A 60,948-nucleotide genomic window follows, 5' to 3' on the forward strand; every position below is an offset into this window, starting at 1 on the left:
TGAGATTGGTTTTCATCACCTCTCATCTGTATCAAGCATGCTACTGAGGGTGATACTGAAGAATTGGAGTATCCGGGGAAAATGCTTGTATGAATTACCCAGCGTGTTGAACAGGACTTCTTTTAGGCCTGGTCTACTCTAGGACCTTAGTCTAAAATTAGCACCCCTAGGTCAATTTTCTAAGTGATGCATCCACACTCCCAAGCCCATTAGTTCAGAATAAGGGGCCATGGAATTTGAACTTTGCAGTCCTGCTTTTCACGAGGAGTAATGCTATTCCCGAACTTGTACGTCCAAAATAATTTAGTGTAGACACTCCGATGCCGCTAATTCAGCTCCCTAGAGTGCCTTCTGGGATACTGAGTCCGAGACAGGCTCCATTAATGTGGACACGCTACCTCAGACTCCATTCCATTCTTCCTCACAGTGAGGACGTGGAACTTTGAATTTTTAAAATAGGGTGCCCAGGAGTCTCAGTTATTAAATTCAAAATAATCTCCTAGTGTAGACATGGTCTCAGTGACTGGTTTGACGTGCCTGATAGGAGGACCCCAAGTCTTGGCTGTAAGAAGCCCTGTTTTTAAGCCACTCGCCTTGAATTCATACTCTCAGATAGTGTCCCTCAGAATCACCCCTGTTACAGTGGCATGCTATTTTTAATCCACAGGAGGGAGATTAAATTTGTTTGTAAGCATCTCTAGCTAGTGAGTAATTGTGAGGTAGAAGCCTGGACTATGCAACCCTGCTCATTTATAAGACAATAGTATTTTATTCCAGCATAAACTATTGAGCATGAAGATAAAGGTTTAGCATTTTGAGAGAGATTATTAAATGAATTAAGAATGCATATTGCTTCCCATCCAAACAAATAAGTGATATTCCAACTTGTCATCCAATTTTATAGACTAAGTAGGGCCAAGGCAGGGAGATGGAAGGATTCAAAAAGTGCTGCTGCTGCTGACCTCCTTCCCTCAAGCCCCATCATGGAGTTAGCAGCACCATCCTGGGTGGAAGTTTGACAAATTGAGCTCCAGATTATATGTTATTAAAAATTTCAGACACTTTTTGTAGAAATTGATCTATTCCCTGCCATGTGCTGGCCGAATTCCATTTGTAATATATAGATGGTATTGTGCCTGACTAAATTCCTCTGTAGATTCACTTGTAAGTAGAATGGCATTCCTCATCCTCTGCCCTAAACTGCTGAAAGAATATTACACATAACACAGGAGCTGATATTCCATAAGATTTTACAAGCTAAGCAAAGTCAGGATAGGTAATTACTTAAATCGGAGACACTTTCCTCTGTAGTGGTGTCTTTCATCTGCGACAGAAAAACACGGTGCACACTAGTCACAGACATTAAATAACCCTTGGCTTTCTAAAGTTGAGTAAGGGGTGACACATTTCAATCACGGGGATTAAATTCTGCCCAGCTTTGTAGTAAGAATTAAATGGTATTCTTCTGGTCCTGATATAAAACTGTTAGGTATTATTGCTGTTAAAAAGCTTCTCTGCTCTGCTCCAGAAATGAAGTGATCCCTTGCCAAGTTGTTCTGAGATTTGACTAAATAAAACTCAATTCTTCTGTTAGATGCCTGAATCGGGCTACTATTGAAGACCATAGAAGCAACGTGCATGCATCTCATAGTGTATTTGGTCCATAATATTTGTAGAATGTTTTGAAATCTGGGGTAAAAAGCAATGTATGATTATTATTAATTTAGTTGCAAGTATACAGGTCTCAGGACATCATTGCAAAGAAGGATTTTCTAACAACCTGTAGATAGCGCATCTTATTTTGCCTAGTAGAGATGCCTCTCATCACATATCTAAGAAGCTTCTAAACCAGGTCTGATGAACATATCTTCAGGCTGGGTCCTCCCCCTACCGCACTACAGTATTTCCTGAGTTCCATAGAGACACTCATGACTGTCCTCACTTTTGTGGTTTTATCTCTGTTTATCTGAAGGGTATTGAAAGGCTAGTGGCTTTTGTGGGAGGGAAAGGGGGGTTACCACGCTGTTCCGTCATTTCTGACAATTAAATCTGGTCATGCAATAAGCATACCTCTAGCCACAAAGGCTTCCAGAGAACCCCTTTTGTTAGAAACACCCATGGCAGCTACCCTGTGGGAAGAAAAATTCAGTCAGACTCTCTGCATCCAATCGGTGCACCAGATCTAGGGGTCCTCCAGAATTCCACCAGAGAATCCAATGAATCCCAAGGCATATGCAGGCAGGAGAGCTTCATACAGACGGTTCTCTCTACACACGGTTCTCAGGGGCACAACCCAGATGCCACTTAGAATCTCATTTCTAAAACAGATTCAGTGCACAGCTGTCTATTTTCCTGCCCACCTCACACAGAGATGGCAACTACTCAATCCTTAATCTATTAGCTGGTACAAAACACTTGAATATAGACAGATGGGCCCGACTTAGTGTTCCCTCTAAGCTGCACAACAGCACAGCTTCATAGGTGATTAGTCAGCCCTGCCCAGTCAGTCAGCCCTAAGTCTCTGACTGGGAGGGACTGATTCATCACCTGTAAGGCTGTGCTGTTGTGCAGCTTATACAGAACACTGGCCTGACCCAAAACAGTAGATATAAACACCTCTGAAATTTGAAATGGTTTGGAGCCCAAATCCCTATGTGGCTCCAAATTTCATGAGTACCCCTCTTTCTCTGTGGCTAGGCAAAACCCAACACTAGAGCACTCTATATTTCCAGAGATGAAATCTGGATATTAATCAAATTTTGTGGCCTTGGTTTATCTTCAGGGCTGGCCCACAACATTTTGGCACCTGAGGAAGGGAGCTCAAATGACGCCCCCATGCCACCTCTTCTCCTGCCTGCCTATTATGTCTCTTATGCCCTCCGTCCTCCAGCACAGCACTCCACCATCTCTGCGCATCTAGAGCAGAGAGAATACGTATGCACCAGCAGCAGACACAATTTTCTACACCCTGGGTCTTAGTGGCCCCCCCCCCACAATCTGGCACCTGAGGCGACCTCCTCAGTTCGCCTCATGGTAAGGCCATCTTTAATCTTTTCTACAATAGGAAGTTCTACAGGTTTAATTATACCACTCCAGTAAAAGCCATGCTTTCCCCCGAATGGGCATGCAGCTGCTTTATAACAGTTCTCTTTCCAGATGGGAACAACTGGAAAGCTACATAACAGTTCCCTTTCCAGACGGGAACAACTTTCCCAAGTTAACTCATCTTTGTGTTAGTGAACTGCATCTGCACTGAGGAATTTACTGAGAAAGCCATTTCAGTGAAACAAAAATCAGACCCTAACTGAAAGAATTATATCAGTAAAACTTTACAGTGCTACCCAGGCCTTTAGATCTCAAGACATATGCATGCTGCTGTGGCTTGCTGTAATCCGATAGCTCAGAGTTGGGTGGGGAGAAGGGGAGGTTAGAGTGCAGAAGAAGAAACTCAGAGGCAAACTTTGCAAACTGAACTTGTCTTGAAATCATGGTGAGTTCTGAATTTCATCTTAGGAATCTCACCAGAACACTGCTTTAGGAATTTTCATTAACTGTATAGCCCATGGGCTCCCTATGGAAAAGTTGCTGGTATAATATTTATGCCATTCAGCTGGTGTTGTAAAAGGTCTTAAAACTGAGCTAGCTGTAGCTGGAAATAAAAATTGGGAGAAAAGCTCAGTTCTGGATTGCACTTAGCTTGAGCTGAATTTTAGAGAGAGGAGTGCAAATAAAAATGTATCAACATAAGCAGTTAAGATAATAAACTTCTACATGCAGCCAACGGCAGCTAGCCATACTGCAATTATACACCAGAATGCACTAGATCTGGGATCCAAGCAAGCAAAGAATCATCCAACAGACTATGTGAATTTTTGTAACAGAAAAGCATAGGTGCTGGAACTAGGGTGCGGGGAGGAAGGGCTGCAGCACGCCCTGGCTTGAAATGGTTGTCATAATATATTGGGTTTACAGTTTAGTTCAAAAGCTCTCAGCGCTCCCATTATAAAAGTTGTTCCAGCACCCCTGCAGACAAGTGCTCTGTATCTTTGCGTTACCTCCTTATTCCTGAACATAGCCAAGGAGCTGGGGCCATGCAGCCCATAGATAAATAAATGTCTACATTTAAATGGGGGGAGGTCCACATTTGCTTTGCTAGTGCATAAGTTAATCAGGTCCTGCATGGACCTCATGAAGCTGTTATAGAACTTAAAAAACTACAAGGAGATTATCTTGTACTTCCAGGGTCCATCCAAGTGTCACACAACAGCTTATCTAGACATATGGATCTGAAACTACATACAATGGTTCATAGATCAGAAAGACATCAATGCCCCTTTAAAAGGAGGTGTGGGGGTTGGGAAAGCATTAACAGAGCTAGCAGCTGAGAACAGGTCATTGCTACAGCTTCTAACACATCCTCAGCCTGAGCAGACTGTTTTTCATGCCAGCCCCTATAATACTAACTGCTTCCATATCTTAAGCAGAGGGCAATGGGGCGTCAGGAGAGGCTTATGTTATAGCAGCAAGCACTGAAACAGCTGGCACCGCCTCACCACCTCTCCACCCAGCTGCCCAGGAAGTAACTTTTCCTACCACCTCATCATGAAAAATGGCATGACTTCAGTTCCCTCCCCCACTGCATTAACCCCCTTCTTGCCAGAATGCAGAAGTACCACAGGATCTTCTGATGGCTGATAACTAATAGAGCCTTGTTTTGAAGATACAGCTAAAGAGATAGATACTATAACAAGCCAGACAGACTGTACACTTACTACACTCTAAAGAGTTCTGTCTATGTGAGTAGAAACGTAGAGTAAATAAAGAGATACAGCTGAACATCTCTCCCAAAAATTAAAACCAGATTTGGAAAGCAAATCAGACGCCGCTTGGTTCCCACATTCCAGATTATAATGATATTTACGTTACACTTTACATTTATCATATAAGCTGTACCATCTGAAAAACAGCTCAGCCCCTATAGAATGGAAGGAGATTTGTGAGGTAATGTATTTGCCTATTTGCAAATAACTCTGGTTTTGGCAGCTCACACCTCTTTCCTCCTCAAATATGTTTGTTTAGCCTGAGTTCTGTGTTGTATCACAGCAGGGCACTGCATAGCTCACCAGAAACTAAGCCCGTAAGAATGAGAATACAAAAACGTGTCCAGAGCTAATGTTCAAACTTGGCTATTTCCCAGGGCTGTCAGAAGCCAAAGGGGGAATTTCTGTGGAGCTGTTTCCTGTGGTGGCTGCCTAAGATCACCTCCACAACTAAAACCCCATCTCTTCTTCCCCTTGTGCATGCAGCCGCCGCCCTCTATGTCTGTGAAGCCCTTTCAACAGCACATGTGCACGTCTGTCAGCTGGATTGGCTTGAGAGGATTTAACACCCTGCAACTGCACATTTTTTTAAAATATGGAATCAGATTGCTTGCATGAGCGGGGCTTGTCTCTCTCCTCGAGCCACCCCTACCTACCTCATGCAAAGGAGAGAGACAATGACAGTCCATGGTTTCTTTGCTAAATGCTAACATGAAACTACCACCGGGGAAGGCACTGCGAGGTGAATTCACCCCGTGCAAAGGACCAACATAATGATCAAGCACAGTGCATAACTCTGGTGCTGGGCTTATGAATAAGGAAATGGTTATGCCTTTTTCCAGTCTCTTGCCAGTAGCCTCCCCAGGAATTGAAATGGGGGGGGGGTTCAAATTTAGGGGGGATGTCAGGGCCGATGAGGGGTAAGACTGTGAGGGTGAAGGTGGGCTGGATGGCACCATAGTTCATAAGACTGGGGGGTATTGGGGAAATTCAGGGGGGATATAAACCCCAAGAAGGGGGGGTGTAGGGAAATTCCTGCTTGTACCGAGCTTTTTGCACCAAGCTTCTTGTTTAATAAATGTCCCTTAGTTTCAAATAAAAGCATTTTACAGTAATTGCCCCCTCCCCAACCAATAACTTTTCATAACAGCATTGGCACAACATTTTGGGCCATTGTGAGACACTATAATTTTCTTTTATAAGAATTTGTAGGTCAAATTATGTCCAGTGGGGAGTGTTTTGTGTCATGGATCTGCAGGTAGCAGGCATTTCACTACTCCAGATCTGAAATCTACTGTAACATCCAAAAGAAATAAAAATACCCTCAAAGGGCTATGGAAATGCAAATAAGCATGAATGTAATGCTCAACTTCCACAAGTCAGAAATGAAGTTGAATTCATTCGGAGAATTTCCTTAATATGTTAAGCTTTAGGATATTCATACATGGAAAGGAAATAAATTTAACAAATAATAAAAATGGAAGTAGAGGGCTCAAAGATTTGTTAAGATTATTTACATATTTGTTTAAAAGTTAATTGGCCTAATGCCAGGTAGGAATTTGAGTCACATTTTCATATTTCATAGACATATTTGTTTTGAATTAAGCCTTTTTTTTTTTGGCTAACCTACCCTAATTTGTAATAATCTGGAGGGACATGTTCTGTGAATATTAGTTTATGGGTTCAGTTTTGCAACAATGAAGTCCATAGGAGTTTGGACTTCAGGAAGATCATTGACTTCAGTTAGAGCTAGGATATGCCCTTCTTGAACAAACTTCAGCCTATAGGTTAATACCGACAAATGGCTCATTTCTATCGTGCTTTAAATCAGCATTCACTCTTTGATTTGTCATTTTTAAAGCTGGTCAAAATTCTTCGCACTTAAAAATGGGATGTCAGCTCTGAAATTTTGTGTTTGTTTTAAAGGAAAAATGTAATTTGACAAAATGTTGATGGGAAATTTCAGTTCAGTTTTTGAAAACAAAGATTTCTGATTGTTGCCCCTTCTCCCCATATTCTTTTTGCTGCTGATTGGAATAGAAGGATTGATGTCCAAGGGTTCTTCTTCTCTTTATTTCCCCTTTCAGTAACAGACGCTTTGTAACTTTGCTATTCGATCTTTATGAGACTGGAGGGCTAGACTACATCCCTTTTTCAGAAAAGGGATGTAAATTAGATGTATCGCAATTGCTAATGAAGCAGGGATTTAAATCTCCCGTGCTTCATTAGCATAAAAATGGCTGCCGCTTTTTTCCGGCACAAGCTTTGTTGGAGAAAAGCGCCAATCTAGACGCTGATCTTTCGAAAAATAAAGCCTTTTCCGAAAGATCCCTTATCCCTCTTGAAATAAGGGATAAGGGATCTTTCGGAAAAGGCTTTATTTTTCGAAAGATCAGCGTCTAGACTGGCGCTTTTCTCCGAAAAAGCTCCGTGCCGAAAAAAAGCGGCAGCCATTTTTATGCTAATGAAGCGCGGGAGATTTAAATCCCCGCTTCATTAGCAATTGCGTTACGTCTAATTTACATCCCTTTTCCGAAAAAGGGATGTAGTCTAGATGTAGCCGAGATGTTTTGAAGAGTTGGAGTAGGGGAAAAAAAGGGTGTGCATGCACATGCGTGAAAGAGAGACCAACTGTATCACTTTGTCCACCCCTTTTTTCAAAACTATGATAAATTTTGTACAAACTAGGCCTTGAAAGGTATCATCTGAAAAAACATTATTTGCTAATTGCCATTGTCCTACTAAAATATGTGTAGCAACATTGCATATGAAATTCTACTATATGATGCCAGTAAGATATATTCCAAATCCAGGGAAGCAGCCACAGACGAGTTCCTCACAGACAAATGGCAGACTGACGTTTCTGCCAGGTATCAACAAAATCAAAAGGACCAACATATGGTGGAGCGGCCATTCTTTGGCAGGAAAAAGGGTGTGAGTAAGAAATGTACTATTTGGCAAAGAAACAGCTAAAGGTTCCCATCCCCACAGATTCTCTTTCTCTCCTGAATCCTATCTGGAACGGATTCTCAGAAAAGGATATAAGAAGAGGGAATAATGTGGATTGAGGGAGGGATCCTGTATAAACAGAATTCAGCCAATGAGACACATATGATGAGACAGATATCTTTTGTTTGAATTTGCTTAGCTCAGTGGTTTACAAACTATGGATTAGGATTCCAAAGTTTGTTACAGCCCTAAATTAATGATATACCTAGGGCTGTCATAAAACTTGCTAGGGACTGAAGCCAAAGTCTGAGACCCACTACCTGGAGCAGAAGCCTAAGTCCAAGTGGTAGGCTTCTGTCCAGAGTGGTAGGGCTCAGGTTATAAGACCCTCCTGGTGTTGGAGCTTTAACCCCCGCTGCCCAGGACAGTGAGCTGGAGTTTTGGCCCCAAGTCTCCACTGCTGCCGTCATGTTGCCATTTTTGTTATCAGAAGAAGGTCAGAGGTCAATGAAATTTGAGAACCCCTCATTTTGGCTTGTTAAATTCAGTATTAGTTGTGCTTTACCTTTATTTCTTTGTAACCAATGCTTACTGTTGTGCCTCATTATTTGTAATCACTTCACATGTATCTCTGTTAATTTGTTTCATTGTTTTATCTAAACCAGTGTGTTTGGATTGAAATGATTGAAAAACTGCATTTGGGATAACTGGATTTGTGCATATCGTTTTCTATTAAAAAAAGAACAGACTTTGAACTTTGGTTGTCCAGGCAAGGGCAGTATATAACATACATTTCTGGGAAAGTCTGGGAATGGGAATTTGCTGGTATTGCTGTGAAGTATAATTCAAGAGTGGCTGGTTACGGCACTCATGCTGTGCAGCTGGGAGTCATTAAAATGCTAGAGCGTGGTTGCTCACAGTAATGTAAAATGTACCCTAGCTTAGAGAATTGAAGGGGCACAACTGTCCAACAGTTCCTGCATAATGTCATGAGGGGAAATGAAAAACTGAAGAAAACCCTTGTGATAACCCTGGTAAAGGCCCCCCTTACAGGACACCCATCAAGTTGCAGTGTCTGGATCCCACACACTTGATTCATGTGCTTTTAAACTTTCTTAGACTGAGTGGAGTCCAGGCATTGACTCTGGATCTTGTGTCACACTTCTGGGGGGCAGAACATTTTTCTTGCACACTATTGTCAGAGCTGAGTCCCAACAATCCAGCTTCATCGTCAAACCTATAACTAGTGCCAGCCATCCTAGCATACCATTCCTCAGAGTTCTACCTGGTGGGCACACAGGCTTACAGTTCATCTCTTCAGGTGCCCATAAGAGCAGAAGCAAACAGACACAAGCTTGGCAAAGGGTTCCAAAACCAGTCACTGTGTAGTTTAGATAGAACAATATACAGGGCACACAAAACAGTAACATGCCTTCATGCCATTCCCTCTCTCATTTTTCTCCCCACACTGGAAATTCAGAAATTGCGTGTCTTTACAAGATTCCAAGTCTCCTTCTCTGAATCCCAGTCTACTCGGCTACGCTTCTTGCCTGCCCTAATGTATTTGTTTTGTGCGCCCAAAAATTAATTTTTGAACTATGTACTAAAAATCTCCTTTGACGCTTGGAAAAATCTGGTGATAAGCACTGCTCCACAGCAGACTCCAATTTTTTTTTAATGGGAAAACGTGTGTATTAATTTGAACATCAAACAGTGGAAGAAGGCCAAATTATATGCAAACAAATTAGTTATTAATGAAGATTGGGATCAATAAATAATGCATGTTGATGCTTTCACTGGTCAGACTAGCTTATAAATGGGCTTTGGGTAGTTGGTTACATCCTATGCAAAGCTAATGGAAATTGGGTGTAAAAGTTTGTTGTATTCTTAGTACAGATGGAAATGACTACCCAAGATATATAGTAGAAGAATTAGTTCCAATGGCTCTCATTCACCAATGTGCTCCAAAAGCAGCTGGAAAGCTGGTTAAACCAGGCTCCCTCAGTGGCATTCCACTGGCATAGCAGCTCTGGGTCATCAGTATATGATGCCACAGTTCAAGAACAATTTCTTGGTGCTATGGGCAGGGAGGTGAAGTTTAGGGCAGCAATATACTGCCAGACCTGGCACCACAGGCCTGACTTGGCATGGTGCTGGGGCAGGCCAGGATTGGGAGTGCATAGTGGGGACTTGAAGCCAGCTTTGAGTTTCATAAGCTTTGGGGTACCTCTAGAATGTCCCGGAATTCTCCATAGACTTTTAATAAGTTTCTGGAACTGTCAGTCTTCCAATTTAGAGAACGCCATCACCACATTGTTTATTTTAACTGAGGAGGCCAAGTTCTTGGAAGTCACACTAGAACTTTTTGGGGTATTTTCCCTTTCCACCCTACAGCTGAACTCCAGTTGCAGGCTCTGTGTATGCTTGATCCTAGTGACTGAGGACTGCTAAACAAGGCTTAAGTTTTAAAGAGAATGCACAGCACGTCCAGTGATTGAGAATGTAAACAGCCTCAGGAAGGGCAAATACACAGGATCCAGAGGCAACACAATAGACTGACCTATCAGCTTTCCTTGCCCTCCCCCTTCCCATCACTAGCCTGTGAAAGTAAATGCAGCAGAGGAAATAAAATAAATGAAAGATGACTCTCAGCAAGCAGCTGTGGGTTTTCAGCGACTGGCTACTCATCCTGTCTTGTGGAGCAGAGAGCAGAGCTAAACAGGAAGAGTATTTTTACCCAATTGTTTCAGAATGCATAACAACCTGAAAAATGGTAATGGATGTATATTACATTAAGAAAAAGAACAACATTTAAAAGAGTTGCTCTTATAGCTCTAGATTTGTTATGTTTTCCTAGGGGAGACTAGGGGATAATTATTTTATCTAGTGACTAACAAGTGCAACGTAATTGATGTCTGACCAGTGCTCACCACCACATATTTCACTGTGACCTTGAGAAAAGTAGAAGTGAGACCGGCCAAAGCAGTTTTGAACAAGTCCTTTCAGTTAAAGTCTGTCTCTCCCAAGTTTAGCAGTGCATTCGCTGAAGGGTTGTGTCATTGAGTTCTGCAAGAACTCCTCTATGAATGTGGAAAAAAACTGTGGAGGTGAAATCATCACCAAGTAAGTAATTACTGTCTTCTCCCTCTGAGGAATAAATCCAAGCCAACCAGACATAAAAATATAAAGTTTCTTTTATAGATGCAGGCTCCAAAGCCAAGAGGCACTATACAAGGGTTTTCACTGCCTTTGGAAACATTTAACAGCAATAAAGAATATAAACTGACTACAGATTAAAAATGAATGAAGCCGTAGGAAGGAGCTCCACTGCCCTTACGCTGTGCTGCCCAGGACTGACAACTGCTTCATTTTCCATTTGGCACAGAATGGCTTTGGAACGCTATCTGAATTAAAAATGTGCCCACAGCTCCGTGTCCCACATGTGACCTGAGACAGGTCACCTGGGTCCAGCAGTCAGGGTGAACCAGATCAGTTAACACCTTGCTGCAATCTGTGAGAATGAGGGAGGGGGCCAGTAAAGAAGGCGCAAGGGTCAGCTCAAAAAGCAAACAATCCTGTTTCCTGGTTTAAGAATATGATCTGGGCAGAGCAGCTCACTTGTTTCAGTCCAAACGGATGGCAGGCTCAGCTCCCCAGTGGCCTTGCTGCAAACAGTAAGCTTTATGTGTTTCGAGGCAGTGTGCGCAAGTTAAGAACCACCAGCCTGAGCCAAACAAACATTAATTTTAACAGATTAAGGGGCCAAAAAAGCACACAGAGAATTCCGTTCTCCCCTATGGTACAGCTAACAATTCTTTCCACTAACCAAGCGGCATACCTCCATCATAAGCATCCAGGAACCCATCCCTGCAATCAACCCCGGTGCCAACTCTGTCCACACATGTATACAAGCAATTTCATCACTGGACCCAACCACATCAGATATCACATCAGAGGCTCATTTAACGGCACATCCACTCATGTGATCTATGCCATCAAATGTCAACAATGCCCCTCTGCCATGTATATTGGCCAAACTGGACAATTTCTGTGGGAAAGAATTAATGGACACAAATCAGATATCCGAAAAGGCAACACACAAAAACCTGTTGGAGAACATTTTAACCTGACTGGGTGCTCTTTAATGGATCTCAAAGTCACCATGTTGTTTCAGGCCAATCCCACAAGCCAAATACACAGGGAAGCTTAGCTTCATTTACAAGTTTGGGAGCAATCAAATGGTATGAATAAAGGCATTGGCTAGCACACTACCTTCCACATACTAAAGACTTAGCCAACTAAATAATGGGTATTTAAGAACAATTTGCACCTTCTCTAACAGCTTCTTGTAACTTGAACACTCTAATTCACTATTTTTCCCTTTCTCCTCCCCCCGCCCATTTATTTTTGAAGCTAGACTTTTAATACTTCATTCATCTGAAGAGGTGAGTTGTACCCACGAAAGCTCATGATACCACCTACATGTTTTGTTAGTCTTTAAGGTACTTCTAGACTATTTGTTGTTTTTTTAAGTTTTTCCAGCTCTTTTCAGTGAGGGGCATGAGTGAGATCCTGGTCAGGAAATAAGCTGTAGCTCCCTGAACCTGTACCAACCTAGTCAGGGTCAGCTGGAGCAGCCTAGGAACCACTCTCATTGATGCACCTGGCACTAAATCCTTAAGGGACCTAATACTTGAGAAGGCTTGGCAGCGCAGAGTTCTGCTTTGCAGATTCCTTATGCCAGACTGGGGAATCGGGACAGCTGGCTTAAGAGCTTCTTTTGCTGGATTGCGGCAAAAGGAGTCCTTCTTGCCAGAAGGATTCTCTGCTAGGCAACAGCGTCCAGAATCAGTCCAGTGGCATGGAAGTGCAATGGAGAAAACTGGCTCCGATTTTTTTTTAATATAAACACAGAAGAAGCAGTTTAGACTCATTTGAAATATGGCTAGCATATGTTACAAAGCTGGTCAAAATGAACCAAGTAGGATTTGCTGATATTTTCTTCATTGCCATGTGCATGCATGGCACTTTCCATATATAGGTCATGATTTAGAATCGAAGGGAACCTAAGTAAGGGTATGTCTACACTACAAAGTTAATTTGAACTAACGGACATTAGTTCGAATTAACTTTGATAGGCACTACACTAGCGCTCCGCTAGTTCGAACTTAATTCGAACTAGCGGAGCGCTTAGTTCGAACTAGGTAAACCTCATTGTACGAGGCTTAAGCCTAGCTCGAACTTACTAGTTCAAATTAAGGAGTGTGTAGCCCCTTAATTCGAACTAGTGGGAGGCTAGCCCTCCCCAGCTTTCCCTGGTGGCCACTCTGGCCAACACCAGGGAAACTCAATTGCCCACCTCCCGGCCCCGGACCCCTTAAAGGGGCACAGGCTGGCTACGATGCCCGTGCCAGGTGCAAGCCGGCCAGCACCCAGCTAGCAGACCCTGCACCTGACACGGATCGAGCCAGCCACCCGATGCCCCCCAGCCCTCCCCCTCTTCCCGGGACCAGGCTGGCGGCTCCCGGGAGCTTGCCTGGGACTGCAAGAGGCAGGCACCCGCCTGGGCTAGTGCGGACATCATGGACCTCGTCCACGACCTCCTCACTAGGCACAGGAAAGTGGCTGTCTAGGGCAGGAGAGCTGCCAGCCTGGCCACCCAGGAGCAGGTGTGCATGAAAATCAAGGTGGTCCACTTAGACCCCCGACCATGAGCCCTGAGGTTACAATGGCCATACTGGGTCAGACCGAAGGTCCATCTAGCCCAGTAGCCTGTCTGCCGACTGCGGCCAACCCTAGGGACCCTGGAGGGGATGGACCGAAGACAGTGACCAAGCCATTTGTCTTGTGCCATCCCTCTCCAGCCTTCCACAAACTTTGGGCAGGGACACCACTCCTACCCCCTGGCTAATACCACTCCATGGACCCAACCTCCATGACTTTATCTCACTTCTCTTTAAACTCTGTTCTAGTTCTAACCTTCATAGCCTCCTGCAGCACGGAGTTCCACAGGTTGACTCTTTGCTTTGTGAAGAACAACTTTCTGTTACTAGTTTGAAGCCTGCTACCCATTCCTTTCCTTTGGTGTCCTCTAGTCCTTCTATTATGGGAACTAATGAAGAACTTTTCTCGATACACCCTCTCCACCCGACTCATGCTTTTATAGACCTCTATCCTATCCCCCCTCAGTCTCCTCTTTTCTAAACTGAAAAGTACCAGTCTCTTTAGCCTCTCTTCATATGGGACCTGTTCCAAACCCCTGATCATTTTAGTTGCCCTCCCCTCTCCCACCCTCTCTCTTTCCCTCTCCCACCTAATTTTCCCAGTCTCCCCGAGTTTTTTTAATAAAGAGAGATTCTATTTTTGACCACACGTTTTCTTTATTTTGTACATCAGGAAGGGGGGCTAGGGAAGGATAAGTGGAAGGAGGTGAGGGAGGAATGGGGCACGAGCCCCCGATGGGGAGGACTGGGCTGGCTCTGCGGGCTTCTGGGGGTGGAAGCTCTCCTGCAGCCCCCCAATTGTCTCCTCTCCCCAGATGGCAGCCTGCAGCAAGTGCAGCTGGTCTGATGGCCGAGTGCTGTGATGTGCCCAGTGTGGGCACTCAGGGCACTCCAAGCCAGGACTGCTTTGCAAGCGGGGCACTCCTGAGAACTGTCTGTCCGGGGTGGGGGTCGGGTCCCTTTAAGCACAGCCCTCAGCTAGCCTGAGGCAGCAGCTCCACGCTCTAAGTCCTCCTCTGATGCCCTGCCGGCACTGCTTCCAGCCATCCTTAACCCCGGTTCAGGGTCCACTTAATGTGGACATGCTAGTTCGAATTAGCAAAACGCTAATTCGAACTAGATTTTTAGTCTGGATGCGTTAGTTAGAATTAGCTTAGTTCGAATTAGTGCTGTAGTGTAGACATACTCTAAATGGTTTGATTTCCAAGACTGCCAAACACCTAATAGCTTTCACTAACCCCATTCATATGAGTCAATACTAAACTGGAAGATACAAACCTACAGCTATTGCTATATTAAAGATTTTCAAAATGTAGTTATAAGGTTTATGACAAGACCTCTGCAACTCTGAATCATGCAAGTAGCCTGGGGACATTAGCAAGTATGGATGCATGAATAACTAAGCATTGGATTGGGCCATTCTTGTTGCATTTGGGTGTATTCTTGAAGCTCCTGCTCCTGGATTCATGTGGCTCTCATCTTTAATTTAAAAAAATGTTTATGGCTCTATAAATGCAAAGATATGTTTGGGGCGGGGGGAGATTCTTTCAGGTTCCAACACAACAAAAGAAAATCCTAAAATGCTTTTCTTAAAAATCTCATGACTTTTGACTTCTTGGGTATAGAAATATTTAAGCAAATCAGGACTGCTCCCTAGTTAGATGCAACAGATAAAGGAATAGGTGAAAATAGAAGCCAAATAATAAATTCTAAAAATTATTTGGTTTGCCTTTGTAGCATCTCCTTTTCTTCATTTCTTGAACAAGAGTGAAGAAAAAATGATGAAATCAATGTTTTTGGAAAGTTACCATACCATTTCATGCTCTATGTATACAGTACAAGTCAAAAATGTTTTATTCCAAGTCCTGATAGAAAGTTACATAAGAGCTGACAGAAATGTTTTGTGGGGGAAGCTTTCAGTAGGTAGCTGTTAATAATTCCATGCTAGAGTATACATGCATGATTTAGCTGTATTTATGCATGCTACTATCACACTGGCACAAGTGAACTGCAACAAAATGTCCCTGAATACCCAAGGACTTACTAGCATACAGAGTTATCCAGTATCCAATGACACTTGAACTCAAAGGTCATATTCTACTCCAGTTTACACCCTGACAGCGACATTGACCTCAGTGATGGTGCACTGGGCGTACAGCCAGACTTCAGGGGAAAATGTGCATTTTTTTGCACGCTGACCTCAGCCTTCACCTATTGACTATCATGTAGTGTGTTCAGTCCCCCTGGCAATCTATTTGCTCAGACATTCATAGATTTTAATGGCCAGAAGGGACCACTACAATAACCTAGTCTGACCTTCTGCATAAGAGAGGCCAGAGAACTCATCTAATACTTTCTTCATCAAACCCATACCTTTGGTTTGAGCTGTACTGTCTCTTTTAGAAAGAAAGTCAGCCAAGCCAATTAAAGGCTTCAAGTGTTTGAGAATCCACCACATTCCTAGATTAATTGTTCCTGTGGCTAATTACCCTAAATTAAAAAATAATCAAGTCTTTTCAAAGTGTTAAGCATTTTCTTCTTGTCCAAAACAAGATCTTTTCAGACAAATTAGGTAGTTCATCTCATAAGACCACCCAGTCATGTTTAGTTTATTCTTGGATTGACTCACAGTCCTTTAAGATAAATATTTTAGCAACCATCACGCTTGTTGTACACTGCTTATTTGAATTATTCTGACTTCAGTGAGAATAGGAGCAGGCCCCGCCCTAATCTTGTAGAACTCGTTTCTCAAGTCTTTCATTTTACTTACTACCACTTTACAGTGGTAACACTAACTCACTCTTTCTGATAACGAATAAGTTAAAAATGTATTTAGTTCAGTTTTAGATGCTTGGTTAGATGTTAACCTGCCATTTGTATGACATGCATGAATAGCTTTGATTAAGATGTTGCAGTATCAGTTTATTCCAATGGATCCTAATCAAACACAGCAAATGGCAGAGAGGCCAAGCTGAAGTGATTCAGAATATTATGCGATTCAGAATATTATGGGTTAAGGATTTACATGTTTAGTTCCTCTTTTGTTCAACTGCTGTCAGATTTTAAGTCTTATAGAGCAATGGCTTTGGAAAGTATAGCTCCCTCATAAATTAAAATGCTTAGCAAAAGTGTTTAGTAATGATTTTTACACTTAGGCTTAAGCACAGGCCTTTTTAATATACTGTATTGAAGTCAGTACTGTGCAAAGAGCTAGCAGTTAGTTTAATGGCCTGATCCCCTCTTTTGTGGGTATTTTGTAGCAGTCCCTGCACTACATGTGATTTTGTATATAGAAGTCATATTAGAGAGTTCTGGCTTTTTTGCTGCAAAGAGAACTGTAATAGGAGAACCCGAGAGGCTTATACAAAAGCATTCACAGCACAAACATAGCCAGATGCCATCCAAAGAGAGCTCTAGAAAAAGCCCTAAAATAACAAGCATGAATGTATTGAGATAATATATAAAATGAGAATGATAACACTTCTCTACCTCTTAAAGAGGTATAAAAGACAATTACCTTTTTCATAACTGGTGTTCTTCCAGATGTGTTGCTCAAGTCCCTTCCACAATAGGTGTGCCTGCTCACCATATGCACCATTGCTGGAAATTTCCCCCTCAGCAGCATCCATAGAGTGGCTGCTCTCATGACCCCAGTTCCTTCTTGTCAGAAACTCTGATAGTGGGAAAGAAGGCAGGTTGTGGAATGGACATGAGCAACACATCTTGGAGTATTTCAGTTATGAAAAAGGCAACTGTCTTTTCTTCTTTGAGTCCATTCCATATTAGGTTACTCCATGCAGCACCCACAGAGACAAGTAGGAGTTCAGGGCCAGTTAATCGCAGTACAGCCCTGCTGAACCCAGTGTTGTCTTTAGTCTGCAGTTGAAGGGCATAATGAGCTGTGAACATGTGGACTGAGGACCATGTTGTAGCTTTACATTGGTCCTGGATCAGCCAACAGCGATGCCTACACTCTGGTTGAATGGGCCCAAACAATCTATGGTGGGGGGAACCTTCGCCAGGTCATCACATGTCCAAATACATGAGGTAATCCATCTGGTCACCCACTGTATGGACACCAGCAGGCCTTTTATCCTGTCAGCTATAGCAACAAAATGTTGAGATGACTGGCAGAACACCTTAATACATCCCAGGTGAAAGACTAAAGCCCTCCATACATTCAGGGCATCAAGCCACCTCTCTTCCTCTGCCTTGTGAGGTTTAGGGCAGAACACAAATAGGTTCACATGGAAGGAGGAGACCACCTTTGGTAGGAAGGCTGGGTGGGGATGCAGATGGACTTTGTCCATGAAGAAAACAGTTTACGGAGCTTCCAAGGTTAGAGCCCAGGTTTCCAAAACCCACCCGGCTGACATCACCACAACCAAAACGGCCACCTTCCAGGACAAATGGGTGAGGAAGCAGGCTCCAAGCTGGTTGAAGTGTGGCCTCATGAGCCAGTTGAGGACTAGGTTTAGATGCGATTTAAGGACAAGTCCCGAACCTGAGAATAGAATCACTCAAGACCCCGCAGGAATCAGACTATTATGTCATGCTGGAACACTGTCTGGCCCTTGAACTGGCTCATGGAAAGTGGACATGGCCACAAAATGCATTTTAAGAAAGGAATGCACCAGATCTTGGTGCTAGAGTTGCAGCAGGTAGTCAAGAATTGATTGCACCAGAGCATGTTCCAGAGAGATACCTCACTCTGCCATCCAGTGGGAGAATCTCACCTACGTCATCTGGTAGGTCAGCCTGGTGGAAGGTTTCCTGCTGCCCAGCAGTTACACTCCCACCTTACTCAGAGATGCTGTGAGGCGTAGGAATGCAAAGTTTGGATGGAAGAGCTGGTCCGGGTTGTATAACAGCAGGGTTAGATGGTGAAGGAGGGGCCAGGAGGATATATCACCAAGTTCAGTAGTGTCCCAAACCAAACCAATGCTAATAGGACCAGACCAGTCATTTGATCTCTGCTTATGAGAGGGACTGGCGGGAACACATACATCAGGCCCTCTGACCATGACAGGAAGAAGGTTTATGAGAGGGAGCCTCTGCCCAGATCCCACCAGGAGCAGATGCGGTTGCACTTCCTGTTCAGCCTGGTGGCAAAGAGGTTTATTTGGGGGAGCCCCCACTTCCAGAAGATGGCAGAGGCGACCTCCAGGTGGAGCAGCTACTCAGCATGAGAAAAGAAGTCCTTGCTGAGATGATCTGCTAGAGCAGTGTTTCCCAAATGGTGTTCCGTGAAACCCTGGAGTTCCGTGAATTGAAAGAAAGGGTTCTGCAAGAACTCGATCACTCTCCCCTCCCTCTCTCAATGAGACAGAGAGGAACCAGCTCCTTCTCTGATTCCCCGCCGGCTTTCAGAGAACTCCCCTCCCCCGCTGCTACGCTGCGTTTCCAAAACCCGCTTGTGACGCATTTTGACCCCCAGGTCTCCCTGGTCCACTCCAGGTTGTGGTTTTGTGCAACAAATTTTCCCACTGGCTGTAGGGGTTCCTTGAAATTCTTCCAAGTTTAAAAGGGTTCCACAGCCACATAAAATTGGGAAACACTGTGCTAGGGCATTGCTGATCCTCAGGAGGTGAGCTGCCTCTAGGTGTATATTGTCCCTGACTGAGAAGTCCCAGAGAAAGCATGCTTCCTGACACAGCATGGTGGCAAGTGCTCCCCCTTTCCTTGGCAATATGTGGATTAGATAAAAAAAAATGTGTGCATATACATTCCCAAATTTGTTTCTGCTACAGAAAGCTGGATACTTCATTTTTGTATGGAAAACTGCACTCACAGCTGTACTCTTTTGAAAATATTGCCTACTATACATAAGATCATTCAATATAGGTATTGCAATACTCCAGTCATTCAGGAGTGAGTTAAATTGACATAAGGCTGCCCTAACTCATGATATTCTTGTTTTTATTGGACTCCACCTTAGTTTTAACATTAAATCTATTTTAGCATTTAATATGGCATTAATGCAAATAAATCACATACAGAATATTTTTAATGGATCTGCAACATGTATACATATCACACATAATCATGTATTTCCATTTCACATTAATCACAATAGTATAATACATCTGACAGGTTTGTGCAAGTTTCAATTTGCTCAGCCCAGATCCCTTCTTCCTAGAATCATCCTCTACTTGATTTATATCTTAATTTTTCAGATACTCCTCCAGCTGGTAAGGTTGTTAAGTTCATCTCTGTAATCCAGCTTACTATTCAATCTAAGTGTGTTTAAAATATAAAACTAAATGTGAGCACTATTTATGTTTTCAAAAAGCAATAGAAGAGCTTCAATTTTCCTTTGTCACTTATACTCTAAGTGTCTTGTATTTCATGCAGCTTTAATGAGACACACACAGAATGCAGTCGTCTCAATCAAATTTACATAAAATTTGTACACACAAACATGGCTTAATCTAAAAACAAAAATGAACTAAAATCATTGCCATAGTTGGCAAGGAAGAAACTGTTCTAGCCTTCCCTCTGGTACATACAGTAACACTTCGCTTAACACTGTAGTATGTTCCTGAAAAAATCCTACTTTAAGTAAAATGATGTGAAGCAAATCCAATTTTCCCATGCGAATTAATGTACATAGAGGGGATAAGTTTCCAGTGAAATTTTTTTCAGAGGACAAAAGACAGTATACACATGTATAAGTTTTAAACAATTTTAAACAGTTTAATATTGTACACAACAATGATTATTGTGAAACTTGGTTGAGGTGGTGGAGTTAGAGGGTGGAGTCTTTCCCAGGGAATACCTTGCTACTAAAAGATGAACTAGCACGTATCTGAGCCCTCCAGGGTTAACATATTGCTGTTAATGTAGCATCCCACTCTACAAAGCAGCATGGACTGAAGCAGGAGGAAGGAAATACAATAGATATACAGCAGTGGCTGCAAACACTTCCCTGCAGAAAGTGCACAATGAAGAATCCACACTACCTTGCTGGAGTGTATCACTTTCTCCTCCAGACAGTGCATACACAGCTGCACACTGCTGGGGGAGAGGGGATATCAGAGGCTACGCCTACACTGCATGCCTCTTTCGAAAGAGGCTTTTTCAAAATATACTTTCGAAAAAGCCTCTTTCAAAAAAGAGCATCTAGACTACAAGCAGTACTTTCAAAAAAGCAAGCTGCTTTTTCGAAAGAGAGCACCCAGGCAGTCTGGATGCTCTCTTTCGAAAAAGCCCTGTTTGCATTCAAGAACACCTTTTTTCGAAAGAGCACTTTCAAAAAAAGGGGTTCTTCCTCGTGAATTGAGGAGTACCGCCGTCAAAAGAAAAGCCACCTTCTTTCAATTTAATTTCGAAGGAATGCAGCTGTAGTCTAGACTCAGGTGAAGTTTTTTCGAAAAAAGGCAACTTTTTTTGTAAAAATCCTGCAGTCTAGACATAGCCAGAGAGAGACAGACACACACACACACTCCTCAAAAAATGAGGAGTACGGGATCTTTCGTAATGGGGCATTTCTGGTGAAAATGCCCCGTCTAAACTGCCTTTTTTTTCAAAAAGCCCCATTTTTAAAAAAAGCGACGGCTGCCATTATGCAAATGAAGCAGGGGATATTTAAATCCCAGCTTTATTTGCACTTTCAATACGTCTAATTTACATCCCTCTGCTGACAGAGGTGTGTAGTTTAGACATACTCATACTGTGCCTGTGTTTTTGTTTGACGGAGAACGGCAGAGACCTGTGCTGCCCCTTTAAGCACACTAATTCCACTTCAAGTACAGTACACTGCCCTTTGTAAGTAGACCAGGAAGTGCAGACACAAGACTCTGTAACTGTGATGTCCTACTTTGTGTAGATGGGATACAGAGTGGGGGACTCAATGGCAGGTGAGGGGGGACATTCTGACATAAGTCTCCCTCTTCCCCACCTTACTTCCAGCACAGCAAGCAAGAGGCTCCCAAGAACAGCTCCAAGGCAGAGGGTAGGGGAGGGATAGCTGAATTGCAGCTGTCCAGAACATACCTAACAGGGAACTTAGGGGAGCTGATGAGGAGCTTCCAACTCATCCTGGTTCCAGACCCCCACAAGGACAGCCTGCTTTTTCCAGAAAATCCTGAAAGTAATGGACAAAACAACATTAAAAGGGAACATTGCACAATTTTAAATGATGAACTGGGACAATATTAAGTGAAAAGTTACTGTAAATATAACTTCCGTATAAATTCATTAGAGATGGACCTGACACAAGAAATTCAGGTTCAAATTTCAAACCACCCCAGCTTTGTTCAAAAATTTTTCCACTTTACCTGAGCTAGTGGCCACCTGCAAATTTGGGGATCATAAGCTAGTTTAGATTCAGAACTATCCCCACCCTTCCCCGGAAAGAGCGTTGGTTTTGGCCACTAGATAAAACTAATAAGATGTAGACAGTTGTATGGAGGGACATAAATCTAAATACACTAGTTCTCCTCTTCAAAATCCTTTAAAAATGATGATGCTTTTAACTTGGGGCTGTCTGCACTGCTTAGATTTCTGTGTGAGCCTCTTTGTCATATTAGTTTCACTATATCATTAAGTATTAAATGCATCATAATAACAGAAAAACTTACTGGAAGTGTCGAATGCTGTATGTATAAACAACTTGTGTGAAATTGGATAAGTCTAAGTGTATTAGCTGACACAGCATTTGGCAACAGAAAGCTAGATCAGTTTCCAGCTGAGAAAAGCTTACCCCAGTATCTGTGAGATTTCCTTTTACAATAACTCACCTGGTAGAACTTCTGTCTGTGGATGATAAGGGTCCTACCTAGAATCTGGGCTATCATGTTGTATACTTTGTATAAAGCAAACTATGGAATTATCTTTTTAACTAGATGTTTTAAAAGACTACTGCTTAGCAGACAGTGATATTTGTCTCCAAATATTTTATGGCTCCAAAATTAAACCAATGCCTCTAATCTGGATAAGCCTAAAGTGGGGGAGAAAAATTCAAATCTAGATCGAAATATTGTGGCCCAGGATTATATAGAACTAACACATTTGTCCCACACTACTCAGGTCCTTAACTCAATTAGGTTTGTCTACTCGCCCCTGACATAACATAGGGGAACAGCCAGCAACATCCTTGTACACACCCATCCTCCCTAAAGGGCTCCTGTGAGGTGGGAGGTTCAGGCCTGGAGCAGTCCCTGATGGAGGAGGGCGCACCTCCAGCCAGCCCCTTTCACCTGCCTGGTGATTCTCTCTTTTGTGTATGGCTTTATGAGAAGCAAACCTATTCCAGCACATCCTGTTTTCCTGGCACAAGCAAACCCTTATCCTGATTTAATAGGAAGTTATATACTGAATGTGGTGATCCTAGATCTTATGGTTTAGGCGTTCTTGAACAGACCGACAGACTCTCTAAAATATAAAGTAGATTGCAGTGCCCTTTATTTAGTTTAAATCTGTGTGTATAGTTCTACTCTATGGCTATGTCTAGACTGCAAGCCTCTTTCAAAAGAGGCTTTTTCAAAAGTATCTTTCGAAAAAGCCTCTTTTGAAAAAGAGTGTCTAGACTACAACCAGTTCTTTCGAAAAAGCAAGCCACTTTTTTGAAAGAGAGCACCCAGGCAGTCTGGATACTCCCTTTCGAAAAAGCACAGTTTGCATTACATAGCACCTTTTTTCGAAAGAGCACTTTTGAAAAAAGTCGTTATTCCTCGTAAAACGAGGTTTACCGTGGTCAAAAAAACTGCTGTGTTCTTTCGATTTATTGTTGATGGAACTCAGCGGTAGTCTAGATGCAGGTAAATATTTTTCAAAAAAAGGCCAATTTTTTGAAAAATCCCTGTAGTCTAGATATACCCTATGGCTGTGTCTAGACTGGCAAGTTTTTCCGCAAAAGCTTGCCAGCTGTTTACACTGGCCGCTTGAATTTCCGCAAGAACACTGACGATCTCATGTAAGAAATCAGTGCTTCTTGTAGAAATACTATGCTGCTCCCGTTCGGGCAAAAGTCCTTTTGAGCAAAAGCTTTCGCGCAAAAGGGCCAGTGTAGACAGCTCAGATTTGTTTTGCGCAAAAAAGCCCCGATCGTGAAAATGGTGATCGGGGCTTTTTTGTGCAAAAGCACGTCTAGATTGGCACAGACGCTTTTCCGCAAAAAGTGCTTTTGCGGAAAAGCGTCCGTGACAATCTAGACGCTCTTTTCCGCAAATGCTTTTAACGGAAAACTTTTCCGTTAAAAGCATTTGCGGAAAATCATGCCAGTCTAGACGTAGCCTATGGGAACAATAACAATTCTAATTTAGGGTCTAATCCAAAACTCATTGCAGTCAATGGAAAAACTACCAGTGACTTCAGAGTGCTTTGGATCAAGTCTTTATGAACAATATGGCAAGGACACATGTAAGCAATAGTCCTTGCTTTCAAGCCATCACCAAACTGGCCTAGATTTGAGCAAGCCAGGATAAACCACTTGATCATATCTCCCATACCAGAAGAAGCAGGACTACTGCCAATCCAGAAGGACAGAGAAATAGGGTAATTTATTTCAGGCTAATTGAAATGTAGTTATAGGCCAAGCCAAAGAAGTCCCCCAATTCTTAGATATAATCAATGTTAATTTATATTGTATTAGTTTATGGTCTATTACTCAAGTAATTGTAGCCCTTTATTTTACTGAAAACATTAATTTGAATTAAAGAGCCACATGTTCTTTATATACAAGAATTTAAAAGCAATTCCTGCCTAGGAGAAATAACAAGTAATCAGAATAATAGCTGACTAAAAGGATTTAAATTTTTATGGAAACCCAATGGCTTATATAAAGCTTGCATTAAATGTTATGCATCTGCATGTTTGACCCATCTCATGCAGTCTCCAAATAGAAATCAGATTTAATAGCCTTTCAACTTGATTAACCCCATGATCATGAGTATAAAAGGGGGAAAAAAGATACCTAATACATATGGTAGCTAGAAAGGTTATTCGTTAAAAGCTGTCTGTAGATTGTACCATACAAGTCTATGTTAAGGCAGTTGACAACAAGTAAGATAGTGTGCTCTGCATATTGATCTTTCCTTTGCCGATTAAGTGAGGGTGAGCTCATCTGCAATTCTCCTCAGTCACCCAATTACTCTCATTCTAGAGCCAAGCAATGGTTTCAAAGCAGTGCCAGGAAAACTACTGCTTAGAGCCAGTGCATTCAGGTCAATCAACTATTCCTAGCTTTAGCAGCTGCATGCTATACTAATACATTATTCACTCTTTTCAGTATTTTATGTTCAACACTTTATTGGTTAGTTATTAACTGTGGGAAGTTAATGGGTTGGAAATGGGGGGGACTACGGCCTATAATGGCAAGGAGAAAGGAGGGTCAGGGCACAACAGGGAGGCAAGATCAAATCAGTATCTTAGATGCCTATATACAAATGCAAGAAGTATGGGTAATAAGCAGGAAGAACTGGAATTGCTAACCAATAAATACAACTATGATATCATTGGTATTACAGAAACCTGGTGGGATGGGACGCATGATTGGAATGTTGGTATGGAAGGGTACGGCTTGCTCAGGAAGGACAGACAGGGAAAAAAGGGAGGAGGGGTTGCCTTGTATATTAAAAATGTACACACTTGGACTGAAGTGGAGATGAACGTAGGAGATAGCTGTGTAGAGAGTCTCTGGGTTAAGCTAAAAGGGGTAAAAAACGAGGGTGATATCATGCTAGGAGTCTACTACAAGCCACCTAGCCAGGTGGAAGAGGTGGATGAGGCCTTTTTTAAACAATTAACAAAACTATCCAAAGCCCAAGATATGGTGGTGATGGGGGACTTCAACTATCCAGACATATGTTGGGAAACTAACACAGCGGGGCACAGGCTATCCAATAAGTTTCTGGACTGCATTGGAGACAACTTTCTGTTTCAGAAGGTTGAAAAAGCTACCAGAGGAGAAGCTGTTCTGGATTTGGTTTTAACAAATAGGGAGGAACTAGTTGAGAACTTGAAAGGGGAAGACAGTATGGGGGACAGTGATCATGAAATAATAGAGTTCATGATCTTAAGGAAAGATAGAAGGGAAACCAGCACAATTGAGGTAATGGATTTCAGGAAGGCAGATTTTGATAAGCTCAGAGAACTTGAAGGTAAGGTCCCATGGGAAGCAAGACTGAAGGGAAAAACAACTGAGGAGAGTTGGAAGTATTTCAAAGGGACGTTGTTAAGGGCCCAAAAGCAAACAATTCCGCTGTGTAGGAAAGATAGAAAATATGGCAAAAGACCAGCTTGGCTTAACAAGGAGATCTTGCATGATCACAAAATAAAAAAGGAGTCATATAAAAAATGGAAACTAGGACAAATAACAAAGGATGAATATAGGCAAGCAACACGGGAATGCAGGGGCAAGATTAGAAAGGCAAAGGCACAAAATGAGATCAAACTAGCTACAAGCATAAAGGGAAACAAGAAGACCTTTTATAAATACATTAAAAGCAAGAGGAAGACCAAGGACAGGGTAGGCCCACTGCTTAGTGAGGAGGGAGAAGCAGTAACAGGAAACTTGGAAATGGCAGAGATGCTCAATGACTTCTTTGTTTCGGTCTTCACCGAGAAGTCTGGAGGCGTGCCTAACGTAGTGAATACAAGCAGAGAGAGGGTAAGTTTAGAAGATAGGATACACAAAGAACAAGTTAAAAATCACTTAGGAAAGTTAGATGTCAGCAAGTCACCAGGTCCTGATGAAATGCATCCCAGGATACTCAAGGAGCTGATAGAGGAGGTATCTGAGCCTTTAGCCATGATTTTTGAAAAATCATGGCAGACAGGGGAGATTCCAGAAGACTGGAAAAGGGCAAATATTGTGCCCATCTATAAAAAAGGGAATAAGAACAACCCAGGAAACTATAGACCGGTCAGGTTAATGTCTGTCCCAGGGAAGATAATGGAGCAGGTAATTAAGGAAATCATATGCAAACACTTGGAAGGTAATAAAGTGATAGGGAATAGCCAGCATGGGTTTGTGAAGAACAAGTCATGCCAAACTAATCTGATAGCTTTCTTTGATAGGATAACGAGCCTTGTGGATAAGGGAGAAGCGGTGGATGTCATATACCTAGCCTTTAGTAAGGCATTTGATACGGTCTCGCATGATATTCTTATTGATAAACTAGGCAAATATAACTTAGATAGGGCCACGATAAGGTGGGTGCATAATTGGCTGGATAACCGTAGTCAGAGAGTTGTTGTTAACGGTTCTAAATCCTGCTGGAAAGGGATAACAAGTGGAGTTCCTCAAGGGTCTGTTTTGGGACCCGTACTGTTCAATATCTTCATCAATGATGTAGATATTGGGATAGAGAGTACGCTTATTAAGTTTGTAGATGATACCAAACTGGGTGGGGTTGCAACTTCTTTGGAGGATAGGGACATAATTCAAAATGACCTTAGCAAGTTAGAGAAATGGTCAGAAGTAAACAGGATGAGGTTAATAAAGAGAAATGCAAAGTGCTCCACTTAGGAAGGAACAATCAGTTCCATACATACAAGATGGGAAGCGACTGTCTAGGAAGGAGCATGGCGGAAAGGGATCTAGGGGTCATAGTGGACCACAAGTTGAATATGAGTCAACAGTGTGATGCTGTTGCAAAAAAAGCAAATATGATTCTAGGTTGTATCAACAGGTGTGTTGTAAGCAAAACTCGTGAAGTCATTCTGCTGCTCTACTCTGCACTAGTTAGGCCTCAGCTGGAGTACTGTGTCCAGTTCTGGGCACCACATTTCAAGAAAGATGTGGAGAAATTGGAAAGGGTACAGAGAAGAGCGACAAGAATGATTAAAGGTTTAGAGAACATGACCTATGAAGCCAGGCTTCATGAACTGGGCTCGTTTAGTTTGGAAAAAAGAAGATTAAGGGGGGACATGATAGCGGTTTTCAAATATCTAAAAGGGTGTCACAAGGAGGAAGGAGAAAATGTGTTCCTCTTGGTTTCTGAGGACAGGACAAGGAGTAATGGGCTTAAAGTGCAGCAGGGGAGGTTTAGATTGGACATTAGGAAAAAATTCCTAACTGTTAGAGTGGTCAAATATTGGAATAAATTGCCAAGGGAGGTGGTGGAATCTCCCTCTCTGGAGATATTTAAGAACAGGTTAGATAGACATCTGTCAGGGATGGTGTAGATGGAGCTTGGTCCTGCCTTGAGGGCGGGGGGCTGGACTCGATGACCTCTCGAGGTCCCTTCCAGTCCTATTATTCTATGATTCTATGATTCTAAGTGTTGACCTCAAGCAGTGTTGACTTTTGAAAAACAGACAGTTGGTTGGGATTTGCTTGTTTGAAGGATCAATTTGTTCTGTCATTGGACGGCAAATGCTCTGCCCCACAAGCTTTGAACACACTAGGCCAAATTACACTGGCATTTTGGCTGAGCTCCATTGACTTCAGTGAACTTCTGCTGCCAGTTTATATCAGTAGACAATTTGGCCACTCCCCTCCTCTATCCCCTGAGTTAAACTGGAAGCTAGTTAACCTTAGTGATTTTAAAACCTGCTTTAATGAAGAGAGTTTAAATAGAGGATTTTAACTTCAGCATGGACAGCAATAGACTGTAGCCTCTAAAATGAAAATAGATCAGTACAATTTATAACATGATACAGTCTATTGATCAAAGAAAATCCTTGTTATATGGGCAGATTCATCTTTCACTTTGAACAAGGTGGAAGGCTCTACCAGTCTTAAAAGTGGTATCATACTAATACTTTGTCTATACTGACTCCTAGCAGGGTATCTACAGCCCATTACATTCATGAATCAAGCCTCACAAGGAATCATTAAATGAAATTTGTCATCCTTCAGCCAGCTCTACCAGTGAATTCACTGGGTGTAAAATTGCTGTGTCCAATTGCAAGAATGAACAGTAGAACATCCCGCCACTTAACCTGTTTCCTTTTCTTTACATTTTATATTGATATTATACTATAAGTTTGAGTCCTGGACATGTCTGTGAAATACAAGATCTGACGTGAATTGCCATCAGGAAGACTCCTGAACAGCATTCTTAGTATGTTTATTTCCACTAGATACTACACCATTCAGATTGAATGCTAAAAAGATAAGATCCATGGATAAATTAGGACTTAGCATACACACATGGGAAAAGGAAATGCATTCCTTCATTGATCACCTCGGCATCGAAGACAAGTCTGCAATAGAATTTAAAGCTAGCAGACTTACATTTGCTATAAGAGAAATGAAAGGAAGGCTCACATTAAGGAAATGAACAGAACTCAAGGAAGTACTGGACTTGCTTTACAATGCACAACCCTGTGACACACACCAACTGTACAGCTGTCTCTTGAAGTTATATCCACAATACCTGCAGCAGAACTTATTTGTATGATGAAGAATAAAAAGGACAGAAACTTCAATAAGCTTGACCTACCCACACAGAATTTCAATGGGCTTGACATCTCCACACAAACAACAATACTCTAGAGTTTGGGAAAAGAGATGATTTTAAATAGATAGGCCTTACATTATTACATGAATGTGTAGAGGGTACTGGTATGTCTTACCCAAGGAGAAAAATGAATGAGCTAGCCGCATTTGAATTTTTTTGCTGAAGTTCCTGAGTCAGATATTGTGCTAAATTACACTGGCCTATGCCTGGAGTAACTCCACTACCTCAGTGGAAAATTTGCAGGTGTAAATACAAGTGGAATTCGGTCTTCTGAACCTACTTCCTTATCTCGCATCTTTTATATGGCAGTGTGTGATTGAAGAAGTCATCCTGAAACAGAGCAAACCTAGCCTCACTCCAGTAAGGATGTGCTGCCACGCCTCAGGACATGTCAAAAAAGAGAAGTGCAAAGCCTGACCCACAACACACTGAGGAGCTTCACCTCAGGAAGGGCAAGAAGCTACACTCAGAAATTCTTTTAGTTGAAGACCCTAGAACTTCTGCCAGCAGAGGCTCATGAAACGATCAGCACAATCACCAGCTCCTCAGATTACACTTTCAACCACACCATCAGCAATGCCCACTTTTTGGGCTATATTAAATTCACTTCCCCAAGAAGAGAGGAGGCTAAGATACTTACTATTGCTCCTACCTTCTGCTAGGCTTTGCTCAAAGTTCTCTGCTGGCTATTGTTGACACAGCTTTTTGGTGACTAATCCAGTACCCCCAACTCTCTTATACCGGTTTAAAATAGATGTCCATGAAGTTGCACCAGTATAAAACTGGTATGAGCACAGAATCTGATATCTTATTTACGGTGCAAATCAGGAACAAATGCAGAAAAACTTGCACAATGGCAGATTTTGAAATACTGTTATTTGCAGTCTGGTTTAAAGCCAATAAGATCATGACAGATTTAGACAGCACTGAATATAGAAACAAGAAGTGGTCATTCATACTAGTACCAACTTGAGATTTTTTTTCAAATTCATCATTGTAATTCAAAACAACAACAATATGGGTTTGTTATAAGATCTTTGACTTGTGTACACAATCCAGTCTAACAAAAACCCCTGTTGAAAAATCCTTCTCTAGGAGGACCAGATGTCCAAGGTAGTCAGAGATTTGCAATACATTGCCCCCACCTACCACATCTGCCTCTACATCTTGGCCTAGGTTAACATTACACCCGGAAGGTGTATGCAACTCCAGCTATGTAAATAACATAGCTGCAATCAACGTACCTTAAACCAAGCTTGGCACTGTCTTCACAGCAGGAGGTCAATAGGAGAAATGCTCCCATCAACTTCTCTTACTCCTCACAACAGTGAGGAGTACTGGCGCCAACAGGGGTGCCATCAGCGTTCAATTTAGCGGGTCTTTACTAGACCTGCTAAATCAAACCCAAGAAAATCGATCACCAGAGCGTTGATCCTCCAGTAATTGGAGACGTGGCCTCAGTTTGCCATAGCGATTGTTTAGTAGTAACTCCTCAGCACAGCACCACTGTTCAGAGGAGACCTGCATCATTTAATTTCAACATCTCTGTTCAGAAAGTTGCAGAACTTTTGACGGAGCGCCTTTTTACTAGATGATATACATTTCTGCTATCCTGATTTACCCTTCCCTTTCCCGATAACCCTTCTCTGTCTCCTTCTTAACCACACTGAACCAGTACCACTGAAAACAATTTCTCTACCGGTATCTAAAGCTTTGTCCTCTCTACCACTAAGCAGGTCAGGTTTGGAAAAAAACTTCACTAAAAGCTCATCTAAACAGATTAGTTCACTTTGTGGAGATCTTGTTAAAATGTATTCTTATGCAATTAGTGCTGCCTGTATTGATGGGACAGAGCCAAATTATAGCCATTCCAGAGACTATGTTGCACCCATGGTCCTGCATAAGAGACTGTTATTGCTTCTATATAAAGAGTAATCTAAATACTCATTTTGTCAGTAAAATAAGCACATAATGGATAGAGATCTACTTTAATTTACTAGATATAGGTGGGAGCCAAACCAAAACATTTGAACCAACATAAACCCATAGAAAAGAATCAGGCCCATAGATTTCATACACTCCCTGATTCCAAACTCAACCCATGAATCCATCTCTTTAAGAGACTATGTATAAACTCTATACCGGGCAGCTTATTATGTGGAGGGAATTTTGTATGTGTGTGTGTGGGGGGGGGGGGTCTTAAAAAGTCAAGTTGAACCTATTATGTGCAATTCCATGACTCTATTCATTATGATAGGGCTGAGCAACACACTATCTTTGAACAGGATTTCCCTTCTCCCTGTAATGTCTGAGGTAGTAACACTGTTGTATTGATATATGCCACTTGTGTTTTAATCAGGAATATAGTTGGTGAGAATGCTAAATTCAATAAATAAATGCAAGTTACTGATGCTGATGGCAACAGGGTAATACCATCAGCTTTTGACTTAGCTGGAGTTGGGGAGGATGAAGTTGTTCATCCTCTCAGTGGCATAACCTACCTTTCGCTGAGGGGACATTCTCAGAGATGATGTGCTGTCATATTTGTCAGAGGAGATCAAATGCAGCTTTCCAATATACTGTCCCAAGGGTATTAACTTCTTATGGAGGATCTCCTTTTCCCAAGGGATTGAGATAATCTTCCCACAGACATTGGGCTGGCACCCAATTCAAACTATTACAGAGGAAGATTAGGGGAGATTCTAGTGCTGTTTAATAATTGTAGCTACTAGCAGGATTTTAATATGCATGTTTGAGCACGGTACTTAGCCCCATTGTTCATACTTTGCATGGGCTGGATCCCTGGGACAGTGAAGCATAATGTAAACAAATATGACTCTTTCTTCTCTGAGAAATTTCTATCCTCCTGTCTCTTATCCTCAACAACAAAACATCAGTGTTCACCTCAGTCTGCTTTTCCTTTGGAAAATCAACAGTTCTAGCATTGTAAATAAAGAAACAATGTCAGTGGATTAAGTAATATGATAGCAATAGGCCCTTTAGTTATCAAAATACTATCAGACAGCTGCTGTGTTCTCCTCTTGCAACTCCACAGGGTTATAATTTGCTACAGAAACTCATTTACAATAGACAAGAGCAGAGGTTTCCCAAACCAACCGAATCATTTTTTTTTCAATAGCAAACCTGGATGTGATCCTACCGACCACACATGTGGAGGGTAAAGCTGACACCTGTCAATATGAGATGAGGAAATTAGTAACAAAAGAGTTTTGTCCCTACAAAGTAATCATCCAGGTGTGCTGTAAGCTATACCCTGAGGTTTAATAAATGTAATGCCATGAAAGAACTCTTTTTAATGTGGCCACCCCTATAGTAAGCTTGCCTATGTCTTCACTGTTTGCCTTACAATAAAACACCTTTACCTTAAAATGTTTCCAATGTGATTTTTCTTACCCTGACTGTGGTTCCAATTAAAATACGAAACATGTCAAATCATATATTTCACTCTAGCAGAAAGTGAAAACCTAAAGCAGGGGACAGCTGGCATTTTCAGACTAGATATAGCTCTTTTAAAAATGGGCAATAGGGATCTAAGACTGTCCCTCTCTCTTACTGGGAAGATTGTTTGTGAGCTGCTTAAGCCATAAATAGTAACCCACAAAAGTCACACTATTCCATAGACTGTTATGGCATGGCCAATCCAGGAGTCTTATGGAAAGAGTGTTCAATACACCAGACATGACATAACGACAGTATATTTGTACATTTGGTAGTGAGCATATTGTATCACATATGACAAAAATATCAAATTCTTCAAACCTTGCTCTTTTCAGATACGGCAAATTCGTGGTATTGCATTGAGTCCTCAGCAAAGCAAATGATGATGGCCTTAATAACCACTGTTGCAGTGCTGAGGGAGTGGAGAGTGGAGCCACACCAGCAGAAGGAGAATGTCTATCTGCAAGCAGTTTGCTTCTGGGTGTTGTAGGGGAAGGTACACAGGGGTAGCATCTGCCACTCTCTTTGCCCTTCCAGTGCCAAATTCAGCCTGTGCAAGAAATGGCCTTGCTCCCTTTGAACACACTACTGCTAGTAATGATGCCGTGCCACCAACATGCCCAGGGAGCACAAGCATTTTGGTGTGTCTCTATGCAGGAGCATGAGGGAAAGGGGTGTAGAGGTTTCTTGTACTCTTTCCTTCCACATAGACACAACAGGAGACAGAATATTGGCTCTCAGCCCTTCAAAAAGTACAAAACACAATGAAGCCTCAGAACATGAACTAAATTGTTAGTTTAGCTTTATCTTACTAGGTGTTTGTGGGTATGAAGAAGTTAGGAGGAAAAAATTCAGCTAATTACCCTCACTTACCAGCTGGAGTGCTAGAACAAGTTTTATAGTGGGAGTGTTGAGAACTAACGAACCCAAACTGTAAACCCTGCATATAAAATGGAAACCTGAGCCATCAAGCCAGGGGGGGCAGCAGCACTCCAGCATCCCTAGTTCCAGCACCTATGTTAACTCGTAAACACGACACTTCATATACCAATTAATGGCCGAGGCTATTCCTCTAAAGCAGACCTAATTTTTGTCAGCCAGAAAATTGAGGCAATGTTGTGTGAGGAATGAGAGGGAGGGTATGTCTATACTGCAGAGTTTTTCTGGAAAAAACTACACTTACAGCCACACTGTAATTGTGTTCTTATGACAGAAAGTTGAAAGAAAGCAGGGGGTTTTCCGACAGCGGTAAACCTCTTTCTACAAGAAAGAAGCCTTTTTCTGAAAGAACTCTTTCAGGAAAAGGTGTATGTGGACGGGGAGGAGTAGTTTTGTTCAAAAGAAGAGGCCTCCAGGAAAAAGCACAGGTGCCCTGGTGGCCACTCTGTCCATTGTAATCACATCTTAAATGCAAGATCGCGTCCAATGAATGCGGACTCTATCTTTTGAAAATGCAGATCGCTTTTTCGATGTGCTTTTGCTGTATGGATACTCTCTTTTGAAATAAGTTTTTCCGGAAGATCTCTTCAGGAAAAGCTTCTTCTGAAAGAAGCCTGCAGTCTAGACATAGCCAGAGGCAGAAAAGGGCTCTGGTCATGAAAATACAGACTTCTTTCCAGATTCTCAATACCTGAAGAAGAGGTAAATTCTATTGAGAGAACTCTCATTACTTCTTACTGGAATGTTCACAGGCATCTTTATGGTTCATCATATCTTTTCCAAATGAAAAACTCTAATAAAAGTCTTGTAGCTAGCCTTTTCTGAAAAAACTGGACTTCGATGCAGGTAGCACGATATGCACATGCATATGCTCAGAGCTTAGTGTGGGCGCCTGTGCGGCTTAAGCTATAAAACCATCTGCTGCTCACCTTGGGCTGCAGAGCACCCTTGTTCTTATCTCTCGCTGTATGTGATCTAAGTGCCACTACGTGGTACAGTGAATCGCACTAGGTGTGTGAGTTACAGACAGGGGAATGGTCACTGTTTTTGTTTGTTTGTTTGCATGGACTGAAGAAATCTGTTACCGAATGACTATGATATCATCAAGTACACGTGTTTGGATTGTGCGAGAAATCAACTTCATTCTAGAACTATTTGGAAGATACCAGTTTAAAAAGCACTGGGACATAAATCACAATCTTGCCTATGAACTTCCTTAAATTAGGTATCACATCCCTTTCATCCCAGGTTTGCCAGAGAAGTTTGGCACCAGAAGCTTCTCACTGAGCTTTTGCAGCTTCATGTTATTCCTTAGATGAGCTGGGAAAAGAAGTTTTAGAGAAATTATGCAAAGGGTTAATTTGTGGAACATGTTATCAAAGGCAGCAATCAAATCTGAAATGAATACATTCAAAAAGAGACCAGTACATAAAAGACAACTTAAAAAAAAATCACTGCAGGGTAGAAACACAACCTAGAGTGGCAGATGGCAGAGACACATGACCTCTTCCTTTTTCAGGACATTATATGCTATACTAATTTAATTACATTGAAACCCTATTATTACCAGCTCCAGTTAATTTAGCCACCCCATCAACTGCCTTATTGATTAACTAATGACTGGCCGTAGCCTTAGCCATATCCCTTTAGCGATGCCTTATGATTTCAAACTAATCCTTCAGCTTTATCAAAATGCTATTTTCCCACAAATTTTGCCTTTATACCAGTTAGTCAGAAATCCATGTATTTATGGTTTAGATGTTTTCCCTCATGAAACCCACTTACAGTAATAGCATTTTCAATGTAAATATATAAACACTTACAATTAAATTAAGGCTGTGAAAATAGAGCCTCAGAAAGGTGACCACATCTAACAAATCCTAAGCCATTTTTGAAGAGTTCACCAAATAAGTGATGATACTCAGTCAAAACCTGGTTGCCAGGAAAACTGAATGAATAACTGAGAAAGGACCAACCAGGCCATTACACTCTGCCAGATTTGCAGCTGCTTCACATTTCGAGAGTGACACAAAGCAGCCAAAGCAGTCAGGTGAATGAAGCTCCACATCTGGACATCTATGTTTCTATATCAAAGACAGCAGACAATTACAAGCAGGACTGTGCAAAGTAATAATAACCTATAAAAACAGCAAAAAAAGTGCGGTTTATCTCCAGTTTTTACCCTGTTCTTGTGAAAAAGGAAAGCAGCGTCAGCAGTTGGGACTTTTTTGTTTTCTTGGAAAAAAAGCAACATATTTTTCTCGTAGATATTTATATACTGGATAAAATACAGGAACATTCACACAGTTACTTACTGCTAACATATCATCCCCCACAATCAATGTAAAAAAAAGCAATTGATGAAGAAAAAGAAGCAACAGACCAGCTATGCCTGAGGCTGGAAGCAGTTTGGGATATACAGAGGAGAACAAGAAAGCTTGCTAAAAAAGCAGTGGTCTGATCCTAAAATTCTACTCAGACAAAATTCACTGTAGGGAGGTTGACTTACTTACCTCGTGGTGAAGTGTATGGAGCTCATCTTCCGCAGGTGCTTGGGTGATTTGGCCCTCAAGACTAGTGTTTCTTAAAGTTGTCCATGGACCCACTTTGAGAAAGCTGCAACCAGGCTGCTCCAGTTTGTTTACTTACTGGTTCTGAAGCCATGGAGCCTCATAGTTTCCATTGGACACTGTTTGCCATTTGTAGCCAATGGGAACCACGAGTCTTCATGGCTGTGGAGCCAGTAAGTAAACAAACCGGAGAGCCCATTAGCAGCTAACAAACTGGAGAGGCCCATTAGCAGCTTTCTCAGAGTGGGTCCGGGGATGACTTTGAGAAACACTGCTCTAGACAAAAGAAGAGTCCTACACAACAAGACACATTGCTTTACTCTCAATGGGCCGGGCACCTATCCAGTTCTTAAATTTATGCCAGTCCTTGCAGGGCAATCTATAGTCTGTTTTCCACTCAGTGCAATAGCTCTACAGCCCCTTTACCTCAAAATGGCTTGGCTTGCTAATGGGTCCTCTCCAAGGTTCTTCTCACCATCTACATAGAGAACTCTGAACAGTGTAAGAGGGAGCTGTCTGCCTTCCATCCACATCCGCCTCCTTCATATTTTCATTTTTCAGTCCCATATCACCTGCCCTCCTTAGGCCTATACCCTAGACTATTTCAGAGTTTGTTTAGCACAATCTTTCCAGGCACCCTCCTGTTTCTTTAATAGTGTCCTCCTAGCTTCCTGCCTTGCTTTCCTCTCCACAAGAAACTACTGGGTTTTTTTGTTGGGAAGGGTGTGGGGGGGGGGGGGGCGGGGTTGTGACTTACCCTCTTCTCCCTCCATCTCCCTCCTCCTTATTTTTCTTAGCTTTCTACCTGAGCAGAACAGACCCTCATATAATCCTGTTCCCTTTTCCAGCAAGCTTTTCTTTATCTTGCAGTCACATGATTGGAGAAGTAAACCAGGCACAAATAGAAGCCATTTTAAGCAATTCTATCTCTATGAGTAGTCTCATTTGTTTCACTGGGATTATTTACAGAGTAAAGTCTTAAAGAAGCAAGCTGCCATGTACTGAGGCAGATTTTGAAAGTATTTAGACACCTAAAGAAGTAAATAGGCAACTAGTGAGTGTCTAGGTGTCAAAATCCCATTGATTCATATTTATGCATTTCAATACCTTTAAACATCTGGCCCTTCAAGACTCTTGGATGGATCCCTATTAAAGTCAGTACAGTAAATTGAGAGGGTAATAGTTATATATGAAATTAAAAGACCAGGAAGATTGAGTAATAAAAAGCATGGCAATAAAATTCAGAATGATTTTGCCACAATGAAGTTAGAGAAGCTTGTACAACTAATTGCAAGTTAAAACAAAGCCACAGAGCCAAAAGATAAAATAGAAGGCAAAGGAATGAAATGATCTTCCAAGCTGTAAGCTATGCGAAAGTAATTCTTCCACTCTACTCTGTGCTGATGAGGCCCCAATTGACATATTGTGTCCAGTTCTAGGCACCACATTTTAAGAAAGATGTAGAGAAATTGGAGAAGATCCAAAGAGCAACAAAAATTATTAAAGTTCTAGAAAACATGACCTATGAAGGAAGACTGGGCTTGTTTAGTTTAGAAAAGACAAAACTGAGTTTTCAAATATCTAAAAGGGTGTCACAAGGAGGAGGGAGGAAAATTGTTCTCTGTGGCCTTTGAGGATAGGACAAGAAGCAATGGGCTTAAACTGCAACAAGGTAGGTTTAGGTTGGATGTTAGAAAAACTTCCTAATGGTCAGGGTGCTTAAATTTTGGAATAAATTGCCTAGGCTGGTTGTGGAATCTCCATCATTGGAGATATTTTAGAGCAGTTTGGATAGACATCTATCAGGGATGATCTAGACCAGTGTTTCTCAAACTGTGCTCCGTGGAGCCCCAGGGCCCCGCAAGACATCTCCAGGGGCTCCGCGAGGTTGACAAACTGGAAACATCGATAAGTACAACACATACAATCAATGGACCGCTGGGGCTCTGCATAAATTTTTACACATGTAAAGGGCTCCGGAGCCCAAAAAGTTTGAGAACCGCTGATCTAGACAGTGCTTGGTCCTGCCGCGAGGGCAGGGGTCTAGACTCAATGTCCTCTAAGGGTGTCTTCCAGTTCTAGGATTCTAGAATTCTATGAAACCAAAAAAGCAAACAAAAGCAATCTTTGTCTGTGGGATTACAATTCCAGGAACAATAAGAATGACAGAGATGATTTTCTTGATGTAGCTTGGCAGACAAAAGTTGAAAGCAACAGTTACCAGAGAGAATGCAGTATATAATGTAGCCCTGTGGGAAACAAACAAACAAACAAACCTAGTATCACTCCGGTATGTCTACACAGCAATGTTATTTCGGAACAACTGATGTTATTCCAAAATAACATAGTCTGCGTCTACACTACAAGCAGTTATTTCGACATAATGTCAAAATAATGTTGAGCTGGAGGACTTCTTACTCCAACTCCTGTAACCCTCATTATATGAGGAGGGAGGGAAGTCAGAGGAAGAGTGCTCTTTCTCGGACTTCCTGCTTTGTAGACAGCGCCGAAAGCCAAAATAAGCTATTTCGACTTAAGCTACACAATTGACATAGGTCCAGTTGAGTATCTTATTTTGGTTTTAGCCCTGCTGTTTATATGTACCCTTAGGGTACGTCTAGACTACATGCCTCTGGCGACAGAGGCATGTAGATTAGACTACCCAGCATAGGAAAATGAAGCGGCGAGTTAAATAATCGCCGCTTCATTTAAATTTACATGGCTGCCGCGCTGAGCCGATCAGCTGTTTGTCGGCTCAGCGCGGTAGGCTGGACGTTCCGCGGTCAACATCAAAGGCATTTGTCGACCTCCCAGGATGAGGAGGGATGAGGTTCATCGGCTCAGCGCGGCAGCCATGTAAATTTAAATGAAGCGGCGATTATTTAAATCGCTGCTTCATTTTCCTATGCCGGGTAGTCTAATCTACATGCCTCTGTCGACAGAGGCATGTAGTCTAGACATACCCTTAGTGACCAAGATGTTTTGGTTCAAGATGTTTCCAGGCACAGGAAAAAAAACAGATATTTTAAGTGTCTATCTCTTTTGGACATTTATCTATTCAAAGACAAGGCAAAGAGAGGAATCGGAGAAAGAATATTTTTGACCCACATAAAACAACATCTTTGAGTGTGTTGGAGGTTGGGGGCAGTTTGAATTGTTTGATCTGTAGAGCATTTGAAATCAGATGCATATTATTTAAATCTCTCTTGCTAAATTTCTGAACCTCGAGAACTAAAAAAAAGGGGGAGAGGGGTTCTCTCACCTAATTATATAGCATATCCTCACAATTCTAGTATTTCTTTATAAGTAATTGTGACAGGGCACCTGCCCTGCACTGGGCCTTTAAGCCCAAGGCTCAGGCCCCGAACCTGAGGGAAGCTGGAAGACCAGCTGAGATGGTTAGGCTAATGAGCCCAGCTGCCAGCTATAAAAGGAGAGGCCCAGTTGCTGGAAGAGAGGGCAGGGCTGACTGCAGAGGCAGCAAGAGCTCCTGGGAGGGAGACAGCGGCAGGAGAGGGACTGGAGAGGGAAGCTCTCCCTCAGCAGTTGCCGGGGACTCCAGGAGAGGCCTGGAGGAAAGCAGAGGCGAGTTGGTGTCACCTGGAGACTACCTGTCGAGGGGACGCCGGCCTGGAGATCGCAGCCAGCTGGGCAAGGCCAGGTAGGAAGTGGCCCAGGACAGGAGCGGGAGGCGCCCCTCTTTGCCCGAGAGCCTCGGTGGGTTTCGGCTAGCTAGCCCCACCGAGGGAGTGACCCTATACCCGGTTGCTCACAGGGCCCTGGGCCGGGACCCGGTGGAGTAGGGTGGGCCCGGGTCCCCCTACCGGGGGGTGCCCAGCTACGACGAGAACCTGTTTGTGGACTCGGCCTGTTTAAAGGGCCAGTATAAACTGCGATGAAGCCGATGATGAGCAACCCATACAGACTGTAACTCGCCCTGAGATGGGCCATGTGAAGACAGTCAGGGGGCACTGAGGCTACTGGGGGGCGTGCACCCCATGACAGTAATGTATGGATTTCCAGAGTCTGCAGTCAATATTTGTGAGGAGTGGAGAAACAGATCCAGTTAGCATAAACCTGACTCAAAACTTAGTCCAAAATCAAAACGATCTATTTTGAAAGCTCATAAATATTTTATTAGTTGGGAATTTTTTGTTTGGTTGGTTATTTCTATTTCCATGAGCACTTGTGCATATTTTGTTAAAATCTGAAGTAGAAATACCACAAGAAAATCCATTCTTCTTATAACTCTCACCTATCTATGGCTAAGAAATATCAGAAATCTCACAAGAAATCCTCTCTCTTCTCCCACTATCTCCGACCCAATTTATCTGTCAACGGGAGGCAGAGTCGTGTAAGACTAGAAATTAGAAGACCTATTTTCTGTTCCTCAATGCTGCCTCTAATTTTCTCTGTAGCATGGTGTTATGTTTACAGTACACAAACAGAGAAGTTTGATAACAACATCAAATAATTTTGCTGGAAGGATGTAATGCACAATACTTTTAGTCATAAAACCCATAATGATAACACAGTAACCAAAACCAGGGAGAAGCAAAGCAAGCTGCTCTCCAAAAGCAGAGAGGCACAACTTTATTCTAAGCTCTTTTCTTTCAGATAGATTCTAATTGCAGGATTCCCTACAGAGCTTCCTAGCCTGTAAGAAGGACCAGGAATACCACTCACCCCTCCACACTCTTAAAATTATAGCTTGCATTTCCATCACAGTGCTCAATACATTGCACGTAGGATATGTCACCCTCATTATACCTAAGTTTTCTCATGTTTAAAAATAGGGCTAGTAATTCTTTCATACCACTGACAAGTGCAAAATATAGTGAGCTTTTCTTGGCCGTGCTAAGGTTCTGATCTCAACTTTTAAAAAGCGCTTGTGCTTTATGGGTGTTTACACAGTTTGCTGTGGCACTTAGATGGAACAGCAAAACTGCAAGAGGTCTCACCAGAACCTCTGCTACCCACAAGGCACCACATTTCCAAAGGGGCTCATTATCTGTGAGCCCATCACAGTAGACAGGTGGTGATGTGTACTTTGGTGTGTGGTTACCTGATTTGCACATGCAAACAAGCCATACACATTAAAATGCAATTCTTTGTGCAAACCCTCCATCAGCAAGGTGCTTAAATCCATGCCTAATTTAAGAAAACTTGGCTCTGAGCAGCTATTCACATGCCAAAAACATGCTGAATCAGGGCCCAAGCAACAGTGAAATGCAATTACCTTATATGGGGGCTGAAATGTTACAGACGAGCTTGTTTTAGGAGCACTTTTAACACCTGGATTTAGTTTGAGATACAAGTTTGTTTGTTTGTTTGTTTCCCAGATCAGGACTAGAGTCTTGTTCGGGTTCTTGATTTCACTCAAATCTGAAATAGAACTGTAAATTAAATCCCTTCCAGTTTTGAATTGGACCTGAAGCCAAAGCTGTATAGAAGGGGTTGACTAGGTCAGGGATTCATTCCAAAATCCACATGATTTTGAATGAGTTCTGAATGAAGATTCTAGTTCTAAGCCAGTTTTGTCCTTTGTGCCGCAATATGGACACACTGACAGACATCAGGGATACAGTTTGGCCCCAAACAGAGGGAAAAAACCAGGCACAGATGGGAGCTGGGTCCTAAGTACATCTTGCTGACAAAAAAATAATTATAATGTATAATTCATTTGCCTAGGATCCACTACATTTATTTTTTGTTTCAAGGCTCCCGGTTTTCATTTCAAATGAAAATGCACCAAAAACATTGTATCCCCAGATGTACTCTTGAATTTCCGCTGCCTGCTTACAGTTTATTTTCTTTTGATGGGTTTGCAAAATAAAAACAATTATTAAAAAGACTTTCAATAAGTTTAATTCATACACATTTCTAAGGGGCTCATAATGGTAATATGTAAGTGCCAGGTGCAGAGTGAATTTTCGTATAATTGGTTCTGTACCTTGCATTTTGCTTGAGAAGCTTGTAAGAAGAGAAACAAATCTCAAGGTCTGTCCAATTCACATTAGGTAATCAATTAATCAGATCTGTTAACTTGAAGCAACTATGAAGAGACCAAGAGAGCAGAAAAGGCAAATTTTAGGTTTCACATTTCCGTGCAAACCCTTCTTTCTCTCATTAGTCAGTGACCTAAGATCCCAGCTGTCAGCCAACACCCAAGACTGCTGTCTCCAGAAGCAGCCACTTCATTTTATCTGTGAATATGATATTTCCCTACAAGGGGAAAAAAATCTCTCCCCCTTTTCTCTACATACAGAACTGTTCCAACAGTTAGGAGCATGCTATTCATAGACTCATAGGGTTTCTATTACTTCTACATCTAAGCACATTAGAAACAGTTTGCAGTAATCTCTCCTCAGGCTAGAGGAGATGTGGTCATTTGTTTTTGTTTGGGGATGTGGGGTGTCTAGGTTTCTGTGAATAATTTATAGAGGGAAAGCTCTATAAAAGAGATTAGGATTTTATTAGAGGATGGAAAAGGGACTCCCTGTCCTCTGAAGCATCAAATATCAGTGCTGGACTACATGGACCCATGGTCTGATCCAGTATGACAAATCCTATATTCAGTTATTTATTAAATGCATCTGAATTCAATTGCCTGAGTTACTGTAACATATTATGAAGATGTAGCCTAATGTGCACCCCACAAAACCTCCTCTTTACTATACCCTCTTCCTTTCCCCATATCTTCCATCTCTTACCCCTGTACCTCTCAACTCAAAGCAATGTGGTGCTGCATGCCTTCCTGCTCACATGGATGGCAGTTGTTGGAGAAATGAATCCAAAAGAAACAGCCAATAGAAACAGTAACAGCTGTAACAATTTTACATGGCATGGTTCCGATTTCCTGGATTTGTGGGTCTTCCCCTACACATACTCTACCCTTTTTTTCTTCTTTTCATTTCTTTCCCTTTCCTTCCATTTTCCCTGTTTTATAATTCCATATTATATTCTGCATGGGGGAAGGAGCAGGTTTATTTGCCCGCTTACAAACCTTGTGATTCAGAAATTAGTTCTGGTTTATTATACATGAACATTTTCCAAAACAAAGGGAAGAGGGGGTGAGAAAAGGAGTGGTAGTAAGTGGAGAGGAAGAGGGAGATACTATGGGAAAGGGAAGCGAGTAACTCCCAGATGCAGGTGCAGATATTTATAGAATTTGCACTGGTGCCACGTTAGTTCCAGCAGCACAAGGAGACTTCAGCTGTCCAAAGTGAGCTGTCTGACTCAAACACAAGAAGGAAATCTAACCAATGGGTTAGAAAAACTGAGCACAAAGAAAAGTTCAGCATTAGATTATGATCAACCTGTCCCATCCCTCTCTTTAAAACTTTACAGCCTTCAAGAATACTCCCTTGATGCAGACTGTAAAGAAACCCACAGGATCAGTGTTCCCTGTAAGCTGGGCACTTGTGTGGCCACTCAGGAGAGACTCTCATGTCACCAGGCTGATTAGCAGAGCACCCACAGGTAAGTTTTTTGTTTCTACTGGTGTTGCACATTCACACATGCCTCAGTGCACAGAAAAAAATTATTCCACTCCTGGATGGAAAAAGTCTGCACGCAGATGGAAAAGATTTAGAGGAACATTGCACAGGAACTATGCAAGGTCAGGTCCACAAGGATTTCCCTTTAACAACCACCCTTTCCTGAACCTCCACTTTGCAAATGGAAAGATGTAAAATGTACGTCTTATTGCACAGCTGTAAGATCTCTATTGTTTTTAGGCAAAAAATAAAAGGTGTGATATCTTTTTTAAGTAGGTGCTACACTTCTCTACATATGCTCAGAGAAAGGAATGCTACTGGAAGACAAGAAAGGATCACCAACAGGCATTAGGTTAGTCTAAGGTTAGTCCAATTTCTCCTGGGACCCACATTATATATATATATATAGTGAAGGTGAATCTCTCTCCCTCTTTTTTTTTTTGGTTCATTTCTTATGCAAAATAGACAATCTGATTTTTTTTTAATTCTAAAAGGCACATTCTAATGTAACCACAAGTTATGGGCCTGCTGCAGGAATCACTGGATAAAATTCTGTGGCCAGTATTTTATAGGAGATCACCGTAATGTCCCTTTTAGCCCTAACGTCGATAAACTGGCTACCGGCAAAAGATTTTGGCTACCTACAAAAAGAAGGAAGTTCTTCACACAGCACACAGTTCTATCTGTGGAATTCCTTGCCTGAGGAGGTTGTGAAGGCTAGGACTATAACAGGGTTTAAAAGAGAACTAGATAAATTCATGGAGGTTAGGTTCATAATGGCTATTAGCCAGTATGGGTAAGGAATGGTGTCCCTAGCCTCTGTTTGTCAAAGGGTGGAGATGGATGGCAGGACAGAGATCACTTGATCATTACCTGTTTGATTCACTCCCTCTAGGACACCTGGCACTGGCCACTGTCAGCAGACAGGATACCGGGCTGGGTGGACCTTTGGTCTGACCCAGTATGGCCATCCTTATGTTCTTATTCTGAACTGGGTTTGGTTCAAATGAGCACTCAAAGGGCACATCTACACACCAGGGCTAAAGCCGAAATAAGCTACACAACTTGAGCTACATCAATTGAGTAGCTTAAGTCAAAATAGTTTATTTCAGCTTTTGGTACCGTCTACACAGCAGGAAGTCTGAGAAAAAGTACTCTTCCTCTGACTTCCCTTACTCCTCATACGATGTGGGTACAGGAGTAGGAGTAAGAAATCCTCCACTCGACATTTTTTCAACATTGTGTCAAAATAACTGCTTGTAGTGTAAACGTGGACTGTTATTCTGAAATAATGCTGCTGTGACATAGCCTAAATGCTTGTCTGAGCCTCTTTGGTCTAGAGATTCCCAGTGATGTAAAAGAAATAAAAACGGGTCCTAGTTTGAATAAATAGAGGGAAATGAATGAGTGGGACAGAGTCTGACCATGGATAGTTAACAGTTACATTGTGTAAATGAGAACAGAATTTGTCCAGTGTTTCCAAAACCTGCCTTTCACGTTAAGTATTTTTAACCAAAAAAGTTCCTGTTGTGTTTCTTATTTCCAGGTTCACTCATCTGTGCCACTGAGACCAAAAAAATGGTGTTGCCCAATAAATCCACCATATTTTCAGGCTCATGTATTTGCATTACATTACTTCATCTTTTCAATACGAATGTGAGCCATTATGCTTTCTGACCATTTGCCAGTAACTGATGAGTTCAATATGATTCCATATTGCTGCTGCACTAAAGGAGCCTGAAACTTTAAACTGAGGTCCCTTGTAGCTGTCACTTAAAGCCAATCAGCCCAGGACTCAAGAAGAGAAGGGGACAAGAGTCGTATTTTGGCCAATATTCCTTCTCTCACTGTGACAGGTTCTAATGCCCAAGGCGGTGCAACAGCTACAGCCAAATGCCTAACATTTGCAATGATTGCATCCATCAATCACTGATGGCATGAACAATATTTAATTTGTAGCTGTAAAGAACTTTGGGACAACTAATAGACATTATCTAAAAACAAATTCTAATGCATTCCCTAACACAAAGGCTTTATTAAAGGTTAATCCCTTGAATCAGGCACAACCTGCCTACCCAAACACTTAAAACCAAGGAAATGAGAGCAAGGTTATCCAGTATTCCTTGCAATCAGCATGTCATTTTCAACACTGACAATGGCATGCTCCAACTCCCCAGAGAAACCACTTCCATCTCCAGTAGATACCAAAACACATACAAGGACAGAGTTGCAGTTTGTTGTTTTAATAGATTTGTGAGCAGAGTATGAGCAATTGAGATGTGCACTGAAGGTTGGAGAATGATTTGGCCCTTACCTTGTGCCGAGCTTTCACCACAACAAGGTCCTTTCAAAATGGACTTCCAACTTCTTTATTTTTTTCAGAGAACTGTCATGACCTTTTGTCATGGTGGTACAATAGGAAACAATCCTCAAACCAGAAACTACCACAGTCCTGCAATCCACAGAAAGACCAAAGGACCTACAAAGTAATTCCCTTCAAACGTCACTCAGCTATGTTGCAGATTTTCATTTAGATGAAGTTTCTGCATGTGTAATACCAATCATACCCCTATGAGCCATGAACCCACCAGACCTCCCACAGGTCTGTATTCTGGGTCAGTATTCTGATGGGAGACATCCAGGCTACGTCTACACTGGCCCCTTCTTCAGAAGGGGCATGCTAATTTTGAACTTGGGAATAGGGAAATCCGCGGGGGATTTAAATATCCCCCGCGGGATTTAAATAAACATGGCCGCCGCTTTTTTCCCCGTCTTGGGGAAAAGCCGGAAAAAAGCGTCTAGACAAGTACTTTGAAGTAGGAATAAGAGATCCTCCGGAAAAGGGCTTTATTCCGGAGGATCGCGCCAGTCTAGACGCTTTTTTCCGGCTTTTCCCCAAGATGGGAAAAAAGCGGCGGCCATGTTTATTTAAATCCCGCAGGGGATATTTAAATCCCCCGCGGATTTCCCTATTCCCAAATTCAAAATTAGCATGCCCCTTCCGAAGAAGGGGCCAGTGTAGATGTAGCCTGGATGTCTTGGATGGAAGAGATGATCCTGGAACAGAAGTGGTGTCTCCACATGGTATTAGGGGACACTGGCAGCAATGGGGCTGGTGCTGTGTGTCAGATGAGACATATAACCAATATTTTGATCACATGTATGGCATATTGTCTCATGTGAAAAGGAGCTTACCAAAGTGTCCTGATCATATTTCAATTATGAAAATACCTCCCCATGCAAACTGCCTTCTCTGTCTCCTCTAGAGTGGTGTGGCTTTGCACTATATCCAGCATGGGCACAGGCCCTCTAGACACAATAGACAGCTATGCACGGAATTTGGCCTTGTACATGTAACGGTGACATCAGCCCATCAGGAGCGGCCCGAGGTGGGCTGCGGCAGCTGGCACCCCAGGCGGAACATGCGATCGGCACTCCCGCCTCCAGGGCTGTCAATGGACTGACATCATCATCGGGTGCCCCAGGCGCCCCGCAATGTCATCATCGGGTGCCCCGGGCACCCCATTGAAGGCGGCACCTTAGGCGGCGGCCGAGTCCGCCTATAGTCACAGGCTGCCCCTGCAACCCATGCAGACTAAGCATTAGGGAATCCCTGCAGGTTAATACTAGACCCCACATTTTGGGTGAGTTATCCTGGGCCCTAGAGAGTCAAGGAGAACTAAGAGTGTGTCTAGACTACAGGGTTTTGTCGACAAAAGTGGACTTTTGTCGACAAAACTATACCTGCGTCCACACTACTGCTGAGTTCTGTCGACGTTACATCGACAGAACTCAGCAGTTTTGTCGACGCTGGTAAACCTCATTTTACGAGGCAAAACGCCTTCTGTCGACAGAGTTTCTGTCGACAGAAGGTGTTATTGCATGTAAACTGTCTTTTGCGTCTACACTACCATGTCGACAAAGCAGCTTGCTTTGTCGACAGAACTCAATGTAGTCTAGATGCTCTTTGTTGACAAAACTTCTGTCGACAAAACTTCTGTCGACAGAAGCCTGTAGTCTAGACGTACCCTAAGAAGCAAAAAACCTACTTTCGTTACAAATGAGCAAATCTTACATAAACATTTCTTATGGGGTTTCTTTTGTTTGTTTGTTTTGGAGCTTTTTTGTTTTGTTTCTGTAACAAACTTGATGAAACCACAATTGTTTAGGAAGTTAAGCAGAGTGGATTTTCAAACACACATGGTTGGACATAGAACATATATTGAAGCTATACTCTGGGTCTATTGCTGCAAAAATAACAGTGGCAGGACCAGGCAAAAGCACGGTGGAGGGCCCTGTGACCTTAAGGCTGCTTTTGACCTTAAGTGAAACATGAGAAGATTAAAATCTCTGTTGCAACTCCCACTGCAGACAGGAATCAACCCAGCTCTGGGCTAATGCTGCTTACAGAGTTAGCAAGCATTCACAGTTTGTGCAAGGGAGCATTCAAAATACTTGACAGAATTTTTAAATGTCTCATAAAAAGCCCTTCACCATAACAGAAGGATATTTTAAAAAGGCCTAACTATTAGGCATACATATTAATCCAAAATGACAGCATCTCCTTCCAACTAAGTGAGATCTGGCAGACCTGTGCTTAGCTTCATTTCTGTATCTTCCACTGCCAAGGATAGTGAACAAATCACTGCTAGTTCTACCAAGGATGGTAATGAAATCTCCAGTAGACTAATAAGATTCCCTTCCAAAAAAATGGTGACAGAAGAAGTGGGGTCATGGGTTGTGTCAATATTTCAAGCAATATTCACATTTCAGAGTGGCTGAGAGACCTGCTCTCTAGGTGCCACTATGGCAGCTGAGAGCTTCTGAGGTACTTTTGCTTTCCGTCCCTACACTGTAATGGCCATAGGATTGGGGTAATTATTTGTTTCTCAAGTCACTCCCTCCATTAGGCTCCAAGACACTCTGAGTTTGTTAACCCTTAGAGTAGGTTTTTGCCTGAAGAGAGGAATGAAAAGCCTTAACTACACAGACTCCAACAACTGCGTTTGCTGTAAGCGTGGGTTCCAACAAGAGTAAGTGCTGCCAGTGAAAACTACAGCTTTCCTTGTGTACAGTTGGGCTTTGCACTGAGGCATCTACATCTGTAACCTGACCATCAACTGCTAGATCTGGGGCAAATTCCTAGTATAGACAAGAGAGTAGAGAAGAGTCCATCATCTTCAAGTACAATCTGTTAGACTTGTCTAAGATCTTTAACAAAAACGTATGTATTTCTGCTTACTCTCAGGGCTGTGATTTTCTGACTAATAAATGTTGGGATTTCCAGTCAGCAATTGCAAAGATTAGTCAAACAAGACTAGATAATGTAAAAGCTAACCCAAACCTACACCCCAAACTCAAACAGAGCCCTTTGTAATCTCAGGCAGTTGCATTTACTTTGCTTGTTCATATTTTTCTGATTTTCCTTCATCTCTGTTCTCACAGGATGAGATACTCGACTAATATAAATCAACACGGCAGCATTGATTTTTATGGAGCTATGGAAATGTAGACCAGTTAAAAACATGGCCTCCTGGATTTTCAAGAGGAATGCATATTACACTCAATGATTTATCTCCTATACCTAATAAGCAATTGCATTGTTTTCTGACAAAATTACCTTCTCAGAGCACAACAAACAGCATCTCTTTTTCAAAATAAAATGTGAATCAATGTGAAAGCATATTCCATTCCTATTTAATTCATTCTCAATTTATAGGAAGTCAACACCCACTCCAGGGTCTTCCAAGAGCATTTTGTCTCATCTATATTTGGCTTCTAATTTATAAACTCCTCAGGGCAAGACTGTGTTTATTTATGTCCTGTTCAGGGCCGATCACGTCATCAGAGATTAGCAAGTACTTCTTATTATTAACAAAAATAAATATTATGTGGCAAGATATTCTCACGTGTGCGTGTTGCCTGCAAAGCACAATAGAGCAGAATACAGTGCAACTCAGAATGTCCTGACAGGAAGCAGACACCTCAGAAGTTGAAAGGTCAGGTCCCAGTAGAGAGGACACTTCAACACCCCATCCACACACTCCATGCAGGTAGCTCTCAAATAAGCTGTCAGTTTGGAGGAGAGATTCTCTTTCACCTCCCTGGGCTTTCCCATAGAATGGATTTTCCCGTCTCAGAGCAAGAAAACCTGCTGGGGTAACTTAAGTGCAGTAAAACAGTAAAATAAATGGAACACAAAGTGCTGAATCCAGTCATTTCCTCTAGGGGAATCTGAGCAGCTTTGTGGCTTTATTGGTACTTGTACTTAACACCTGACTCAAGCATGTTTATGGGGAAGAAGGTAGAAACTTTCAGCCTGAATTGGCTCAGTTTTCCAAAGAATATTTTAGAAATGGCAATGATTGAATAAACTTAAAGTGAAAAGGAGTTCAGGGCTCCCCACTCCCTCTCCTGCGTGCTCAATTCCTAGGATAAAGCATGTGTTTCCATTTAATACTGGATAAAATCCAATTGATGTCTGGGTTTTTATTCAAATGTTTATACTGCTTTGGGATTATTAGTGTTATTTTTTAGTTAGGAGCAGCTTACTTCTACTTCAGTTCAGCAAAATCACTTCTTTATTTCTTATGCTCACATTAGTGCCTTAGACACTTGAGAAATGTTTTACCTACATTGCGTTAAGTTTGTACTCTTCTCTCAATTCACACACTGTTTATGTTTACAGGCCAGATCCTTTCAAGTTTTTACATAGGAGAAGCACCCACCAGTTTCAGCTGGAGTTTTCAAACAACAAATAATTAGAGTATCTTGGGACTAATCCTCAACTATGTTGCATATTGGCATAAAGCTGGTGTGGTTCCCCACTCTCTATCTTTCATGGGGATTTTCGTTTTGTGCTTTCCTCTTTATTTTTTTGATTGGTATGAAATAAGTACCATGAATAAGCGAATATAACCCATGGGTTATACACGTTTATACAAACCCTGCCCCCCTCCCCTGTGGAGTAAACATGTCCACATCTTATACAAGCTGATTTTTACTCAAATTAAAAGAAGACAAGACCAACATAATAAAATCAGCATCTTCGATTTAATAACAATTTAATTTAATAAGAGCAGCAGTGTTGTTGTGTGTACTAAAATACATTAAAAGTTTAAAAGTTACCTACTGTGAATCTACTCAAAATAAATAAATTGTAATGCAGTTTTAAAAAAATCCATCTACGCATTGTCATAAAATAATACATGCTGCATGCTGAATAAGTTTATTCTGCATCACTTGAGTCAGAACTAGCAGCATCCGCCTCAGCATCTGAGTTTTCAAAACCATCAAAACTTTCATCATACTCGCTGTCTTGAAAAACATCCATAACCTTGGCTAGGCACACTCGGGTATATATGATTTGCACTTAGGCTTCCTTACAAATATTTTGTTATAAACTGTGTGGTTCGTAGGGCTTATAGGGTAATAGGGTAGTAGTTATTGCTCAGTGGCCTCAGCTGCGGTTCATTACCCACAGTTCGTTACTGTGGGTAATCTAAGATTTTTTTTTACACATGAAAGAAAAACTGTGGGTAATACATGAGTGCATATAATACATGGACGCAGGTTATATTCACTAATTTACGGGTAGTTCTGATTAAGGTATGCAAGGATTTTGCATGTATGGACAAACACAAGTGGATCTATTGCTAGATAAGGTTTAGGCTAGGATTCATGTTTAGGGATCAGCCAGGATTAAGTTTTGAATTTCGGCTTGTTGGCCAATATTAGAAGAGCCAGTCTCAAGAGATTTCAATTCAAAACAATGCAAGTCTTGCAAGATCAGCAATGTTGATTTCTACCAACCTGGATGACATCCAGAGCAAATCCAGTAAAGAGGCTCCTTCAGGATCCAAATAAGGAGTTTGTATATGGAGTTTCAAGCTGACCATCCAAGTCTCTACTTTGGGCCCAGTTCTCATTATCCAGTACTAATCTGAATGTGTTATCCGTTAATGCGCGCTATCTACACCCAATACTTTTGTGGAAATGGTAACTGAATTATCTGTCCTTAATGTGATTTAAATCTTGACCTTAATATTGTGTTAACAGAGGCTGATGATTTTTTCTGTATATAGCTGGGGAAGAAGGAGGACCTTCAAAAGAAGCAGGACACCACTCAGGCAGGACTGGGACTCAGTTCCCTCAGTGTCAACAGTCTGTCCTGATTGTGAAAGCATCCTATTTGTTCCAGGGTGTGTTGCTTTATAGAATTGTAGGCCTCTGCTGCTTTCCTGAAACCCTTTAGCTAATTGACTCATGTATATGACATGTCCGAATCCATCTACCTCAATTATATTACACTGCTCTACTATTACCACCAGCAAAGTATTTTCCAACCAATACAAACCCAAGAACAGCAACAGTACTCTGCCCTTCTGTTCAGCAATTTTATACCAGAATTCATATGCTATAGTGAAGTCAGCCCAATCCTACTGTCAAATGACTGTAACCTATATATTTCATCAGCCTTCAGTAACGCAGATAATTAATTTTGGGACACATGGACGTTGTAACGCCCCATTCACACAAATGGCATTAAATAAATACTAAACCAGAGATATGATCAAATGACCATTTCACGTGGCATTCTCCAAATGACTAAAGCTTCCAGGCATTTGGTCAAATCCTAACAATTTAATCATGATGACAGCAAGCAAGCTGCCTATTTTATAAACAGCTCTTCAAGCAATCAGTCAAACTACAGAGTAATGCATTATGTTTCACAAAGCTAAAATAAATGTTTATGGTATTTACTATGCTTATTAGTCAGAGCTCAGTTTTGACTAACAATTAGGAAAGTATTCTCCTTGGGCCTGCTCTTAGAGCTTGTGACAGTCAAAATTCTTTTTTGGCAGGTCTACACAGTAGAGATGTTAGATATCAGATAATTGAATAGTCGTGTAACTGCATCTAAACTTTGTGATCACACAACTATTCAATAGTCGCCAGGGGCAAGGCCAGCAGACTGTATCAGAAGCAGTAGTGTGGGTGCGAGGTGGGAGCCATTCCATGAGGGGAGCCTGTTTAAAAACCAGCTCTCCTCGCAGACTGGCTGCCTGCTGCACTGTGCTGCTGCCTCTGTATCAGAACCGAAGACTCCGCAGATGGGCTGTTGCCACAAAGCACCTCTTCCTGCAGCAGGCCCAGGCTTGCCGCAGACAGACGCTGCACCGTGGGAGGTGGAGCAGCCTCTGTCCATGGGAAGCTTGAGCCCACCACAGACAGAGGCTACTTCGTGGCAGCCTTCCCTGCCCCCTCACTGCTGCCTCTGCTTTTAAGCTGGCTCCCCCCAGCTCGGGCTCCAGCTTCCCTCCCCCGCCCCCGCCCACCATACAGTGGCACCAATGGAGGGGGGAAATGCGAGTAGTCACCAAGATTATCCAATTAATCATATAGACAACTACCCGTTGACATCCCTACTGCACAGTAACACTCAGCTGTAGCCTTCTGTTCTGCTTACACACACATTTCTCCCACTGACATCACTGGGGCCTACCTATGGAAGGAAAATAAATTTTAGAAGAGAATTTGCCCTTAAGTGCAAGTTCAGTTGCCCCTCTGTTATCGCTCCCCAGGTTGTGGAAGTTCCTTGGGCAACAGAACTAAAGGGATGAAATCTGAAGCTGTATCAGAGGAGGCAGCACTTCCGCTGGCCAAAAAGATGTGAGGCTAAAGGATCCACAGCTGTATAGGATTTTCCACCCCCTCCACTCAAAAAAGAAATCCATGAGAGAGAGTAGAGTTAGGTATAGGCTACATCAGCCACTGGTCTCAAGCAGCCTCATAGGCCATTCCCCAGGTCTAGAAGGCAATGTCCGATGGCCTCATTTTTTCCCATGGCCACTGTCTCACCCTGTGATTCATCCATGCGAATCTCAACTGGAGCCCAATTTAAGAGCAAAGTGCACATTTTGTTGTGTAAAATATATCAGGCCTTAGTTGAGGAGCTACTAGCAGGAGGATTAAATCCTTGGGATTTTGATGGTTTGTTTTTTGTTTTGTCTTTGCTGTTTAACATTGTCAGGTTGAAAAACAATATCTGCAAAAAGAGAAAGAGGGTCTTCTTGCTTCATATGAAAATCACAACCCATTATTTCAGGCTAGTAACATTGTAGCTGGGCAGAACTGTGATAACAGGAAACACTATAAGGAAAATGCTTCTTACACAGATTTCTTTAAAAATTAATCTTTTTGACCCACTGATGTGTCCTCTCACACCACTCACTATGTTTGTTTTTAGGGGCTAGATCCTGGAAGATGCAGAACAGCTCAACTCCCGCTATTATTCATGGGAGCTAAGAGTGCTGGAGGCATTGAGTACTTCACAGCAGCAGGACCTGTGTCGTCCATGACTTGCATCAAACTGAGGCAGGGCTTGGCTCTGAAATTTTCTTTCCCTAACATGACCTCTCTCACTCAACTCTTGTGCTTTAAAAGTTTGCAGTATAAAAGTGGGGAAAGTTTTTTGCCGCAGCTATGAACGTTGTTGTTAATAACTCATGAAAAGTGCTTCTGCGCCAAAGCCTACAGAAAGTGATGGGGGAAAGGTAAATAGACAAAATGTTAACCCAGGCCGTGATTTTGCAAAGAATTACATGTGCATATTGTTTATTGATATAAGTAGTATCATTGAAGTCTCACCCCCTGTGGTATGTCTTCACTGCAAACAGTGTTGTGACTGCAACTTGTGAAGACATATCCCAGCTAGCTTTGATCTAGAATGAACAGCAATGGCAGCGTAGCTGTGGCAACATAAGCTAGCAGCTACAGTACAGCCCCAGAGTCTTGAGGGGGCTTGAATTCAGGCAGCCAGCCCATCTGCATTTCAGCAACTTCACTGCAATTTTTAGTAAGTTAGCTCAGTCAAAACTAGCTCAGGTATGCCTATTTGTGCCACACACACATCACGGGATGGCTGTGCAGACAAACTCTTAGATCCATGGTCCTAGACTATGGGGGATGCCCTGGCCCCAACCCCTACCCCCAACCTAAGCTATTGGCTCTCCACTCCATTTCCAGCCATGGCCCCTGGCCTCAACTGCAGCCCCACTGTTGACGGAGCCCTAGCTGCCGCTCTTGACCATGGCCCCAGCTCCCAGCTATGACTAGTGGAGGGGGGCATGAATTGACCCAGGTGAAGCAGGACGTGCACGGATAAAAAAGTTTAGGGACCACAACGCTGTTATAGCTACTCATGTGGTTAATTTTGAGCACATAAATGTTTGTTGCACCTGGGCTTTATAGAGTAACTGCATCAACTAATTATTGTTGCTTTGTTTTCTTCTTCCTTATCTTCTCCCTTATTCTGTTTAGGACTCTCAATTGTGTTATGTTACATTTGGATTGGATGCAAGGGAATTGTCTTTACTTGTTCATGAGAAACTCAGCACTCAAATGATGATTATGCCATTAATAGTACAAACTTACCTTTTAAAATGGTCCATGGGCTGCTTGACTACCGGGCTCTCATTAAGTGGGGTCACAGTAAATTTATAGCACTCTAACTCAGCCCCAAGAATAGAAAATTGCATCCCACAGAAGCGTACTAGCAGGCACAAAGAAATGACTCCCAGTGCCCTTCCCAGATCACTACAAGGCAGCCCTTTCTATGGGCTTTGCTTCCTCAGCCCCTAGAATTCAGTGTTGGATTGCAGAGTGCACTAAGAGGAAATTCATAGACTCATAGACTTTAAGGTCAGAAGGGACCATTATGATCATCTAGTCTGACCCCCTGCACAGTGCAGGCCACAGAATCTCACCCACCCCTCCTAGAATAATCCTCTCACCTATATCTCAGATATTGAAGCCTTCAAATACTTTGAAGACCCCAAGATGCAGAGAATCCTCCAGCTGTGATCTGTACCCCATGCTACAGAGGAAGGCGAAAAACCTCCAGGGCCTCTGCCAATCTACCCTGGAGGAAAATTCCTTCCCAACCCCAAATATGGTGATCAGCTAAACCCTGAGCATGCTGGTATAGAGCACCAGTGCCAGGTTTTTTCATCCCTTGCTCCATAGCTTCCCACAAAATGGACTCAAGTGTGTCTGGACATCCCTGTGGGAGGGTCTCTGAGCTGCCCCTCATGGGCAGTGAGGAAGACAGGGATGAGGTGGATCAGGGAAGGGCATGTCCAGGCATGTTTTCATCGCTTTAAAAATACAACACATAACAATGAGATCAGTGTAAGCATGAAGTAGCTTCTCCTCCCACCCCAAGCTAATTAAAAATACCCTCAGGCTGCAAAAATCAATGAACCTTGTATCAGTGTGTGAATGAATTGTGGTGAAGAAGCACTGCCTAGTCCAGTGGCCAAGTTTACCCTGGTCGAGCTCAAGTATCACTAAAATGACTCATAGAGAGGGAGGCCATTTCATAATGCCTTGGTGCTGCCACATGCTGTGCATCCTACACTTGTGTCGACTTCCATGGGAGTTGAAGGTGCACTGCACCTCACTGCCGGCTCTCAGCATTTGGCAGAATCAGGCCAGCAGCCAGGCAGAATCATATGGCTTTAAAGATCAAAATCAATATCTTGAATCCTGAAGCAAACAAAGTCTTTGCAGGCTTTGGAAAACAGAAATACAGGCCGCACCTCCAAAAACCTGGGGTACATCTACACAACAAGGCACAACAAGAACTCTTTCGGAAAAAGGCGTGTGTGGACACAGAAGAGGCAGTTCTTTCGAAAGAAGAAGAGGAAAGAGAAAAAAACAGGTGGCCTTGTAGCCATTCCGCCCATAGTAATCACAGCTTAAATGCGAGATAGCATCCATTCAGTGTGGAGATGCTATCTGTCAAAAAAGCAGATCGCTTTTTTGATGCAATTTTGTGTATGGACGGTGTCTTTCGGAAGAAGTTTTTTCGGAAGATGTCTTCTGAAAAAAAGTTCTTCTGAAAGAAGCCTGCAGTCTAGACAGCCAGAGAGAGAGATCTCAGTATTGGAAAGATAGTCATTTTCCTATGATATCCTATTAATAAAAGCTACCCAGGATGTATTCACAAAAGAAAAAAATGGGGTGAAAAAAACTAAAAGATATTCACTGTGTAAAAAACAAAACAACAACAACAAACCCATGTTTCCCAGGTTACTAGCCCAGGAAACAGAACCCAGTCACAATAATGAATTCAGATCCTATATTACTTTGCTACTGTCAGTGCTGGATTGGAAGTATTGAGTGTAACTTTAACATGATAGCAGATATAAAACTGGGGAGGAGGGAGGGCAGGATGGGAAGAATCAGCTCCACTAGGATTTCGGCAGTGATATGTAGCAAAAGACTGCCCAGCAGCTTCCACATTTCATGCCTTCACAATAACAGAGAAAGCTGTTTTCAGCTGATCCAAGCACACCTTTCTTTGAACTTCATTGGCATTGATCTGAGGCATTTTGCTGACTGCCAAACAGCACATGCCATGTGTCAATCTCTTTTGTAAGAACCAGTTACAATAAATTTAAATTCATTCGAGCAGCACCTTGCTCTCTCTCTGTTCTCCAGCTGCACTTTTCCTCTGATGCACACTCCTCATCCCTGATAAACGGAAAGGGAGAAAGGGGGAGGGGCACCCACTTCTTTAATTAAAGCTATTTGTATTATGTAAATTACTCATGACAAAAGCAAAAAGTGTTTATGAATATCAGCAGATATCAGCTTTGCAGAGCAAGGGGTAGCATTTACATTTCTATTGCTTATCACTGTTTGGGCTGGGAATTCTAGCATTCTTCAGATTAACTACCTGCAGGCATGAAACAATTTGACCTTTTGCATGCTAAATTGCATACACTAAATTATTTTTTCTCTCTCTCTTTTACTGAGATAAACAAGGGCTTTTACATGACTCAGGCTGCCCTTTTTCTCCTGCCTGTTACATATGCATAAGTAAATATTTTCCAGTTAATCCTGTGGTTTAAAGTCTGACTTTCAGAACAGGCTTTATGAAGCTGGGGAGGGGGGAAAGAATTATGTGATAGATTCCATGGATTTTGTTTCTTTTAAGCCACAGAAAGCACTTTTTGGTCTAGAATTTGTATTCAGTTTGAAAATAAATGAAAGCAACACTATAATGAAGTGAACTTCAGAGCTGTATGTTTGCACAAAGGCTTCAAGGCGGTGCATGTTAAATGAAAAGCAGGAATTCTTTAGGATTTGTCTGCAATAATTAAAAAACAGTGTCTCTCACTACAATAGTTTCCCAAAGGAAGTGGCAATTGGGAGGCTATTGGAAAAGAAAGACTATGGAGGAAAAATCAATGTGTTTATGAGATGATTAGATATATTCATACAGATAGATGTGCTAGGATCCCTCAGATTAATTCTTGCTATTCTGAATTTTCAAATAATAGTAACTATTCTAGATAGATAGATAACACACAGACACACAAGTGGGCTGTCAAGTGATTAAAAATTTATTGTGATCAATTGTGCTCTTAATAATAGAATGCCATTTATATAAATATTTTTGATGTTTTTCACATTTTCAAATATATTGATTTCAATTGTAATGCCAAATAGAAAGTGTACAATGCTCACTTTATATTTATTTTTATTACAAGTATTTCCACTAAAAGAAATTGTATTTTTTCAATTCACTTAAAGAGATTGCACTACAGTACTTGTATCACGAAAGTTGAACTTACAAACGTAGAATTAAGTACAAAAATAACTGCACTCAAAAATAAAACAATGTAAAACTTTAAAGCCTACAAGTCCACTCAATTCTACTTTTTGTTCAACCAATCAAAAAGGGAAACAAGTTTATTTACATGTGTGGGAGATAATGCTTCTCACTTCTTATTATAGTATCACCTGAAAGTGAAAACAGATATTCTAATGGGACTTTTGTAGCCAGCACTGCAAAGTGTTTACATGCCGGATATACTAAACATTCATATGCCTCTTCATGCTTTGGCCACCATCTCAGAGGATATACTTCCATGCTGATGACACTTAAAAATGTGTTAATTACATTGTGGTTGACCGCCTTGGGGGAAATTGTATGTCTCCTGTTCTGCGTTTCTACTCACATTCTGCCATATATTTCATTATATAGCAGTCTCAGATAATGACCCAGAACATGTTTATTTTAAGAACACTTTCACAGCAGATATGACAAAATGCAAAGAAAATACCGATGTAAGATTTCTAAAGATAGCTATAGCTCTTCACCCAAGATTTAGCAATCAAGTTCCTTCCAAAATCTGAGAAGGACGAGGTGGGGAGCATGCTTTCAGAAGTTGTGAAAGAGCAACACTATAATGCAGAAACTGCAGAACCCAAACCACCAAAAAAAGGAAATCAGCCTTCTGCTGGCAGCATCTGACACAGATGATGAAAATGAACATGCATTGGTCTGCACTGCTTTGGATCATTATTGAGAAGAACCCATCATCAGCATGGACACGTGCTCTGGAATGATGGTTGAAGCATAAAGGGACATATGAATCTTTAGCACATCTGGCACATAAATATTTTACAATACTGGCTACAATAGTTCTACGCAAATGACTGTTCCCACCCACTAAATCGACTCCTCGTGGATCGATTGTCACAGCACTGATCCACCCCATAATGGACATATACCCTTAGTATTTCAAGGTCATGTCCAATGTATTTGAATTGAGAGCTCTCACTAAAAGGCTCTTGCAGTGTCACACACTGGGGGGGGGGGGGCGAGAAGAGGGGAGATAAATCTGAGCCTCAATGAAAATCATTTTAAAAGGCAAAGAAAGTAAATAATTCAGACAAACAGATGGTAATCGGCATAGCTGTGTGAAAATGATAAGATTCACTGGGGAAATTCTGCTAGTTATCGATCATAATTTGTCTAGTCCATGGTTCATTGTTCTTACACATCAGTCTCCCCTCAGTCTTATACCCAGAGACTATGAAATCTGGGACAGTTGTCTCCCAACATATATCATTTACAATGTTGTGGGTCATTTTCTTTTTCTAACCTCAAAGGACAGGATTTTACTAAACATTTATGGTGAAATCTCCAAAACCCTATGGTGGACTCTCCAAAATGCTTTGACACATGAATCCATGTCCAGATTATAACATCTTGGTTATATACATCCAAATAGTTATATGCACTCATTAGAACATTACTTCTAAGCCAGAATTGCATTTCCCAATATCCATTTGTTTTTAAAAGGTGGAGAAATTAATAGAAGAATAAAGAAATAATAAGTATGTTTTCCATTAGTTTCCTTGCAGCATTTGTTCTTTAATGTAATAGAGCAGTACCTCTCCGTCTTTCCATATTACTGTGCACCTCTCAGGAATCTAATTTATTGTGTGTACCTCCAAGTTTGACCTCACTTAAAAACTACTTGCTTACAAAATCAGACACAGCCCACTATTACTGACAAATTGCTTCTTTCTCATGTTTACCATCTACTACATATTTGAGAGAGTTTGTGTGTGTGTCTGTCTGTCTGTGTATCCCTGGGGGTGAGAACCACTGAATGAGAGCAATATGGTTCATCCTTTACTGCCAATGGGGCAGATCTGAAGTTGTATTATAACCATCTGCACCTCAAATACAGTCATGGGAGAGGACCTTTTTTATGTGGTTCACTCTTGCCAAATAAGTGAGGAGGGAAGAGAATGGGAATGTGTCCCCTCTGTATTGCTGCAGATCTGACACATTTTTCATTCCAGTGTTCCCCTGTCCCAACTTTCCATATGTGGTTACACTGCTGAACAGCCCCTGTTGCAACATGATTACAATCCACTGTGTAGATGAGAATCCTTATCAGATTGCATCATTCTCTTACTATTATTAGTCATTCTACAGAAGGCTCTGGAGGCCCCAAACAAGAAGATTGTGCATGGCATTATATAAGCAAATAGTAAAAAATAACCCAAGCACTGAAGCCTTTACTATGTAAACAGACAAGACAAAGGCTAAGAAAAAAGGAGTTTTATCCCCATTTTTTCTAACAGATGGGGAATTGCAGCCCAGACATATTAAGTGGCTTGCCTAAGGACACTCAGGAAGCCTTTGGTAGAGCTGAGAATTAAGCCCAGATCTCCAGAATGCCAGGCCAATCCCTTAACCATAGACCTTATCATCAGGAAGCAGCTTTCACCTCTCTCACACACTAGACATGAAGCGCCTCTTACAGCAAAATTCCCATTTACTCCCAACAGGATCAGGCTGAGGCCAATTGCACTCTAGGCTAAGCCGACACTTAAAACATTAAAGCTTTGCCACAGCAGTCCTTTAAAATGAAAGTGTGGCCAGGTACCTGTGCTGGGAGAGAGCTCTCCAGCACTCAATATAATATACATCACCTAAGTGGGGGGAGTGACTAACCTGGCACTTTGCAGTGCTGTACCTTGCTACATTCAGGGAAATTGCAGTGCAGTCAAGTGGCAGTGTAGACATGTCCTTCGCACTATAAACTGCAGCCTGCAGATCCGAAATGCAGAATGAGTGTGCTACCAGGCAATGCTATCACTTATACTAACTAAATTAACTCGCTACATTAAATCTTCTTGCCCTAAGTAATGACTTTTCTCCCCGCATTTAGACTTTGACATGTTGAGACTAAGGTAAGAAAAGA

At 42.0% G+C, this 60,948-nt stretch overlaps 1 long non-coding RNA gene across 1 annotated transcript; it reads left to right on the forward strand.

The window, feature by feature from the left end:
- The first annotated feature begins 39,339 nt into the window (after window positions 1-39,339).
- Window positions 39,340-49,268, forward strand: LOC142826758 (uncharacterized). Its single transcript, XR_012900990.2, has 3 exons — window positions 39,340-39,531; window positions 43,643-43,732; window positions 48,815-49,268. It is a non-coding gene; the product is annotated as an uncharacterized LOC142826758 (long non-coding RNA).
- The last annotated feature ends 11,680 nt before the right edge of the window (window positions 49,269-60,948 follow it).

The sequence above is a fragment of the Pelodiscus sinensis genome, chromosome 2, assembly GCF_052426305.1.
Source record: "Pelodiscus sinensis isolate ZL-2025 chromosome 2, ASM5242630v1, whole genome shotgun sequence".
Classification (NCBI taxonomy): domain Eukaryota; kingdom Metazoa; phylum Chordata; order Testudines; family Trionychidae; genus Pelodiscus; species Pelodiscus sinensis.